Source organism: Siphateles boraxobius, unplaced genomic scaffold (genome assembly GCF_051911475.1).
Source record: "Siphateles boraxobius isolate OS27281-9 unplaced genomic scaffold, OSU_SipBor_1 19, whole genome shotgun sequence".
Classification (NCBI taxonomy): domain Eukaryota; kingdom Metazoa; phylum Chordata; class Actinopteri; order Cypriniformes; family Leuciscidae; genus Siphateles; species Siphateles boraxobius.
In genome coordinates, this window is record NW_027508799.1 from 7,494,939 (window position 1) to 7,567,027 (window position 72,089).

The following is a 72,089-nucleotide window of genomic DNA, read 5'->3' on the forward strand; positions in this document are numbered from 1 at the left end:
TAATCATTTAATACATTATTGTTAAAACCAGCCAATTATCGTATTGATATCGTCAAATGCATCTGCCATCGGCGATATCTCAGACTATCGTCGATACACGTTACTATCGTCTATCGGCACGATCCTAGCGCTGATCATTGCAGCCAATCACAGATATGTGGAGCTCATGAACACAATCAGAGGTGTTTGATTGTGAATCCGCTCAGACTCCAATCAGAATCACAATCAATCCAAATCACAATCACAATCTAGCAATGCCTAAATCTGTATGGTCTATGTGTACTAGGGGTGTAACGATACACGTATTCGTATTGAGCCGTTCGGTACAAGGCTTTTGGTTCGGTAGTCGGTACGCATTACAAACTGAACGGTTTGTTGGACCATTTTTCCTACCAACCAAAATTTTGTTATTTCAAATGTAGACGTGACCACATTGCCCAACATCAAATGTCAAACGTAAGGAAAGCGGAACGAAACTGCGCTACTAGTTATTTTGTGTTTCACGGACCGTTTACTTTTGGACCAATGCAGCGCGAGCCGATCTTGATCAAGTGACACTGTTACTACACAGCGCTGAGACATCCAGTAAAGAAAGCATTTGAGTTCGCCACTGTGACTGAAGTAATAACATCGCTGCGTGATCTAGTTAGAAGCATCACATTTCTGCGTTATTAACGGATCAAGCAGCGCTGACGTGGAAACCAGGAAGAAACATTGTGCCATGAATGAACTATCCAGAGTCCACAGATCAGCAACATTCACCATGGATTTACTGTAGTAACACTCACTGTAACCATGGAAGTTTGGCAGGAATAGTAAGTTAGGCTACAATGCTTTCAAGTAACGTTACGTCGGTTTTATTTCGACATTATGAATAAAATGCTGCCCTCAAATGTTAATCTGAAAATACTACAATATTACATTTATTTTTTTAAAATATTTTTTATATGCTCATAAGAAGAGTCAAGTATGGATCCATCATTGCTCAAACTAAAAAATGATCATACTTTGTTAGTTTTAATAAATAAATAAAAAATTTAATCAAGGAAATTTCTCTGGCATTTCTTTATTTTTGCTGTATCGAAAACGTACCGAACCGTGAACCCAGTGTATCGTATCGAACCTAACCGTGAATTTTGTGAACCATTACACCCCTAATGTGTACCCATCTCAAATCTACTAAAATAAGATGAAGAAAAAGTGATAAGAACTGCAGTACATACAGTATACTTGAGTAAAGCTACTTTTAACTAATGCTGTGACTATGAAAAGGCAGGAGTTTTTGTAGATTACATGAAAAACACTATTTACGTAGTGGGTCATAGGGGTGGTTTTGTATCGAACAATTTTACTGGGAGGTGCTTTAAACAACACAAAGTTTACAACTGTTTATATAGACAAGTTTAAAATGTACAATTTAAATCTTACCCTCATCGACCTCTCTTCCTCTCTTGGCTCAAGAAACAGCAAGAACAGCCCACAATGTTACCATTTGTAAGTGTACCCCGGTTTTACACAAGAAAATTACTTTTACATAAAGTAAACACTTTGCTAAAGGCGCAGTTTGTCAATTTGTCAAAGCAGCACAGCACAGCTTATTTTAGCCAAGATGGTCACAGTTAGCCTAGCACAAAGTGCACCATGCGAATAAGGTTTTTACAAAATAAATACGATTACCCGTCTTCAACAGGATCTCTTCTGTGATCATAATCCTCATCAGGGTTCTCAAGTTTGATCAAAAGCTTGGAGTGAGATCACATGCGGTTAGGGGAGGAGCCCTAATCTTTTTGGTTTTTCCCTGACATATTTGAAAAATACAAATGCAATGGCAATGATTAATGAATGATTTGACATGATATAAAATGTTACCCAGAGCACTCTGCTTTAATACATGTAGCCTTAACCCCTTAACTGTCACCCCCATATTTGGGCATTGACATGAAAATACACTACGTATACAAACTTAAACAGCTGTAATTCATGAATGCTTTGGAGTACAGACATAAGGTTGGTATTTTTTGAAAGAAGACACATGGAAGATTATTGTTGAAGTGGAATAATTAAAAAATATTAATTTTTCTAAAAGTTGTTAAAGTTTGAGTTTATTGTTATGAAATTTTTAATATTTTGAAAATATTATTTTTATTATATTAAATATATAAATATTAATAAATATAGTTTTTAGCCTAAAAATGCAAAAAAGTTAAAGCTGCAAGTCTAAATGAGTTGTGTTTAAATTTTCAGCTTGATATTTTAAAAAATGAAGTTTCTGCAAGATTTTTAGTTGGCACACTACAAATGGCCACTAGGTGACAATCCTTGTTCATTGGTGATTACCAAAGGTCACTTAAGCCTAGTTCACACTACATGATTTTAAGCCCGATTTAAGCCCGATTTGCAAATCGTTGAGCTCGCCGACAGGTCAGGGTGTTATCGCGTGCAAATCGCAGGGGATTAGCGGGCGATGAACGCTCGCCAATCTGTTAGTATGAAAGAGCCAACAACGCATCAAAGACCCTCGCAGACGCCTCGCAGACACGTCGCCGAGCCTAGAAAAATATCTAGCATGCTAGATATCCAGAGCTGTCGCACGACTCAATCTCACTGATGTCATGAGCCACAGCCAATCACAGCAAGGCATTAGTTGAGGTCACCGGGTAACTCACCTCCAACTCTCTCTGTAGCACAGACCTGCTCTTCGCGTATGCAGATCCACTCTTTCGCCCATACTCTCTTCTTTTTTTTATTTTTGCGTTTTTTCTCAGAGCAAATCATCGTGCAAACAGTTTGCAGCACTATTTTCTGTCTGACATCCATATTCGCGTGTTGTGTTGTTCTTCGCTGTGTATTGGCGCGCGTGCTGTTTCGTGTCAAGATAGACATTAGACAGATAGATTTGTAGACAAGATAGAATCGTTGGGTGACAGAGTTGTTGTCAACTCGTGTAGTGCGTTACCTCCTGTTGCGGATCAATCACGCTGTGTCGTGTGGGTTGAACAGCTCAACAACTTGAACACTCCTGATTTCTCAGAGAGCAAGTCATGTAGTGTGAACCGCACAGTTCAGCCCAACGTTTTAAAATCATGTAGTGTGAACTAGGCTTTAGTTGCTTGAACTTACAACTGACACCACAGCACAAACATAGAGAGAGAGAGAGAGAGATTTTTTTTAAACTTTTTTCCAAACTTTTCACAAATATTTTCACTTTACTATACAAATTGCAACTGAAACTTGAATAAGACTTAGTAAATAATAAAATAAAAGAATAATGAAATAAAAATACTGGAAAAATAAATATCAAAATATTTTCATTTTTTTAACTATTTACAAGTTTATTAAAATTTTCACAACTTCTGAAAACTACAAACTATTTACATCATGCCAGTATTTGAAGCAATCCCGTGTTGCTTTGAGACACCAGTATGATCCACATCCGTGACAGAACACAAGCGTTTTGCGATGGCACACTTGGCATCTTCTCCTGGGGTCATCACTTTATTAGTGATGTTCATTGGCCTGTGGCAGACATGGCCTGAGGGTTCTCCTGTCAAGTGAGATGCTGGAGGAGCAGGAGGAGCTGGAGGAGCAGGAGGAGCAGGCTCACATGGAGGCATCCAGTCTGCAAGCTCCATTACCAAATCCTCACGGAATTCCCGCTGTGTTCTTGCTCTTTGATCATGAGCAGCAGCCAACTGCTGGTGCAGGAGGAACGCATTTACCACTGCAATGTCGATGAAGTGGTAAAAAAATTGAGCGGTACCACTTCCTGGTCTTCCTGAGTATTTTGTAATACCCAACAAGGGCATCAGAGAGATCAACTCCTCCCATGTACCTGTGTGGAAATAATGGAATATATTTCAAATCTAAATACAAATGTAACAAAGTAAATAAAATTAACTAATTTGTACAATTTTTGTACACACCACCACTGAATAAATTCGACTCACTTGTTATAGTCATTCACTGCAGTAGGTATAGGTACAGTGAGTTCTGTCCATCCTCCAGCTCTCGTCTTCACCCTCCTCCGTATTGTGTGATCTCCTCTTGCTGAATGGAAGGAGGAGCACATGAGCACCTCCCTGGTGTCCTTCCATTCGATAAAGAGGAGTCGGTCGTCACGGATCTACCGCATATTCCCACGGGGAGCATTTCTGGGCAACTTGTTTTCCAGAGTTTTTGGGAAGCCCACCCGGTTGCTTCGAATGGTCCCAGAGGCCCAGATGCCCTTCTTGAGGAGGTCTCTGAAAAGTGATGGGCTGGTGCCATCACGGATTTCATAACTCAACCCCTTACATTGTCCATTTTGGCCTTCAGGGGATTTGCCTTCATAAATAAAATAATCCCATGTGTATCCATGGGCTGAATCAGCTAAAATGAAAAGTTTGTACCCCCACTTCGTTGGCTTCTCTTTTTGGTACTGTTTCAGCCCAATCCTTGCTTTGGATGCCACCATCCCCTCATCTACTGCGATGTGTTGATGAGGGTGAAAATAAGTCTTGCAAGCATCTCTTATCTTCTGGTATACTGGCTTCAATTTACCCAGGCGATCATAGGCCGGAGTCCCCTTCAATTTTGCATTCTCAGCATCCATCTTACTGTGCGTTCACACCGGACGCGAATAGCTCGTCAAATTCGCGTCTACCGCGTCTAGTTTGACGCTTGACCACTTTGTGTTAATTCGCGCGACAAGAGTGAAACTGACGCGCGTAAAAACAAAAGTTTGAAGCGAAATTTACGCGCGTCACGCTCGTCAGAGGTGAAAGTTTCAAAAGTTTCGAACCCCGTTGGCGGCCATCTTTTTACAAGAGCGTGACTCTCTCGATAAATGACCCATCAACAACAGACATCTTGTAAAAAGATGGCCGCCAACGGGGTTCGAAACTTTTGAAACTTTCACCTCTGACGAGCGTGATGCGCGTAAATTTCGCTTCGAACTTTTGTTTTTACGCTCGTCACGCTCGTCAGAGGTGAAAGTTTCAAAAGTTTTGAACCCCGTTGGCGGCCATCTTTTTACAAGATGTCTGTTGTTGATGGGTCATTTATCGAGAGAGTCACGCTCTGTATGTGCTCTGGAGAGCAGAACAGCGGCGTAGGGATCATCATCGACGTATTTGGGTCCACCAGACCCTTCGGAGGCGAACCCAGTTCGGCGAGTTTCACCATTTGCTCCAGGAGCTGCGCCTGGATGACGGCCGCTTTCAGCGGTACTTCCGCCTGTCCCGCGTTCCGTTCAATGACCTGCTGTCCTGCATCGGAGCGAGGATGACCCTCGCCCTCACCCACCTAATCTGTAATTTATTTTTGTTTTGATGATAAATGGAGCCAGCCTAGGCTACTACAAAAGTGATTAAACTGTCCTGTGTTTTTTTTCCCTCATACAACACAGACACGAACTATGTTCTTGCACTAAAGTATGTTGGTTCTCTTTCCATTAGAATAATAATAATGTTTTATATTATCTAGACTAGATATGGAATAAATAGCATACAAAATGAATGTCTCATATATTAAAATCAAGTTTTTATGTGGTAAAATTTTTAATTCACCACGTGACAGCAGCAAGCTGGCCTCTGATTGGTTAATGCGCCGCGAATTTGACGAAGAAGTTCAGATTTTTCAACTTGGGCGGCAGACGCGAATTCGCGTCTTCGCGTCTTCGCGAATTCGCGTCTGCCGCATGAATGCACAAAAAGCACTAAATAAATAATTTGCGCGGAACGCGCCAGACGCTAAATTCGCACTATTCGCGCCATTCGCTTGAACTTGACGCGCGAATGAGGCGAATTCGCGTCTACAGCGCCGCGCTCTACGCCTCATTCGCGCCGCAGGAATTTTTTACCCGCGTAACGCGTCTTTGCATTGACTTAACATTGAAATCACTAGCACTAGACGCTCTATTCGCGTCCGGTGTGAACGCACCATTAGGATCGCTGAGATGCAGTGCTCCTGAAATGGCCTGAAATTCCTGCCAGACATGACAGTGGTAGGAAAGCCAAATTTGTAAAGCCTGGACCCACTCCAGTAATTTGAAATTTGTGGTACTTTTAACAGACCAATGTATATGACCACTGACAGGTATGAGTATAGATCCTTCAGGGACATGTCCTGCCATGGTTTCCTGGTTGTGTCTTGGTGCTCAGCTGCGTAAGCATTTGAGTTGCGAATGATCGTTTGACACAATGTTAAAGAAAAGAACTGCCGAAACAGTTTCAGAGCGCTATACGACTCTGTAGTCAGAAGCTGAGGGCCAGGAGTTCGAGCTGGTCGAAACACAACTTCAGGTCGTGGGATGTTGGGTTCATCTGAGCTGTGCCATCTTGCCTCTGTGGTACCCGAAGAAACAGCCCCTCTTCCTCTGTTTCCTCTTCCTCTGTGTTGCCCTCTTCCTCTGTTTCCTCTTCCTCTGCTTTGCCCTCTTCCTCTGCTTCTCCTTCTGCCTTCTTCACTAAACCCACTGAAAGTGGATGTAGTAGCTGATGCAGATGAGTCCTGACCATCATCATCTGAATACCTATTGCAACAATATACAAACTGAAAATAGTATAAAACTTACAAAGAATTTGCAAAAATATGTTACAAACTGAATATAGTAAAAAAAACTAATATGGTACATGCAACAATTGTGCAACCGAATAAAGCATACAACTAACATGGTACATGCATGCATAATTCAATTATATATATATATATATATATATATATATATATATATATAAATGTATACTTATACAATTATATGTTTACATCACATTTATACATAACCCAGTAAAATTAGTAAAGATTGTGTAATAGAATATAGAGAAAAAAATATCACTCACCGTTCTAGGGTTGAATCGGACATTTCCTCTGGCAAAAGCACGTCTGGTTCATCATCACTCGAATGAAGATTAGGCTCATCATTGTTGGAAGGATGATTTTGCTCGTCATCACTCGACTTACAAAGCTCTTCAACTACTTCTAGCAGTGTAAAACACTTTTTAGGCCTCTGTGGATCCATTTTGTGAGTGTGGCAGTGGAGAATGAGAGTGCAGTTTGTGTGCTCCTGCTTTCTGCTCTGCACGTTTATAAACGTTCAGCAGCATTTACAAACAGGAGGTTGATTGTGATTGGCACGTGTTTGCAATTAGACCTAAACTAAGTTTCTATTGGATAACCTGTTACTTTCAAAGCAAATGAGCCTTAGTAACAGCTATGACAGCTCTGTTTGGCTACTGAGACTGTCTTGGCTTGCTGTTAATGGACATAACAGTGTGAAGGTGGGCTGTTGCTGGTCAGAAGACTCTACCAATATAGCAATTAGTATATTATAGAAAATCCACACACAAACAAATGAAGAGTTTCGTTGCAAAAGGAGATATATCCATTTTGAAATGTTGGTTATTTGACATTATTATTTAAGGCATCAACAGTCAAGTTCATTCACAATGTTTTGTACATTAAACTATTACTTGAGCTCAGTGAAGGCCAGGGACACAATATTCTTCAAATCTAGGATATTTTTTATTTAATGTTATGTCCATAAATAGTTTTTAAATAAGTCAAAAACCATGCCAAAATGCAACATATTTATCTTAGCATTGTCAAACATCTTAAATTGGTTAAAAAACAATACATCATAAATATATGGAATAGTATATACAAAGATTGATTAATAATAATAAGATTCTGAGTTAGTTTTGGCAAGAACATACACAACATAATATATATATTTTTTTTTTTTGCAAAACGCTATATATCCACCTTAGGCTATATTCTACTGTAATACCATTAAGAAAAGCTAGTGAATCAATGTTTTGTTTGTGTGCGTGTGTGTGTGTGTGTGTGTGTGTGTGTGTGTGTGTGTGTGTGTGTGTGTGTGTATTTTCCTGAGTGTCACATGGGCTTCAGATGCCAGTGTGTGCCTTTTAGTCTACTCTTCCCCCCTGTGGACATCACTGGTCACAGCCAAAGCGTGATTGTAGAAGGCCTCGACGTTTGCTGGGGCACCAATGGCTTTAAGCAGGCTGATGATGTCCTTCTTCTTCACAGCCTTCACTGTGGTCATCATGGGCAGGGGATCTGCTTTATACTGGCCCCAGTTGTTGCCTCTCTTCATGAGAGTGTGCTGGTAGGTGGGACCGCTGAAGGTGGTTCTCACCCCCAACCCTTTGCCATCGATCTCCAGCCTGAAAACTAACTCACCCTGTTGGACATCTTCGGCTAGACTGGTTCTCAGGCAGTGGTCCAAGGCAGAGGCGGTCATGTTGCTGTCTTTTCTATTTTGATTTTCAAGCCACACGTAGAGGTGACGGTCCCTCAGTGCCTGCAGACTCCACTCTCCATGGTGGACCACAACACCAAACACATACATGTAAAGCTGCCTAGAGTAGTAGGTCTGGCCAATGGGAGACTTGGGCAGAGAGAGGTTCTGCATCATGTCAAAGCAGACAGTAACTGTGTCCTCCACTGCATTTAGAAATGTGTAGAACACCCGGGCTCTGCGTCAGTGGAGCATGACAGACATGATCTCTGCCTTCCTCTCTTCCTCAGTAAGGTGAGGATCTTTCATGCGGAGTCTGGAGCTCATACAGGTGGCACAGCAGTCCTTTGCTGGATGCCCAAATCCCAAGTTGAATGAGGTGCAGAAAACATTGTAATACAGGGAGTAGCTGATGTCCCTGTGTTTCTGCTCCTGGAACAGCCGGTGCATTTTGGTTACTGACATGTCTCTTGGGAGGTACTTCCGTCCAGGTGCACCACGACGAGCGTAGTGGCTGGCCTTGCACATGAATGAGGACACATGCTGAACTACTGCCTGTCTGTTCTCCATCTTCTCATCAACATTTTATGGGTCCACCCTGCACTCTGGTCTGGCAAAATTAACAATAATTTATCAAATAATCGTAAATATTCATAATATTCAAAAACATAATGCAATAATAAACATAATGTGACTATGGCGTGTGCCAGTAATCCAGGGCAGTTCCTGAATGAAAAGGTCGGATAACAACGTGCGGACGTCGGTGTGCTTGTGCTTCACATAGGGACAGTGGGCATAAAAAAAAAGCACCGTTGCGCTGCCTGGCTAGCTGAGCTGTCAGAGCAAACAAACTGCAGTAAATCTTCAGATAGGCTACTCAGCTACATGTAAGATATTATTAAAAAAATAAACTTACCAAGGACACTTAGAAATGTAGCCTTGCAGACAGGTATCTTGTGATGGGGAGGAGCGCAGGACAAAAGGCAGTATTTCACTGTAACCTCCCTGACTTTCTTCCTGACATCAGCGGAGACTCGTTCCCTGGTGCATTTGTTTATTGTTGACAGACGCAGGAGTATTTTATCCTGGTCCACTTTTGTAGCGTTTTTATACATTTTTGTGAAGTTGAAGGCTACATCTTCATCTGACAGTTTGTCGGCATGACCCAGACCAACATTACTCGCAGTCGCACGATGACCACAATTAATCTTTGGATGTTTCCCTCCCCTGAATGCCTTGCCCGTTTGGTCTTCTCCCTTTGATGATTTTCTTTAGATGCCTTCCTCTTTCTCCCAACAGCAGCTGGAATGACCGGCTCCAATCCGTCATCGAAATCCATAACGTTAGCTTGACTCTGAAGCTTTTATTCTCTGACTGACAGACAGCTGTTGATCAGTGAGGTAGCCTATGTGACTGACAGCTCGCCTACAGTATAAACAATTAAATGGTAAAGTTTTTGAGTTCGCCTATTGAATCCTCTTTTTAAAAATATGTTTTTTGTTGACAAGGATGTTGACATGCTGTACGTTCTATAGCCTAACCGTTATATCGCACTCTGTAAAGAAACTGGGCTGGCGGATATCGCGTTTTGTGAAAAAATCATTTTGTAGTAGGCTTAAAATGTACATTTTTAAATCTTATTAATGGCAGCAATTCACACATAGATTAAGGTACATCTGAACAGTGGTTTCCAATAATAAAATCCAAATGTCAAAAAATGGCGTTTATTGCGTTTTGCAACCAAACTCTTCAAATATTTTATTACAAAATGAACATTATAATTATACTAATTATTATAAATATATATATATACAAAAATGAGTCTCATTCAAGACAATATACATGAACTTTGAATATAGATGGATATTCTCTATTTTTATAATATAATTTTGTAAATTTTTATGGACAAATACTAGAATATATGTTTTATTATGAATTTTTAGCATAAAAATAGAAGTTGCAATGATTAAAAGTCGATCCATCGACTTTTTGTGACAAAGGTCAGAACTCCTGTTTCGATGCAGATTTTTTTGAGGTGCATTCTTGTAAAAAATTTATCGGTTACTCTTCCTACATAATTTGTAGCAAAAAACAGCAGTCACATATATATTTAGGAGTCTTAGACCTTTCCAACTATATATAGTTTGTCATAATTAGATTAGGATTTAATAGTTATATCGCGAAGTAAAGTTAGGCGTCCCGTATACGGGACAGTGACAGTTAAGGGGAGCATTTCACCCATTTCAACATTAATCTTTATTGAAATTGGGTCATATATGTAGTCAAAATATAAAATAAATTTTGAATTTGGTGCCTTCTTGACCGAGAAAAGACAGAAAATAACTTTAGGGCGCATTTGTATGTAAGACAGCAACTCCCACAATGCACCACATTGCACAGCTCCGCAAGCCACTCCCACTAATCCAGAACAGCGCAAACATAAAAAAAATCACTCTTCCATCTACAAGGCTAGTTGCCACCAGAGTTTGAGATTCATTTCACACAAAATATCTAGCAAGTTGCCAAACTCATTAGTGAATTACTCCTCGTTTGTATTTCTTTCTAATATGGTGAATTATTGCATGATACCGGGATGTTCAGTCAGAACATTTGCGGTGCGAAACTAGGATGGTTCACATCACAACACAAACATCCGTGTCCTCGTCTGATTCAGAGATTTCGTCCAGGAGAAATTGCCAGCATTGATATTCTCTGCAGCAGACGGACTCTATCTCTGTGTCTGTAGCGCACAGCGAGAGCACAGGCACCAGCAGTCCGCCCCAGCTCGAGTCAGTCCGGGCTCCTCGTCCGCGACAGGCAGGTCTTCTGCCTCGGCTGCAGAAGCCCCAGCAGCCGCCTCCTGTTCCTCCATCACTGCTCTTCACTATATTGCGGCTCATAAAGATAGCAACGAACATCGGATTCGAGCAGCAGATTTTCAAAATCCTCTTCTTCCATATCATGTTTAGTTTCTTCCGTCATTGTCGTAACTTCCTATCTCCACAGCGCTTGTTAGCTTAGCTTCCAAACAAGATGGTGGATATTGCTTTTAGTTTCTGCAAGTGAAGTCCCACCCACTGGTCTGTAATAGGTCTGTAGTGTGAGTGGGTCCCACTCCCTGGATAAACGATGAGCTAGTGTTTGTAGTCTTAAAGGGTTAGTTCACCCAAAAATGAAAATTCTGTCAGTATTTACTCACCCTCATGTTGTTCCAACCCCGTAAGACCTTCGTTCATCTTCGGAACACGAATTAAGATATTTTTGATGAAATCTGAGAGCTGGATCACTCCTCCATAGCCTTCTAAGGGATTGACACTTGCCAGCCCTGAAAAGTTATTACAGACATCGTTAAAATAGTCCAAGTGACTACAGTGGCTCAATCTTAAGTTTATCAAACGACGAGAATACTATTTGTGCGCAAAAAAACAAAAATAACAACTTTATTTCAACTATTCATGTCCTTCTCTGTGGGCCTCGAGTCAGTTCACTAGTGTAAAAGCGTAGAGCTTCTGTTGTTGTACGTCACGCGCATCACCCACATGACCAGCGTCGGCCAATAGTGAGCCTACGTTGGACGTAGCTCTACGCTATTACACTAAGTTAACTGACTAGAGGCCAACAGACAAGGAAATGTATAGTTGAAATAAAGTCGTTATTTTTGTTTGTTTTTGAACACAAAAAGTATTCTCGTCGCTTGATAAACTTAAGATTGAGCCACTGTAGTCACTTGGACTATTTTAACGATGTCTTTAATAACTTTTCGAGGCAGGCAAGTTTCAATCCTTTTGAAGCCTGTGGAGGAGTGATCCAGCTCTCAGATTTCATCAAAAATATCTTAATTTGTGTTCCGAAGATGAATGAAGGTCTTACGGGGTTGAAACAACATGAGGGAGAGTAAATACTGATAGAATTTTAATTTTTGGGTGAACTATCCCTTTAACCCTTATACAAAGAAATGGGACTTCCTGCTTTTTATGACGCAAAATCATTTTACGTCAGAAAAAAAAGGGAGTGGAACACTTACATCCTTATTTCTCCCATCTCAGGGGAAAATAAGGGAATAAACCATGACCATTCAAAAATAGGACTGGGTTTCTGATTGTAGCAGGATGCAGCTGTTTGGCTCATGCCTCCCCAAGTGGTATTTAATTTGCTGTGCTGTGAGCCAATCGCAATGGCCAAGCCCCTTTATAAATCGGGACTTTCCTTTTGACGAGTGACGTCACCGGCCTAGCGATCTGAGGTCTGCCTTGGTCGTCCATTCTATCGTAGCACCGCAGGTATGACTAGCTTTGTTTTCTTTCCATTCGTTTGACTCCATAACTTGGGCTTATGGGGAATGTTTTGTTGTAGAATCCCCGGTGCTGTAGCAGCTCTTCCACGAGCTGAGTGCGCGCCCTGCTATTGGTAATCAGAGCTTGGGTCTTGTGACTTAACGCTGCTAATCATAGGTATGTGGCTAAACTGAATGATAAGTGAATGATTACGGTGGGATATGTTTTATAAGTAGACATCCTGTGTATTTCAGGGAGTGCTATTTAGTCGGTGGACGGCCGCTGGTTGGCTACATCTACGCCGAACATCTGCTGCTTTGCTTTGTATGTTTTTCACGTGACGCCAGGTCACGGTTTCTTCGTTGTATCCGGCTGCCTTTTCCCACGGGACCAATATCACAGGTCCCGCGGTAAGTTTAAGTTAAACGAGCAACTTGCATCGGTTAAGTTGTTTGTAGTGTGTATTTCTTTGAACTTTTGTATTTCTCCTGCTGTCGATATCCAAAGTGATGGACCTATTTGTTGTGATTGTTTTGATTGTTTTGATTTTTTTATTTGTTCACATTGACGGGAGACCTTGGAAATTGCTTCCTCAGTGTGGCATTTTTTGTCATTCTGTTTATTGTGTATGGTTTGTTTTGTTCATGTTTGAGTGATCATTTTGATCTATTGTGTAACTGTGAGTTTTTGTAATATTGCTAACCCTAGTACCATTTTTGGGCTTTAGAACGGGTGGTCTATTAGACATCTGTTTATTGCAATTTTTGTGTGTAGTTTTGTTTAAAGTCTGTCCTTTTGTCCAGGTGCTGAGAACTGCCAGTGGGAGCAGTGCCCCTTGCGGTGGTGGGTCCCTTGGTGTGTGCTGTGGCTGCGTGTTCACCAAGTGTGGTAATTTCCCTTGCGGTGTGTGTGTGTGTAAACCTCGACACGTATGATTGGGTGTTTTTCATGGATGCTCATTGCTCGAGCTACTAGCCTCCCACTGGTAAGATTCTGCCCGATTTCCCTCCTCTCTTGGGGGTGTATGTGCGTTACGAATAGAGTATAGTGAATATTGTGTGTGTGTCGATTGAGTGTAAGTGTGAAAATAAAGATTTTATTTTTGTACTGGACCACTGTCTCTGGCTGATCCATTAACGAACTTGAGTGCCTGGTTAGAACAAAATGGCTGTGCCTGGTTAGAACAAAATGGCTAATTCTTTGGTGTAAGTCCCATCGTGGCGTAGTCTGCTAACTGCCTGTTATATCTATCCATTCTGCCACATAAAGATACAAAGCTTAATGCAAATGGTTGAAGTGTCCCTTTAATGTAATCTTGATCAGAAGAAAATCCATCGGGCTCGGAAACTCGCCTTTCATCCTTGTAGCTGCTCTCCAAAACCGCCACAAGTGCGTCTTTCAATGTTCGCCATTATCTCTCCTCATCTTCTTACTTTTCCTCTTCTTTATATATATTTTTGCCATGTTTTTTTTCACAGACTTTTTCTTTCGCTGACTTCATGTCAGCTGGTATTTTCCTCACTGTGAGAAGATGGGAGGGTACTTAGGGATTTCAACCGCATCTATTGGTTGGTTTAACAAAAATGCAGACAGGCAAGCTAGCCCACCAATCACACAAGGTGAATGACCATCTTGTCTTCCCTCTAGCTCTCTGTGTGAGTCACGTATGATCTCGCGAGAATAAGGCCGTTGAAGCTGAGAATCTATCGATTACGGCAAAATCAGAACCATTTGTGTGTGCAGCACAATCGCGGAGATATTAATATAAACATTTAGTTAATATCGAATTGACGCGCCCGTGCGTCATCCGACCTCAGGGGGTTAAGGACCATACACAGTACACAAGACAGTTCAGCTTCACATTATAAAGATATTAATAAAAAATGTTTCAGTGGCAGAAAATATATATTAATAACGTATGTTAACCCTCTGGGGACGGATTGGGCGGTACCGCCCAAAATGACATACTTTTACAAATGTGTAATTATCTTAAAAACTATTAATGATAGAGAGGTGCGGTCTTTTTAACCGTCTTCCTCAGATTCCGCTGAAAACAGTGATAACTTACCCGACTTGTAAATATACACACTTCCTTGTTGCGCAATACCACTATGTAAAAGGCCAATGAAATCGATGTTGTTTGGCAGATTCCGCGAGCAACAACCAATAGAAAAATTGCCGATGGAGGAATATTTTTCTTACCCAATCAGAGGAAGGTTACCATGACGTATTCTAGCAAATCAGAGGACTCTGTAGCCTTGCAAGGGGTGGTATTTTATAGCAAGGAATATGACGCAAGCAGCGTCGAATGGAGAGAAGGAGAGAGAGCGAACGGAGGCTTATGGAGCGGATTATCAGAGATTTATATGAGAGACAGAACAATTATATATATATATATATATATATATATATACACACATACAATTATAGCATTATGTATTGTTTTAGCACTTTTATGATGGCAAGCAGTAAACGATTTACGGTGGAACAAGCTCTGGAACAATTACTGGAGAGTGACGAGGAGAAAGCATTGCTTAGAAAATTCTAAGCATTCCTAAGAAAACCGCCTGGGACTATTTGTAAATAAAGTTACATTTTTCATTGTTTTTTACACATTTTATTTAACAATTACACATGTCTGTCAAGAAAAGGCTTTGACAAATATATTTTTTGTTCAAAAACTGTTCACTATTGTTTTTGATGTGTGATATTCAGAAATAAATGACAAAAATCGAATTTCCGTTTTTTAAATTCTCTAGTTTATTGTACATTTTTCACTCATACTTCCTTTATAAACACATTACATGCATGCTTATGTTAGCTTAGGGTCTTCTGAATCCATAGATACCAAACACATAGTGTTCCATCTCCATTACATAGGGTTTATAAGCCCAAATGTAAAAATAGAGAAAACGGACCAAAAGGGCTTAGTCCCCAGAGGGTTAATATCCACAAGGAAGCTTGAAAAGCATGAATCAAAGCGAAATTGCACCATCTGTTGGTCTTAAAATCAAAATAAATAATGAAAGGGATAATACATTTATTTTTATTTCATTAATAGGTTAGTCGAAAAATTTAAATTCTGTCATCATTTACTCAAGTGAACTATTCCTTTAATGAAATAAAGAAATCCCTCCCCCCGGACAGCACGCCAAATACGCGTAACCACTTACTCTCTGATCATTCGTAAATGTGAACTCGTGAAAGTACTGCAGAAGAGAAGTAGCTGCATTAGAAGGAAATACCTCAGTATCTAAAGCCACACAAAACCTCATGTCAAAATTGCAAGGAAAGCGGGATAGAAAGAGGAAGCATTGTGATAATCGTTCAGAAAAACTCAGTGGAAACTCAAATGCCCAAAAAACTGAGCGTAGTAACCATATTGGACTGTTTGAAGAGGTCCGTAGCTCCTTTGTCCAAATAAAAGAAAAACCCGACACTTAGGTGGAACCAGACACTTAAAGGGGTGGTTCAGGATTTTGGACAATTGACCTCATTTCCAAGTTAGCCTGGGTGTTATTTATCAGTGGAGACAGTTTTCAAAAATTTTCATCCAGTCCTTCCAGTTGCATAGTTCGCCGGTGCTAGGCTAGTGTGAGTCAACGGTATCTGCTAGCCTGCCATTAAAAACAGTTTTACCCACTCCACAGTACACCAAAAGCAAATGAATTATAATGCCAGACTATCGATGTAAATGAGAATAATGTTAGAAATCAAACTACTCTTGCATCTCAATGATCGCATTACATTTACAAAAAAATAGTTCCTCAGCAGCAGTGGAATTTTTACTTGCGGATGTCTTCTTTGCGCACATGAAGTCCTCTTTCCTTATATAATATAACACGAACACATTTCCGAATCTGTAAAAGATTAGGTTATATAAAAAAATTAAAAAACTCAAATAATATTAATTATTCTTTAGGGCTGGGACAACGCGTCAACGTCATCGATTACGTCGACGCAAAATATGCGCGCCGATTCGTCAGACCCAAAACAAAGCTGGCGGCGCCGAAGAGTAGTAGCATATCGAAAGCCAAATGGTTCAGAATTCGCGTGCATTTGGTCGGCGTATAAATATTAAAACGCCGTCTTAATTACGCCGCTAGGCGTTAAATAAGCGCCGTCAGGCGATAAGTAAAAAAATAATAAAAATAATAAAATAAAAAAGGTCTAGTTTAAGATCCGGCGCAGCACCGGATGTAGTCTGGCTCGTACCCCCCGTTATCTGAGCCCAGAAAAATGTCTGAGTCAAATCATTTCAGAAGACGTCTAACTACGATTAGGAATCGCATAAATGCCCAGCTTGATAGTTTACTGGAAACATCACCACAAGGGCATGGGGAACAGTCTCGTAGACAGGTAGGTAAGGAACAGAGGGTCCTGCAGAGTTTATCTCCAACCCCACTGAAACACACCTGAACCAGCTAGACAACACTTCCAGGCAGGTGTCTTGAGGCAAGTTGGGGCTAAACTCTGCAGGACAGTGACCCTCCAGGACTGACTCTTATGCAGGTAAAAGAGTAGCAAAACTGCAAAAATCGAGAGCATGTAGATGTGAATTTGAGAACTTGTAAGTTATGCAAAAAAAAATTCGTACAGCTCAGATGTGAAAACCTGTAAAATCAAAATCTGAAATTGAATGTTGAGATTTGCACTCGCAGACAATAGTCACAAACATGCATTTCTTTTCTGAATTTTAAATTATTATAAGACGTACAGTATAAACTGCTAATTCCAAAAACAGGTCATTGTGCTATAAAATAAACCAATAAGCCCTACAAAGCCGTGATTTACAGTGAATTTGGAACAGCTGCGTTGTTTCTAAATTCGGAACGGTGCAGATTCATGGAACCCATCCCCTAGAAATATTTTGCATGGTTCTCTATAACGTCACAAAACCGTTATAGCCTACACTTTATTTTTAAAAGCCAAATACCACATTTTCTTTTCTAAAGTATTAATTGAATTACATGTTTTTATTTTAATTATAATGTATTTCATTTGTAATGATATCAGCTAGGGTGAGCACCCGTCCCGCTTTGCGTTGTAGGCTACCGCACAGCATTTTCACCCCTTGTCCCGCACGTCTCATATTGAGAAAGTGACCCGCATTTTCATCAGTCTGTTGGTTTTTAATTATCATATTAAGAAAATGTGCATGCGTTCTTTTGCCTTTTTAAGAAAGCATTTTATTTATTCTTTTTGCGGCATAGTTTTTCACCTATATTTACCAGCGCTTCTTCAGAAGTACAAATACAACAGCCGTTTTTAAAATCCTATCTAATGGTTGAAAGGACAGGAGTAAATGTCTATCAATTATCTAAATTCATGTTGGTTTATATTTTATTTGTTTTATTTATTTTGCTTGAGGGCACGGAGGAGAAATGTGACGTACATTTAGAGTTACACTTCTCAGAACAGGAGTTCAACGCTTAACATCATTGGGAGGTAAGTCATCTGCTAACGTCCTGTTTAAAATTAACATAACAATTCCGTGAGAAACATAAAAAGCAGAGTTTGATTATATTAATTTGATGACAGCATTGCACACTGTTGCCCAATAGATGCCATTGCCAGTCCGAGGCTTGTAGTGCAGAGAGAGCAAAGTGAGAGTCAGTTTGCAGAAACTCTACGAAGTGCATTCCCACAGCTTCAAGGAAGGGAGTTTGAGTTGTACAGGGTTGATGCTCAGAGGCAGGTTTCTTGTTTGAGTCTGGAGTCAAAAACCCCAGCAGCAATAAGTGCAAGTGGGCAACTTGGAAGATCAGCACTTTATATACAGGAAAAGGTAATCTAACATAACAACAACAATAACAACAACAACTATAATTTCAAATAAAATTAAAATTGTGTCTGCAATTCTCCTTTGTATAGAAATTGTGTTTCCAGTATTTGATCTGTTTCATTACAGTCTTCATTTTCATTTGATATGTAGGCAGCATCTCATTATTTAATTGCTTACATTGTGTTATGTATAAATTATAGTTAATTTAAATGAAAGCAATTACAGTTGTTCAATTTTACAGAGTACTTCTGCACCAGTGGCCTCCTCTCCAGCAGCCTCCTCTCCAGCAGCTCCAGTGGCCTCCTCTCCAGCAGCTCCAGTGGCCTCCTCTCCAGCAGCTCCAGTGGCCTTCTCTCCAGCAACTCCAGTGGCCTCCTCTCCAGCAGCTCCAGTGGCCTTCTCTCCAGCAGCTCAAGTGGCCTCCTCTCCAGCAGCTCCAGTGGCCTCCTCTCCAGCAGCTCCAGTGGCCTCCTCTCCAGCAGCTCCAGTGGCCTTCTCTCCAGAAACTCCAGTGGCCTTCTCTCCAGCAGCTCCAGTGGCCTTCTCTCCAGCAGCCTCCTCTCCAGCAGCTCCAGTGGCCTCCTCTCCAGCAGCTCCAGTGGCCTCCTCTCCAGCAGCTCCAGTGGCCTTCTCTCCAGCAACTCCAGTGGCCTCCTCTCCAGCAGCTCCAGTGGCCTTCTCTCCAGCAGCTCAAGTGGCCTCCTCTCCAGCAGCTCCAGTGGCCTCCTCTCCAGCAGCTCCAGTGGCCTCCTCTCCAGCAGCTCCAGTGGCCTTCTCTCCAGAAACTCCAGTGGCCTTCTCTCCAGCAGCTCCAGTGGCCTCCTCTCCAGCAGCTCCAGTGGCCTCCTCTCCAGCAGTTCCAGTGGCCTCCTCTCCAGCAGCTCCAGTGGCCTTCTCTCCAGCAGCTCCAGTGGCCTCCTCTCCAGCAGTTCCAGTGGCCTCCTCTCCAGCAGCTCCAGTGGCCTTCTCTCCAGCAGCTCCAGTGGACTCCTCTCCAGCAGCTCCAGTGGCCTTCTCTCCAGCAGCTCCAGTGGCCTCCTCTCCAGCAGCTCCAGTGGCCTTCTCTCCAGCAGCTCCAGTGGCCTTCTCTCCAGCAGCTCCAGTGGCCTCCTCTCCAGCAGCTCCAGTGGCCTTCTCTCCAGCAGCCTCCTCTCCAGCAGCTCCAGTGGCCTTCTCTCCATCAGCTCCAGTGGCCTTCTCTCCAGCAGCTCCAGTGGCCTTCTCTCCAGCAGCTCCAGTGGCCTTCTCTCCAGCAGCTCCAGTGGCCTTCTCTCCAGCAGCTCCAGTGGCCTCCTCTCCAGCAGTTCCAGTGGCCTCCTCTCCAGCAGCTCCAGTGGCCTTCTCTCCAGCAGCTCCAGTGGCCTCCTCTCCAGCAGCTCCAGTGGCCTTCTCTCCAGCAGCTCCAGTGGCCTTCTCTCCAGCAGCTCCAGTGGCCTTCTCTCCAGCAGCTCCAGTGGCCTTCTCTCCAGCAGCTCCAGTGGCCTTCTCTCCAGCAGCTCCAGTGGCCTCCTCTCCAGCAGCTCCAGTGGCCTTCTCTCCAGCAGCTCCAGTGGCCTCCTCTCCAGCAGCTCCAGTGGCCTTCTCTCCAGCAGCTCCAGTGGCCTTCTCTCCAGCAGCTCCAGTGGCCTTCTCTCCAGCAGCTCCAGTGGCCTCCTCTCCAGCAGCTCCAGTGGCCTTCTCTCCAGCAGCACCAGTGGCCTCCTCTCCACCAGCTATATTAAGTCGAAATAACGAGATATTATGTCGTTATAACGAGATATTATGTCGTTATAACAACTTAATATCTCGTTATAACGACATAATATCTCGACATAATTTCGACATAATAAGGGGACATTCTAATATCCATTAAGTTACATTTAGCGTTTCTGTAATGAGTTTCTATGGGAGGAAAATGCTTAACGTCAAATTAAACGCTTTGCGTTCATATTCTGGACTTATCTGATTTTTGTAGTATACTTTATTATGATTTTAGTATCATATTGATAAATAAATGCACGCACAGTTATCCGTGAACTTGATAAATCTATATGTTTTTATTAGGCTACTATCCACAAACAAATTGCTTTCAATTATGTGTGCAAAATTCAGAATTCAACGAATGTGCAGCAATTTGTACAAATAGAGACATGTTTGTGTATAAAATACATTTGTTTTATTTTGTATTAGTGATTATAATTTGCGTGTCCATTTATTGACGTCTGAGTAGATCTCATTTGAGTGTATTCGGCAATTTGCTTAACGTGTAATTAAACGCGTTGAGTTTATATTCTGAGCTCAGCAGATTTTTTTGTACATATACTTTATTAGTATGATTATTTACCATATTTTCCGCCTTTTATTTTCTCAAAAAACGACAGTGCGCCTTATAATCCGGGGCGCCTTATATATGGATTAATTGGTTAATTGGATCAATTGGTTAATAACGCTCCGCGTTATTAAATTCGCTCGCGAACTCGCGCTCGTGTCCATCTTATGCCCGCTCTGTCACACGGCCAGTTCAACCTCGTATAAATCAGGTTATGCCCGCTCACGAGCGCTCACTCTTACTAACAGACATACGAACAGACACACGAACAGACACATAAACAGACACACGAACAGACACACTGTCCCCGGCGCTGCTCACACGTCACAGAATGTTCATAAAGCGTTCCCCGTTCACAGTAACCGGGTCGTCTCATTCAAAACAGCCAGCTGTTGCTGTCAGCGAGCTGCCGCACATGAATACTCGTATTAGTCAGGCTGCGAATGTAAGTTATGTGCCCGCCCCAGCGCGCTCACGCTTACTAATAAACGCCTCGCCTCCGGCGCCGCGCACTCGCTACAAAACTCTCAGAAAACGTTCCCCGTTCAAGCCAAGGTAACTGGGACGTCATATATGAAACAGCGTGCCATCGCTGTCAGCGAGCCGCCGCACATGAATCAACATGACTTTGCGTAAACATACACGCCACTTTCAAGTCAAGTGGCGTGTTATCTATACGCATTTTGAGCTATCCGCGTGTATGTCCACGCCGAAATCTTTTGCGTGTATGTCTACGCCATTAAATGTCCGAGTGATTTCGCGTGTATGTGTACGCCGTTAAACGTCCGAGCGAAACGAAGCAAAATCTATATCTACATCTGTGGAGCGATCTTTTTTTTCCTAGGATGGTAGGAGAACACTCATAAATGGTATTAACCCCAGTGACGGGTAGGTTTAGGGACGGGGTTGGGGTAGGTCATATATTTATATATACATAATACAGTAATATAACGTTAAGTCAAAGGCGTTGATAAACACGCTGAAAAGCGATTATGCGTGTTGATAGCACGCCAAAAATGGAAATACGAATTGGCGTGTCATACATACGCCATTTCATGAGATCAGTCTGCATGAATACTCATATGAGCCAGGCTGCGAATGTAAGTTACGTGCTCGCCCCAGCGCATAATAGCACATTAAATAGCACATCTAGTGAATGCATAACGCAAACCCAGTCAAACGCTTGACTGCAGTATCTTATGCGCCTTATAATCCGGTGCGCCCTATATACAGTTATAGTGCGATATATACATATTATATACATATTAGAATGTCCCCTTATGTCGTCGAAATAACGAGATATTTATGTCGAAATAACGAGATATTATGTCGTTATAACGAGATATTATGTCGTTATAACGAGATATGTCGTTAAAACAAGATATTATGTCAAAATAACGAGATATTATGTCGTTATAACGAGATATTATGACGTTATAACGAGATATTATGTCGTTATAACGAGATATTATGTCGTTAAAACAAGATATTATGTCGTTAAAACAAGATATTATGTCAAAATAACGAGATATTATGTCGTTATAACGAGATATTATGTTGTTATAACCAGATATTATGTCGTTATAACGAGATAAGTTTTCTTTTTTTTTCTCACCTTGCGGTTCAGGGGTTCAGTACTATAAAACTTAACCTTGCGTGTGCAATTTTTTTTTAAATGTTCATGGTACTCTTTTAAATATTAGGAAGGTAGACAGTTCACATCGTGTAACTTACAGTGTGGCAAATATGAATGAATGTACAAATAAGGTACTAGAGCTGTGGTGAAGGACCGCTGTTTGTTATTGTTTGTCTGTTCCTGGGCTACTTTTATAAAGCTTTTTGTCCTTTTTTTAGCTTGACCGGTATTTTAGCATGACCTTGTCACTCTTAAATGTAAATAAATAAATAAAATAATAATAGTAATATAGGGGTTTGGAACAACATGAGGGCCAGTAAACTTTGACAACTATTTCATGGCCATTCTATATCTGCAAAATGGTCATTGACTTTTTCCCTGTTCATTTTTACTAGAGAGAACTGCATACACACTCACCTTGGAGAAGATTCTTGGATTCGTGTCAGGATCCACTGCTATTGCAAGGTTAGATTTCCCAGTGGAACCAAAATTAGAGTTCCTACACCCTCAAGAAAATGAGGCCATTAGAATTTTCCCCGAAGCAAATACCTGCTGCATTGTCTTGAGGCTGCCAATCCATCAGAGATATGAATTATTCAGGGAAAGTATGGAAAGTGGCATTTTGCAATCCCCCACTTTTGGAGTAATGTAGACATTGTTTTAAATACGTTTATGTTTGAATGTTATATTATGGACACGTTAGTGTACATTTAATATACATTTTTACTGCTGTTTTGTGATGTTTGTGGATATTGCTGAGTTTTGTCCTTTTCTTAAGTTCTGAAGGCTGCCAATCCATCAGAGCTATGAATTGTTCAGGGAAAGTGGCATTTTGCAATCTCCCACTTTTAGAGTAATAAAGACATTGTTTTAAATACGTTTATGTTTGAATGTTATATTATGGACATTTTTGATGTTTGTTGGTATTGCTGAGTTTTGTCCTTTTCTTCAGTTGTGATCTGTCTTGTGATATCTATGATCTGTATGTACCAAGGTTATTATAGTTTTGCATTTTTCATTAGTTTTTATTTTTATTTCGTTTTGACTTTTTGTTTTCAAATTCAGTTTAGTTTTAATTAGTTTTTAAAGTGGGTTTGCTAGTTTAGTTTAGTTTTTATTTTTTGAAAATGCTTAGTTTTAGTTTAGTTTTTATTAGTTTTAGTGTTAGTTTTAGTATTTTTTTGTAATTTTGGTTATTTGTCAGGGGCAAGATTCAAGAAAAAAGTATTGTGTAATAATAACTCAACAAAAACGTCATACAATTTTAGAAATATGTATTCAACAATAACACCAGTAGCTACATAAAATGTACATATGTGACCCTGGATGATAAAACCAGTCATATGGGTCATATTTTGTAAAATTGAGATTTATACATCACATGAAATCTGAATAAATTAGCTTTCCATTGATGTATGGTTTGTTAGGATAGGACAATATTTGGCTGAGATGCAACTATTTGAAAATCTGGAATCTGAGGGTGCAAAAAATCGAAACATTGAGAAAATCGCCTTTAAAGGGTAACTAAACCCCTGGTCAAAGCCTGACTCCACCCACTGGCAATATTTGAAAAATGCTGGAAAAGTGGGCAGACCCCAGCGGAGATAGGGACCCGTGCACCTGAGACCCGCAGTGACAGCTGCTGTCAAACCTGCTAAAATGGAGTGTCGCAAGTAGCTTTGCAACAGAGCGGTCATTTGAAGTCGAGAACTTTTCTCCCCCACCTTCACCTGAAGTGGAGGAGGGTGAATTGTCTATGGACACCAGCTCAAACTGCGGTCTTAACTCCCGCACCGCGATCGGCATCCGATTATTCTTATATTCAGTCATTTTGAGGTAATTTTTTCCAGGATTATTATTACTATTACGTTCATTATATTTTGCTGCTATGTGAAAAAAATAATCAGCAAATCGCGCCGGCGCGTTTGTCGACACCAGAGGATTAATTAACTTTAGCCTAATAAGAAGGAACATAAATTGTGATTAAAAATATATGCTCACTCACATCATGACGCCGCTGCGGTGGTGGAGTTCATGTAGGAAGAGCAGCGTTTGGCAGCGCGAGCTGTGTGGAGAAGCCCATTTCCATCTCCATTGCGTTGGAGAAGCAATCCCACGTAAAATGCAGGTTGCACACTGGAGCAATAGCCGAGATTAACTACCTAGGCTACATGAAATAATCTAAATAACTATATAAATGCTATGCTAACTATATGCTAATATATATATATATATATATCCGTTTTCAATACTCCTAATTCCAACTCCTGACTCGCTACAGTAGTTTTGACGGAAACAGATGCTTTTATACCAGGGGCTGCCAAGAGCGTGGTGAGCTCGCACCAAGGGCGTGACAGATTGACGTCAGAGAGTATTCTACGTCAGAAAGTACCCCTACTGCAGGAGCTTTCCGTTTAACCTGAAGAGGGCAGCACTCAGACATTTTTACACCATATATTTGAAAATTAAAACACTTTATACCCAAATGTCAAAAAATGTACTCCAATCAATGAACAGCATTTATGAAGCTCCATTCTTGCAGATACGTAACTAAAAAAAGTTGTTTTAGAGTTTAGTTACTCTTTAAAGTTGTCCATTTATGTTTGCGATTGTGCTGCATTCACTCACAAAAATAAATGTTTTATACATTTACGGTAGGAAATTTACAAAATATATTCATGGAACATGATCTTTACTTAATATCCTAATGATTTTTGGCATAAAAGAAAAATTGATAATTTTGACCCGTACAATTTATTGTTGGCTATTCCCACAAATATACCCGTGCTACTTAAGACTGGTTTTGTGATCCAGGGTCACATATGAGCACAAATATGTAAATAGTCTACACAACACTCCGCAGTAAGTGCAAAATGTGTAAGTGACGTGTGCCAGGAAAAAACCTAAATAGCCAACAGACTAAAGAAGACACACATGAACGGCATGTATCAACACATTTATGAGCCACACAAGACATTGCTAGGAGCTCAATCTCTTTACCTCTACAAAATCCACACGCCGTACAAAAAATCTACGTTACACATCTTCTATACAAAATGCACAACCTATACAAATCCCACAGCGGTACAATTTTCACACCCCTACTAAATTTACCCTATACAATACTCATCTGGATTGAAGCAGCAAACATTCAGTGTTAGAGTAAAAAAATTACATAACATTATTTAACTTTAGCTAATATTTGAATCACAGCTTATATCGTGTTTTGACATCGACAACCCAACTGCATTTTACCTCAAACTTTCTAAAGAAGCCGCAATCGCTTCTCGGGTCGACATTAACACACTGACAAAATTATTCTGTATTCAGAATTTAAAATATTTGTTATACTACTTTTTAATGTGTGATTGTGTAAAGGTGTTCACGAGATAGCCTACCAACCTTTCGCGAACTTGCTTTCAACGAACACTCGTTTTCATGGAGACGCGGTGTGCACGGAGGGGAGGGTCTGTGTGTGTGTGTGTGTGTGTGTGCGTGCGCGCGTGCGCGTGTATGTGAGAGAGAGAGCAGGGAAAGGAAATGCAGCTGAACGAATACGCTGCGTTTTTTAAAAATGAATAACGAAACGCAATATGTGGCGGCCTGTGAGGCGGCCCAAGATATTTACAAAGACGAAAACTAAGGACATTTACTCTATAATTTTATTTTATTTTAGTTAGTTTTGCCAAACACACATTATAGTTTAGTTAGTTATCGTTTTTTGTAATGCCTCGTTTTTATTTTTATTTCAGTTAACGACAATGTTTTTTCCCACCTAGTTTTCGTTTTTTCGTTCGTTTTCGTTAACGATTATAACCTTGGTATGTACGTATGAAAATGTTCAGATTACACAATGAAATTCATCAAAATTACAGTAAACATTTATTGATGTCACTACCGATGTGATTAATGTTGTGATATATTATACATGTTATTGTACAAGACAAAAAAAACACTTATATTTGCACATGAAAAATATTCTAGTGAATTTTATCATTAAACACTTTTTGTGGAATAAAGCAGGAATAGTTTAGCTCTATCCCAATTTAAACACTTTGATATAGGTTGCAGCTGGACCAGGACCAAATTTGTATAGTACTGGCATAAACTATAGATCATGAGACAGAAAAGTAGAGGAGAGAAACGTCTTTGGTCACGTACGTAACCCTCGTTCCCTGAGTAGGGGGGGACTTAGAGAATACACATATGACCCGAAGGAAACATATGGAGAAAACTGGGGTATCCAGCCTCAGGTGGAAAATTTCAACCCCAGGGGTGGCAAGGTGGCTTGCCAAGGGAAAGACACATGCTCAGAGAGGCTTACAGTGGAAATACACATGTGGGGGGTCGCTCAGGGGAGGGACCATGCACACGGGAGGCACCTAGCCGACACGCAGGCAATAGATACTGCGGCCGACGTCAGGAGTGCTGGAGGAACTCAGGGCTTTCGGGGAAACTCACCTGAGGAGAATATCGCACGTATCCAGTCCGTGGAGTGGAATGGCGAGCAAGCGAAGACACCTGAGCGGGTCCGGTACTAGCTGGTTGAAGCGAGTACACGAGAGGACACTGGCTCCACTCGGAGATTATAGAATCTGGCGAATGTGTTACTGTACGTTCACACCGCCGCCGACTTGAGTGTCAAAGAAGCTCTGCCCGCTCTGTCAAGAACGCTTGTCAAAAAGCACTGGGAAGCTCGTTGATGCTTTGGACCCTCTGACGTAGCAGGGAGAAGAGAAGTGTCACAACATGAAATGTAATAAACAGAAAAAACAAGCAATACATTGAAGAAACCTTTTATAATGACAGCATTTTTATAACCGTTTTGGTCACATTTGGTCAGGGAAAAAAATAATAATTAGCTATTATTATTATTATTATTATTATTTGCATTAGGCTATTATTTGCATTAGAGCAATTGATCAAATCGTTGTCACCGTGAGCAAATGAATTGCATTCCCGCTTAAAACGAGCGTTCGTAAATATTTCAAATAAAAGTTGCGCTCATTCTCAAATGTGTATCACTGGATCATTATGGAAAATCGCGAAGTTGTTGTGTTTGGTGCTGCTATTTTATCCCATGCCTCGTTCTTTTGTAACTGGTCCCTGTAAGCAATCAACGTCATATCATATATGATAGGAAACCCAGCAACAGCGATTATAAGCTTCTCCTCCATTTTCTCGGAACTAATGTTTTAGTAGGAACGAAAGTTCACATCGTATGTTTCTCCGGAATCAACCAGAGTGAAGGACGTCTTTATTCTGATTGGTTTCTGGCGTTTTGCCGCTGCTTGCCGCTGAACCGCTTCATAGCTCATTACCATAAAGTTGAGCTTCTTTCAACTTTCTGATTGACGCTCAAAACGCTCCAAACGCCCAAAACGCGACGCCAAGGGATTTGACCCTCCTTGCAGCTGAGAGAAGCCAGCTTCCATTGAAAATGAATGACTTCCGGTCGCTTTGGAAGCTCAAGTCGGCGGCGGTGTGAACGTACAGTTAGGTGTCGCCCAGCCTGCAGCTCTGCAGATGTCTGTTAGCGAGGCGGCATGCGCTAGAGCCCAAGAGGACGCCACGCTCCGAGTGGAGTGGGCAGTCACACCAAGGGGGCACGGACGACCCTGCTGCTGGTAAGCCAAAGCAATGGCGTCCACTATCCAGTGAGACAACATTTGCTTGGAGAGAGCCTTTCCCTTCAGCTTCCCACCATGACAGACAAAGAGCTGGTCTGAGGTCCTGAAACACTGCGTTCTGTCTACATAGGCGCGGAGAGCGCGTACTGGACAGAGCAGTGCCAAGGCTGGGTCTGCCTCCTCCAGGGGCAGCGCTTGCAGGTTCACCACCTGGTCCCGGAAGGGAGTGGTGGGAACCTTGGGCACGTATCCAGGCCGGGGTCTCAGGATTACGTGAGAGTAACCCGGCCCGAATTCCAGGCACGCTTCGTCAACGGAGAATGCGTGCAGGTCCCCTACCCTCTTGATGGAGGCCAGTGCAACCAGGAGCGCTGTCTTCATTGACAGGAATGTAAGCTCGACTGATTGCAGGGGCTCAAAGGGAGCACTCTTCAGGGCAGTTAGAACCACTGAGAGGTCCCAAGAGGGAACGAGCGGAGGGCGAGGAGTATTTAGTCTCCTCGCTCCTCTCAGGAACCTGATGACAAGGTCGTGCTTCCCCACCGACTTACCTTCGATGAGGTCATGGTGTGCGGCAATAGCGGCAACATAGACATTGAGGGTGGAGGGAGACAGCCTTCGCTCCAACCCCTGTTGAAGGAAAGAAAGCACAACGCTGATCGAGCATCTCCAGGGGTCTTCTGGGTGAGAAAAGCACCAGTTGACGAACAGGTTCCACTTCAACGCATAGACGTGTCTCGTGTACAACGCTCTAGCGGAAGTGATGGTAGCCACCACCGCTGGTGGTAGGGTACTCAAACCTGCCTCGAGCCGTCCAGGAGCCACACGTGGAGGCTCCAGAGATCGGGACGAGGATGCCACACGGTGCCCCGTTTCTGAGAAAGGGGGTCCTTCCTCAGAGGAATGGGCCAGGGAGGTGCTGTCGCGAGGAGTATGAGTTCGGAGAACCAGGTCCGGGTGGGCCAGTATGGCGCGACCAGAGTGACCTGCTCCTCGTCCTCCCTGACCATGCGCAGGGTCTGCGCAAGAAGGCTCACTGGGGGAAACGCATATTTGCGCCCGGCGGCCAGCTGTGCACCAGTGCATCCGTGCCGTGCGTGTCCTCGGTCAGGGAATAATACAGGGCGCAATGGGTTGAGTCGTGAGAGGCAAACAGATCTGTGCGTCCCCAAATCAACTGAAACGACTGGGGATGGAGTTGTCATACTCCAGGGAGGGGCTGAAGCTGTGAGAGCTCGTCGGCTGCACAGTTCAGAGCTCCGGGAATGAAAATGGCTTGAAACGACCTCAGATGCTTCTGACTCCAAAGGAGGAGGTGGCGAGTGAGTTGTGACATACGGCGGGAGCGTAGACCACCTTGACGGTTGATGTACACTACAGTAGCGGTATTGTCTGATCGGACAAGTACGTGTTGACCCTTGAGTAACGCCCGGAAGCGGTGCAAAGCAAGGCGTACTGCCAACAACTCGAGGCAATTTACATGCCATAGCCGCTGGGGTCCTGTCCAGGAGCCCGCAGCAGCATGTCCATTGCACATGGCGCCCCAGCCCGCGGTGGAGGAATCTGTTGAGACAACAACATGCCGGGAAGCTCGTTCCAGGGGGACACCCGCCCTGAGAAAACTGAGGTTCGACCACGGGGTGAAGAACTGACGGCAGGTCGGAGTAACTGGTACTCGGAGCGTAACTTGTTGCCATGCCCACCTCGGGACTCGGTCGCGAAGCCAAAGCTGAAGCGGTCTCATATGAAGCAATCCGAGCGGCGTGACCGCGGCTGCAGATGCCATATGCCCCAGGAGCCTCTGAAAAAGTTTCAGTGGAACAGCACTCTTGCCCTTGAATTGTCTCAGGCAAGTCAGTAGTGACTGTGCGCGCTCGCTCGTAAGCTGCGCGGACATGGCGACCGAGTCGATGTCCATACCGAGAAAAGAGATCCTCTGCACGGGGCAAAGTTTGCTCTTCTCCCAGTTGACCCGAAGGCCCAGACGAGCTAGGTGCCGGAGCACTAGGTCCCTGTGTTCGCAAACCTGATCTCGAGAGTGAGCTAGGATCAGGCCAGTCGTCGATATAACTCAGGATGCGAACCCCGTGTTCCCGGAGGGGAACAAGGGCAGCCTCGACGACCTTCGTGAAGATACAAGGAGACAGGGCTAGCCCGAAAGGGAGAACCGCGTACTGGTATGCCTGCCCCTCGAAAGCAAACCGTAGGAACGGTCTGTGTCGAGGAAGAATGGAGACATGAAAGTAGGCGTTCATCAGGTCGATCGCTGCAAACCAATCCTGTGGCCGTATGCATTCGAAAACGCGTTTGGCAGTGAGCATCTTGAACCGCATCCTGTGAAGGGAGCGGTTCAGTACGCGCAAGTCCAGGATTGGCCGTAACCCACCGGTTTTCTTGGGGACAATGAAGTAGGGACTGTAAAAGCCGGACCTCATCTCAGCTGGAGGGACAGTCTCGATTGCACCCTTCGCCAGCAGGGTGGCAATCTCTGCTCTCATGATGGGGGCATTGCCACCGACCAAAGTGGAGCGGATGCCCCTGAAACGGGGAGGAGACCGTGCGAACTGAATCGCATAGCCGAGCCTGACGGTCCGCGCGATCCAGCGAGACAGACGGGGAAGCTCTAACCAGGCTCCCAGGAACTGAACCAGCGGGATCATGCAAACCACAGGCGTCCCCCCGGAGGGGCAGCGAAGCGGAGTAACTGGCCCAGACGTGGACGGCATAGCGGCCCGATGCGGGGACACAGTTAACAACCGCGCCCTGGCAGAGGGGGCCACACACACATAGTAAACCTGTGTTGTTTACTCAGCTATGCATAATAGCACCAAATTAATAAAAAACACAGTATATTGACCCACATAGTGCTTACTGTCATGCACCGTGCACGTTGCAATGACGTAAGATGCACACAATGGTTGTTGTAGGGAGATACCCAAGGTATAGCTATGAAATATGACAAGACCAGAGTGTTAAGTCCAGTTAATTCATTAATTCATTCTGTTCGTTTTCAATACTTGCAATTCCAACTCCTGACTCGCTCGCTATGGTGGTTTTGACGAAACAAGATGGTTTTTATACTGCCAAGGGCATGGATTACGTCACCTCCCACCCCTTACGTCACGGTCCACCGCAAACATCCAATAGGAAAATTCAACTGCGGCAGCCACCGTTCAACCTGAAGAGGGCAGCACTCAGACGTTTTTACACCATATATTGTAGAATTAAAACACTTTATACCCAAATGTCAAAAAAGTCACTCGAATCAATGAACAGCACTAATAAAGCCCCATTCTTACGGATCATTAACTAAAAAAAAAAGTTGGTTTAGGGTTTAGTTACCCTTTAATTTAACAGTGTGCATGTATTTTAGCCACTTACATTGTTCTTGCTCCGTCAATGCACTAACTGCGTCCATGTTATGAGCCGGGTTTTTTTATTTACTCCAACTGCTCAGTGCTCTGGTTTTTATCAATGGGATAACCCATTGCAGGAGTTGCTATAATTAATTTAAAATCAGAATATACAGGTGCTGGTCATATAATTAATTTATCATCAAAAAGTTTATTAGAGTAATTCCATTCAAAAAGTGAAATTTGGATATTATATTCATTCATTACACACAGACTGATATATTTCAAGTGTTTATTCTTTTTAATTTTGATGGTTATAACTGACAACTAATTAAAACCCCAAAATCAGCATCTCAGAAAATTAGAATATTGTGAAAAGGTTCAATATTTAAGACACCTGGTGCCACACTCTAATCAGCTAATTAACTCAAAACATCTGCAAATGCCTTTAAATGGTCTCTCAGTCTAGTTCTGTAGGCTACACAATTATGGGGAAGACTGCGGACTTGACAGCTGTCCAAAAGACGACCATTGACATCTTGCACAAGGAGGGCAAGACACAAAAGGTCATTGCTAAAGAGGCTGGCTGTTCACAGAGTTCTGTGTCCAAGCACATTAATAGAGAGGCGAAGGGAAGGAAAAAATGTGGTAGAAAAAAAGTGTACAAGAAACAGGGATAATCACACCCTGAAGAGAGTAAACAACACCCATTCAAAAATCTGGGGGAGAATCACAAAGAGTGGACAGCAGCTGGAGTCAGTGCTTCAAGAACCACCACGCACAGACATATGCAAGACATGGGTTTCAGCTGTCGCATTCCTTGTGTCAAGCCACTCTTGAACAAGACACAGCGTCAGAAGCGTCTCGCCTGGGCTAAAGACAAAAAAAACTGGACTGCTGCTGAGTGGTCCAAAGTTATGTTCTCTGATGAAAGTAAATTTTGCATTTCCTTTGGAAATCAAGGTCCCAGAGTCTGGAGGAAGAGATGAGAGGCACACAATCCACGTTGCTTGAAGTCCAGTGTACAGTTTCCACATTCAGTAATGTTTTGGGGTGCCATGTCATCTACTGGTGTTGGTCCACTGTGTTTTCTGAGGTCCAAGGTCAACGCAGTCGTCTATCAGGAAGTTTTAGAGCAATTCATGCTTCCTGCTGCTGACCAACTTTATGGAGATGCAGATTTCATTTTTCAACAGGACTTGGCACCTGCACACAGTGCCAAAGCTACCAGTACCTGGTTTAAGGACCATGGTATCCCTGTTCTTAATTTGCCAGCAAACTCAACTGACCTAACCCTATAGAAAATCTATGGGGTATTGTGAAGAGGAAGATGCGATACGCCAGACCCAACAATGCAGAAGAGCTGAAGGCCACTATCATAGCAACCTGGGCTCTCATAACACCTAAGCAGTGCCACAGAATGATCGACTCCATCCAACGCCGCATTGCTGCAGAAACTCAGGCAAAAGGAGCCCCAACTAAGTATTGAGGGCTGTACATGCTCATACTTTTCATGCTCATACTTTTCAGTTGGCCAACATTTCTAAAAATCCTTTTTTTGGTATTGGTCTTAAAAAATATTCTAATTTTCGGAGATACTGAATTTGGGATTTTCATTAGTTGTCAGTTTTAATCATCACAATTAAATGAAATAAACATTTGAAATATATCAGTCTGTGTGTAATGAATTAACATAATATCCAAGTTTCACTTTTTGAATGGAATTACTGAAATAAATCAACTTTTTGATGATATTCTAATTATATGACCAGCACCTGTAAGCATATCTTATTTACATTCATTGAAATATTGAAACGTTAGCGATACTGATTCAAAACACGAGCACCAGTGCTTGAATGTCAAAGCGTGGTTTGAACGTCCCGCCCCCCTGCCGAACTGCAAATTTTGATTGGTTTCGCACCTTGGCTGAAGCGCTTCAGATCTGTCTGTTATTGGCTGAAGCGCAGGACTCAACCTCAGTAGTTTGAAGTGTCTGTCAAATGTCAGCTTTCCTGTTGCTCTGTCAGTACCTTTGTCAAAGTACTTTGTACTTCGAGTGAAAAATAAATGTAGTGAAGTTGAATACTTTATTTTTATTCTACTCAAGTAAAAGAAAAGTAGCTTACCACAATTTCATTTTCCTGAAGTAGAAAAAAATAAAAAAACTCTACTCAATACTGTAACGAAAGTGTTTGTAATTAGTTACTTAACCACCCCTGCACAATAGTCTACAATTATTGTGATGTAAGTCCCCCCATCCCCATCTCCAGTATTCATCCCAAAATACAATATCAACATCCAAAAAAAGCTGATCAGATCACCTCTCAGTCTTCTCCGTTGGAATAATGGCCATTATTTTAGCATTGCAATGGGTAGAGGAAGTTAAGCTGCATAAGATAGTCATCTGTTCAGATTCCATGTCCTCCTGTCACGACATGCACAAACAAACAGGTAAGATCCAAGAGCAGTTTTATTGGGTTATCCGTGAGCATACATCCAGGCAGGCAAAAGGTCAAAATCCATGTAACGGCAGTCCGAAACAAGAAACAGACAGATAGGAACAGATCTCCGAAGTGCTGGTAACATTAAACAAGGATCCCATAACAAACACTAACAGGCAGGGTAATTAATACAGACAGAACTAACAATCATGATGGGGAACAGCTGGGTGCAATGAAACTTGATAAGAGCAGACAACAATTGTGGGAAATGCAGTTTCTAATGTGACTAACACCGTGGGGGAAGAGGAACTCTAGTGGTGAACCCGGGAAACACAAACCAGACACTGTGACACCACCTTGTCCAGTATTCAGAGTGGAAAATCAATATGTAGGCAAGATCTTTTAGATGAAATAAATCAATAAATGTTTAGATTAAGGCGAGACACGGCAGGCAAAAACATTTTTTTTTTCACTTGTCGATTTTGAGATTTTGGGCTATTTGTCTTCAATAACATGTCTTAAGTCCAAAATACACATTTAGGTCTTTATTTTACAACACTTTGTCTGTTTGCGTGTGTAGATTTCGCCTAAATTCCTCAAAAGTTGGCATTCTAAATCATCCTGCTGCTCTGTGATTGCGATCTGCACCCTGTCATCACACACCGTTAGAAAGCTCTCTCTCTCCTCTTCAAGGCTGTCGGATCCAAATATGGTCATTTCCTGTTTTTCAGCAACCAATCATGAAAGTAAAATTGGCCATTTAACTCGAAATGCGCAATCTCATTGGCTGATGACAATATCTGACAACGTGATTCGTTCAGAATCGTCACGTGACGCGCTCTGACATTTCCGCGGTAGTTCAAAATGTCGAAAGATATGCGTGTAAAAATCTCTCACAGAAAACGATAACAGTTGTCATTAGCAAGAAGACAAGGAATTACCAACGAAGACAGATGATGATGAGGTGCCATCTCATAGTGCGTCGATGCCGTTCGGAAAACAGGAGTGTTCAGACAACGGAGTACAAATACTTCATTACTAACTAGAAATTGCACGTATCTGTACTTTACTCTGCTATAAATTTATGTCAACTTTTACTTTTACTCCAGTACATTTCCTAAATAAAATGTATACTTTTACTCCGACATATTTCCACTATGCATCTTCGTTACTCGTTACTACAAAATAAAATCAGAAGAAATGTGTGCGACTGCAATAAGGGAGGTTTGGCAAATCACTGCTCTTTTCCAGCGTAATGCTTCTTCTTTGTTGCCAAAGGGGGAGGAAGCACACCTGAAACCGCCATGGAAGCACCTATTGAAGGACCTCCCGTTATTGTAGACGACCACCCCGACGATAGTGGTGAAGAAAACGTTATACACCCGTGGCCGTATTTGCAAGAAATGTTTCTGTACATTGGAATGAAAGATTCTTCCTACCGGATGAAGTGCCTCTTGTGCTGAAAGTCACTGAAATTTTGGCATTCAAAAACTCCCCGTCCAACCTGAAGAAGCACATAGAGGCAGGTTAAATTAATAGTTATTCAGTCAAGCCACAATGTCAATGTGATTCAACATTAGTTATCATAAGCCGTATAGGATATCTGGCTAACGTGATGGCCAGGCTAACGTCTGCTTGTTAACGTTGCTAATTGCTGGACATTTTTTACTTTTACTTCAAATACTTAAGTACATTAAATATCAGAAATTACTTTTGATACTTAAGTACAGCATATATCAGATACTTTCACTTCTACCAAAGTCTTTTTCTAGTACGATACTTGTACTTTTACTCAAGTATTGCTTTCTAGTACTTTATACAACACTGGAAGATAGGTATAGGCAAAGTGTAGATAGGTCTACTCGTCTTCAAGACGTATCCAGGAACGATGTGGCGTTTGATGTGAATGTGCGAATGGTGCTGTTAGCACATGAGTTAGGCTTGGGATATGCCGCTCTCAAAAAAATCAGCAAAGTGTTAGGGATTCCTGGCCTTCATGTTAAAACGTATCAGAGACACCAAAGGACAGTAACCGGTATGGAAACACACACACACACACACATATACACACACACACACACACACACATTCTCTCTCTCTCTCTCTCTCTAACATTTGTGGCATTATGGCCTCCATCTATTTGTGGTTTATAATATGGATGAACAGTTAGTAATAAACTATACATTTAATTTCAGTCGCTGAAATTGAGAGAAGCTTGGAGTCACTGCAGAGAACCAGGGGTCTCATTTATAAAGCGTGCGTACGCACAAAACGGGGCTGGAAACGTACGTACGCCAGTTTCCCCACAAAGGTTGTGATCTATAAAAAACAAACTTGACGTGAGAATAGGCACACCTTTAGGCAAACTTTGAGCTGTGCGTACGCACATTCTGGAGACAAAGGGAATTGGCGACACAGATGGTGAGGTCATGAACTGAAGTTAGATTGTAGAAAATAAATGTGAGAAGAACGATAATAAGAATTAATGACATTTAATTTTCACTCCACATTATCATGAAGATTAAATCCAACAGTGTTATTTGTGCCGATTGTTTTAGGCTATATACATCTAGTAAAATCCAAACATAATTCAAAATGTATTAAAAAAAAAAGAATACTAATCAGCGCGGCCTTGAAGTCACATTGTCCACAACGGGAGCGCAGGAGGACATGGCGCGACTACATGTGATACAGAATAGCATGAAATACCCTTTTATTAGAGAATTGCAGAACAGTGTAAAAAGGATATATTTTCCTTAATGTACATATATCATAAAATGTGAAAGTCTGCAAATACAGTCATGAAGCACAATCGCTACTCATCATCAGTCCTAACTATTACGGTGTTCGTTACAAAACCATCTAGAAGCATGTGTTCACTATAACATTTTCGTCTTAAATTTTCGTCCACAAATTAATTATGTGATTTTGTCAAGGTGTTAACGATCAGTCTATTTACTAGAAACATATAAATCCTCTGGTGTCTCGGGTATGTAATGCTTCATGATGGCACTGCTGGCACTGTTGGAGGATTACGCCAATGGCAGAATAAGGAGAGAACGAGTTTTCAGGGACGCTGATGATTAGCTGGACCATGATGATGACTGGCTACTAAGCCGATTTAGATACCCTAGAGCTGTGCTCTTGGATCTACTGAATTGGGTCCAGTATTAGAGAGGGCAACGCGCCGAAACCATGCCATCCCAGTCCAAATACAAGTCCTCACCACTCTGGGGTTCTTGGCAACCTGCTGTTTCCAGCAGGAATTGGCAGACAGGGAAATTATTTATATTAAAAAAATATATAAGTAATCCTAAAATTTGTCTCTAAGACCCTTTTGTATATGAAATAATTATATTGGAATCTATCATCTCACCCCATAGATCTGGTATATCACAGCCGTCCCTGAGTGCCATAATATGTGTCGTTTTGAATGGTATACTTAGGCCTTTTTCTATTGGTCACCCTCGATTGAAGTGACAGGTTTGCCACGCCCACTACAGTTTCCCGCCACTGCTGCTGCCATCATCGTCGCCAGTCTGTCTGAGAGAAAAGCGAGCGAACTTCTAGAATGGCGAGCAACAGGTCGTTTACTGGGTAAGTAAGACAATTTAATATCATAAACAGTGACAAGTGAACTGAATGATTCTCTCCTCTTATGCTGTCCCATTTAAATACGTTGCGTCGGATAGACCAGTCTGTAACGTTAGTTAACTTAGTGTTACCGCTGACTAGATTTTATTAACATTAGCCAACACCAAATAGTACCGCTTGCCGTGTGATTGATGTCCAATGTTGCTATCTGAGCAGACATACATAATCACATTGGATTTTCTCAGCGTAACGTTAAAGGCCACTATTTTCGATGTTCGTATAGTTAGTTTCTGGAGTGAATATATAGGCTATATATTCTGTATTTACACGACTTTGGCCAATCAGCGTGCTCTAAAGTCACTGGTAACGTTAGTTCCTTCCTATAACGTTAGTCCTGGTTTAGACCCGCCATTAGTTCGAGGAACTAACGTTATAATAAGATTCCTTCGGTGCACCAGCCCCTTAAAGTCATAGGCACGTTAGTATTTTCACCCAAAAAATAGTTTAAAGTCAGTTATTCATCAGTTATTTTGCTGTAGTGTGTCAGAATTGCATCACCTTGGAGACGTTGCCACAGTTCTTCTGGATTTTGTCTGTCTCCGTTTTTCTGTTTCTTCATGTAATCCCAGAAAGAATCAATGATGGTGAAATCAGATTACCGGTATACCGGCTGTTGTCAGACTCATTGTGCATATAAACATCTCACTGGATTATTACAATTAATGGCTAAATGCATGTTTGGAAATGTAATGTTACACTGATATTTTACATCTTTTTTTGAGGGTGAAAATACTCAAGTGCCTAAAACATTTGCACAGTACATACATATGTATGTACCGGTATGTGTGTGTGAGAGTGTGTGTAAATTGATCTAGCCACATGGATTGTATTTTTGATTTTCACAGTGTATTGCATGTATAACTTAGTTATTGTATGTTTTACATTAAATTTGAGTTATTTTCTTTGTCTTAATGGCAGAATTGAAAGCCAAGCAGGCAGGTCACAACCACAGGTAAGCTACCGGTATTAGCTTATTTCTACAAATTAATCAGTTGACAGTTTGTTTTGGTCAGTATTATAATACTAGTGTTTTGCACCTAAACCTTCTTTCCCCAGTATGACCAACGTGCTGTAACCGAAGCAGCACAACATTTAATGTCCTTGGTGGCCAGTTTAATCCCTGAGGAAAATACAAGACAGGGTCAGACTCAGAGCCAGATCCAGCAGTCAGTAAGACCTACTGTGGAACATGAAATGACTAGGTAGATAGCAAGCATATTTAAAAGGGCCAGTTCAGGTGTTACACAGAATACTCAAACATTCCTTTATACATTTTTTATAGTGATAGAAGTTCGGCATAGGATGCAGCAGCTAAAAATAGCATTTCTTGCTACTCAAACATAAACACCAAAAACACACATTAATAGTTTTACCTATTCTATAATTTGCAGATCTTTTCCTGGATTTTTTAGAAATACTGGCAAAAATAAAAGACATCTTGCCAGAAGTCAAAGGCCAACAGTACAAGCAAAAGTGCAAAAACGTTTGATTGTTCTGTGTCTTTGCTGGGCTCTAAATCTGATACAACCCCGTCTATATCTGAAGAGCTGGAGCTCATGCAAGCAGGGCTAGGAAAGAGGACCCTGTCCTTGACATCAGATACAACACATGCAGAGGTGAGGAGCCCGATCCTAAGCAAATGCATATTCTGAATAGCATTATTTGTTGTGTCAGTGTTTTAAGGGTTTTCTTTAACCTTAACAGTTATCAAGTTTGCTGCGGGAAGCGTACTCAAAGATGAATGATTTGGAAGACAGGTGGCTTCTTTTCAAAGCTGCAGGTCTGCTTTTATCATCATTTGGTGTTAAAGATCTTATCTCAGCCCTGTTCATTCAATACGAGCCCAGAAGAGAAGCGACCAAACACCTCCACGTTTTCCCTATTTAAATACAGTTACACGAGTAGTGTAACTCGACCAAGAACGGTGACACAAAATAAAACGTTGCGCTTTTCTAAGCGTGTAAAATGGATAACTATATTGTATGACAGAATACCATAGCAAGTGCTTGGGAGCACTTCGACTCGGCGCAGTAATATCATCACTCGTGAAAAGTCCTCCCCCCCCGCTCCCTCTCCTCCTCCCTCTCATTTCAACGGGAGCGGACTTTTCACGAGTGATGATATTACTGCGCCCAGTCGAAGTGCTCCCAAGCACTTGCTACGGTATTCTGTCATACAATATAGTTATCCATTTTACACGCTTAGAAAAAAGCGCAACGTTTTATTTTGTGTCACCGTCCAAGGTCGAGTTACACTACTCGTGTAACTGTATTTAAATAGGGAAAACGTGGAGGTGTTTGGTCGCTTCTCTTCTTGGCTCGTATTGAATGAACAGGGCTGAGATAAGATCTAACAAAGTTTCGCCGCAAGACAGCGATTTAGTGCACGCACTGAGACGAGAGAGGTATGCATCAACTCATCTTAGTTAAGGGAATAACAGTTTAATATGAAAAACCAGTAGAGTATCCCTTTAAAATTCAGTAATATAAATTAGTCCATTCAGTACAGAAAACATTAATGAATTATACTGTAGAGTTCTCTTTTTCAGTTGTTGTATTACCCTCATATAGGTGGGAATGGAAGGAGAAGAATATCTGTAATACCATTGGAGGCAGAGGGGTATACAGGATCAGTGATCAAAAGTGCTTCTAGTGGTGGGAAGAACTTGCTGTACGTCGTGCCGTTGCAGGATGAGCTTGACATGACACCACTGCCACCAGATGCACCTGAATTTGCCCGAATGCCAAAGGCAACTTGTAAAAAATGCAAGACTCTGATGCCACTTCAGACACTGGCTTTGCATGTTGACCAGTGTGACAGCATGCACAACTCAGAAAACTCTGAAATTGAGGTAAAACTACGTTGCGTAGCCTTTAGGTTACTATCTTAAAGGGGCATTTCACCCGTGGGAACATTAATCTTTATTGAAAGTGGGTCATATATGTAGTCGAAATGTAACATAAATGACGAATTTGGTGCCTTCTTGACCGAGGAAAGACAGAAAGAAACTTTATGGGGCATTTGTATGAAAGACAACAACTCCCACAATGCACAGCTCCACAAGCCACTCCCATTAATCCAGAACACCGCCTATGAGGTATCCATATACGCACGCCAGCACAGCTATCCATATGGTAAAAGTAGCCACGAACATCTGGGTCGAGCATCAGCCTTTCTAAATCCTCTTCTTCCATATCATATTGAGTACCTTCTGCCATTGTCTTAATTCACATCTGGCTCCACAGCGCTTGTTAGCTTAGCTTCCAAACAAGATGGCGGATATTTCTTTTAGTTTCTGCAAGTGAAGTCCCACCCACTGATCTGTAATAGGTCTGTAGCGTAAGAGAGTCCCACCCCCTGGAAAAATGAGGAACGGGTGTGTAGTCTCAATCCCTATACAGAGATGTGGGACTTCCTGGTTACAATAACGCAAAATGACGATTTTTACATCATTGTAAGCAGGAACTACAACACTGAAATCTGTATTTCTCCTGTCTCAGGGAAAAATGAGGGAATAATGCACGACCATTCAAAAATATGACTGGGTTTCTAACGATACAAAGATTAATGCAAATGGGTGAAGTGTCCCTTTAAAGAACTGTCCAGTGACAGTGCTGACAAATAGCAAAACTTGTTATTACTCCAATTGTAACAATTGAAATTCAGGACATTCAGTAACACTGTAGCCTTGCAGAGACTTTGCCTTGAAGACCTTTTAATATACTAACTTAACACATTCACAAACACATTTCAATATGCCCCTGACTTCTAAGTTTTTTTTTTTTTTGACATATTTTTCTTTTCTCTTTGCAGGAAGAAGATTTGGTGTTTATAGAGGAGGCAACATCATCTAATGTTATACATCACCCTCAGGAGGTACACAACCAAAAGCTACATTTAACATTGGCTATGTTTACATAACACCTTTTGTTTCAATTGGAATGAAGTCATTCTGATTGATGAATCCGAACGTAGTTTACAACAACGATACATAAAGTGATCGGGTTGATGTGTGCGTTAATGTGCCACAAGTTTCAAATCATGATTGATTATTTTAAATGCGCTCACTGCATGAATATACGGAGTTTCCTGCTGTTTGTGCATTCCATTCTCCTACATTGCTTATTTTCTTTGTTTTAAAGAGCAGACATATTCATCTATTTCGGGTTCTGATTAGGAAACGATGAGCACATGAACTGTTATGCTGCGCTGCTTATATTTATCAAACAGTAAAAACGGCAAAAATAAAGTGTCTGTGGATGAGAGTATGAACGATTGACTGATGGAACAATGTTCTCTACTTCACAGATGATGAGTGTAGAGGACTTTTAGAAAAACAGTCATTTGTGACATTTTATTTAAGAACAACTGCAGCTCATTCGTCATACGTCATTGCGCCATTTCTACGTCATTGCACACACTCAGTCCTTTCCAGTTTCGGTTTTCAATCCGATCAAGTGTTTACATGCATGTTCTCTCAATCGGATTAGAAAAGGAATAAACCACCCATTTCAATCCGATCAATCATTCGGATCGAACTAAATCGAATTCAATACGATTACTAATGGATTATTTGGTTGCATGTAAACATAGCCATTGTCAATTATCAATTACTTCTACAGAATTAGCCCTGCCAACATTTTGTCTTTAACTTTTAGGCACATGAGACCCAGTGCCCAATATGCACAGGAACCTTTCCAGTTTCTGACTTAGAATTGCATGCCAGCTTTTGTGGAGAAAGGTAATGAATGGTAATAGTGACTCGCAATAGAGCTTAAAATAACACCTAGTTATATATGTTCTTCTCTGAATCCATATGATCACTGTATGATGAACAGGTCAAAATGTAATTATTTATTCACTCACAAAATTAAACCATATACAAAGACCAAATTAAATCTGGCAATGGTGAAGAAAAATATCTTCATAAAAAAAAACAAAATTCCTTGTGCGTTTCTCTGGTCAAATGGCATGAGGTTGAGTGATCATTTTTGGGTGTAATATTTATTTTATCTGTGTTTACACTGTTGCTGAAGTGTTTGAAAATGTTTAAAAGTGGTGAAATGTTTATAACCTGAGTATGTATCAATTATTATATTTTTGCTTTTAAACAAAAAACAGTCCAGATGGAGTGCCAGAAAAAAATACCCTGCTGTGATTTGGATCATATCTCATGGTAACCTACCTATGTTCATTGCTTCTGTTCAAAAAGGATATATATATATATATATATATATATATATATATATATATATATTTACTTTATTTTTATTTCCAGTGAGGAGGATGTGATTCGTCGTGCAGCAGCACAGATAAATACAACAAAGACCTTTGAAATCTGTGTGTCACGAGACAACATGGTTGAGAGAGGTCTGAAGCTGTGGAAACGTCAAAAAACAGGAAGCCCTGTCAATCCCTTGAAAATCATCTTCCTGGGAGAGCCAGGAGTTGACACAGGGGCACTGAGGAAAGAGTTTCTGTCCAGTGTGTAGTTTGCTTTAATCATGCATTTAGTTGACATGTTCATTTATTTTATTTTATATATATATATATATATTCCTAGATTTCATTATTCTAAAAATACATGGTCTGTATTTGAAATATCACAGCTGTGCTGTTTTTCAATGCCCCTCTCTCTAGCCTAATGATATTTAATCTTTTTTTTCTGGATTTAGCTATGGTTGCTGGCATTGAAAAACGTCTCTTTGAAGGTGATGCGAAGAAAGGAAAAACACCGAAGTACTCCCTCAATGATCTGGATAATGAGCTGTTCGAGTATGTCTTGCCATTGGATTTTGGGTTTACTTTATATACACACAATTCCTTCTAAATCATTGCAGATAAAAGAAAAGTTTGGAATACCACAATGGTATAATATATATATATATATATTAGGGCCGGGACTCGATTAAAATTTTTTATCTAATTAATTAGAGGCTTTGTAATTAATTAATCGAAATTAATCGCATTTTAATTGCATAAATATTTGACCTGAGAACAGTGAGAAGTAATTTTTTTCACATGGGTTTTTAGTATACCATTGAATAATGACAATACATAAGCTTAATCAACAACATATTGTTTATTTTTGTTCAACCAAGTCCAGCAGACCAGTGCAATTTTTGCCATTAAGTGTAGCAATAGCTACACTAATAGCAATAGCGAATTCCTTGTTGCATAACTTGCACACAACCATGCTCTTATCGACGCTTCCATCCGTTCGTTTTTTTCCACGGGGCCTGTCGCTACTCGATCTGTACCGGAAACACGATCTGTACTGCGCATGTGTGAGAAGGAAGTTTTTCTGCCACTTCCTGTCATCATCAATGTTTTTACGACATCGTCACTGTCACTACTCGATCCGTTTACTGTCACAATTTGTACTGTACTGTGCTGCATGTGCGAAAAAACATGGATTCTTTTGCATATTATGTGAAAGTTCAAGAATTTCTCTTAAAAGGAGAAATGCCTGACAATCACGCAGAGCGTCGGAAAGTGAAACGGTCGTCTGCGAATTTTATCATCAAAGGTAACTATGACAAGGTTTAGACTAATCCAGGATTAAGCCATAGTTCAATTTTGTTGTGAATCAATATATCGTGCCACAATATATCGTAATACAAAAATCATGCAACAATACGATTGTGACAATATATGTATCGTGGATAGTTCACCCAAAATAAAAATTGTGTGAGGAAAAAAAAAGATGTTTGCAGAGTTTTTGTGTAAGTACTACATTGAACTACTATATAATGTTGTTTTAATGCCAAACGTCTTATGTTACCAGAATGTTAAGCATATTCGTCTAAAATAATTTTTATTCTGGTGGCACCATTGTCTTTGGGTTACAAGCACCAAGTCCAAGCCTATTCATTTAAACCCACAATGTAATATCAAAGTTAGCATTTTAATCAACAGTGCATTTTGTAATAACCTTTTATAATATTTCTTGGGAGTATCGCAATAATATCGTATCGTGAGTTCAGTATCGTGATATGTATCGAATCGTGAAATGAGGGTATCGTTATACCCAACTTTTATAAACATGCCTTAGAAAAATAAACATTACTGGTGTGTATCTTGAGACAAAAAAATGGCACTGACACATCTTAAGATCAGTCACGGTGTTGCTTTCAGTTAAAACAGCTCAAATATGCATTTTACTCTCTGGGCCTTGTCTGTGTGATACCGGGGGTATAAGAACCGGAAGATTTTATAATGAAAAATAGAAGAGAACTGACTGACTGGTACAACCTCATGTTCTAAATGGACAAATTTGTTTAAAATATCAAGTTATTTTAACTGTACTTGTTCAGCTCCCATATCTGGGTATTAATACGTGACTTTAATGTAGTTAAACCTGTCAGATATCAGATAGTAATATGATATTTTTCTATTTACTTTGAACTTCAAGTCTTTCAGACATTTTCTTTTTTCCTTTTAAAACAGATGACACACTCTTCTACATCGGCCCCAGTATGCAGTATATGCGGCTAGTTGTCCTGTCAGAGGAAAAGAAGAGGTCTGTTCTCACAGAGTGCCACAATAATCCTGGGACTGGGAATCATAGTGGTGTCAGAGGCACACAAAACAGGGTTATTGCTGGCTACTATTGGTCTACAATTGTCCAGGATGTGAAAGAATGGGTAATTTTACATACTTAATGGGTATCTTATATCTATACTTAAGAATGTGTCTACTTTTGCCACCTTTGATTGTTAGATACCTCCTTGATTTAAAAGTTGTCTCTGGATCAAAAGTGGATCAAAAAAGTTAATCAAAGTTGTCCTAAGACAAGAACAGGTATTATTCAAAAGTCATATATAACTTTAATGAAAGGTCTTTATCCACTTCAAATGTTAACTACTGTATTATCACCAATTTGTATCAACTGCTGTAGCATTATGGACTTAACATATTAAAGCCACAGATGCCATGCCACTTAATGTTAATAGCGCCTCTCATCAACTGGCTATTTTTCTAGACAATTTGTTCAAAAAAATGTGTTGCTTTTTAGGTCAGATCTTGTCACCGCTGCCAGTTGAATGACCCAATCAAGACTGTTGTGCCAGTCTTGCATTCCATTAAGGTACTGCTTACAATGTTTTAGCGTACTGATGAAACTAACAAGCTAGTCTCAAGCTTGTGTACAGTTTTACCAGCATTTGACTAATACTAATTTTGTGGCATGCAGGTAAAAGAAGCTTGGGAGGTCATTGGTTTGGATCTGATTGGACCTCTGCCAGAAACGGCACGCAACAAGAAGTATGTCCTTTCCATGACAGACCTGTACACAAAGTGGGTGATTGCAGCGCCCCTGCAATCTAAGACAGCAGCTGAGGTGTCTGGAAAAATAATCAAAAAGTTGTACTTGTTCGGCACGGTCAGAAAAATAATTACCGACCAAGGGAAGGAGTTTGTCAACAAGGTGAAGTTTTGTAAAGGTTTAATTGTTTTCCCCCTACTCTAGTCACTCTCAACATATGTGTTGTTGTCTGCAATTACTCTAGTCTTGCAAATTTAACTGATGATCCCTTTGCAGCTCAACAGCAGCATTTTCAGTACGCTGAACATTAAACATGCTGTCTCCAGTGCTTACCATCCCCAGACCAACGGACAGGTAACTCTTATACAGGATATCTGTCCTGGAAGAACTATTGTTGTCTTACGGTTATTCACAACACAGGCTCATTAGAAAATCGTTCCTGTGGCAATATTTATACATGTCACTGCAGTTTCCAACAGAAATTAACTCTAGAGGCAGTAAAATAGCAAGCACTTTTAATAATTTTTGTACACAATTATGATTACAAGGGCAGACTATGGATCAATGACTTGTTTTCACGTGGCTCCTTGCACAATATTATGTTATGACCTCAAAACCCTTTTTACCATAGTGCATTATTTGTAAACTAATAAATTCTGAAGTTTGCATCACTTAACCAGCTCCATATGGTCCATATGAGCCTGGGCTGGTTATTCATCAACTTTATAAATGCATTGATATGTACAGGATGAAAGAACCAATCAAAACATCAAGCGTGCTCTCAGAAAGTATGTTAATGACAACCACAATGACTGGGACCTCCACCTTCCTGCTGTAGTGTACGGTATCAACACTGCAAAGCAGGTCTTAACACGTTTACTTATTATATTTATTATATCTACAGTTAGATGTCGACGGGAAAACTGAATTGATGAACTTATTTAATATTTAATGTTAAGGGTGGAGTTTTTCATTTAATACACATTTGATAGTAAATGGGAAGCTTCCTATGTGATCAGTACTCCACTAGACACAGTCCATATTTCCTACTCTTCAATCGACACCCACGTCTGCCAGAGGTCATGAATGCCTGTCCCATGGGAGATGATTTTGAAGTTACTGACCCAGAAGATGACATCGACACCAGAGTCGATAAGATGAAACTTCTCAATGAAACGGTTTGTTTCTGAATAATAAAGGTTAATGAAGTGGTGAATTTCTCAGAATTAGACCTAGGCAGAGGCTGATCTATGCATTTTCTTTACTATGATTCTGCTTTATTTTTAGCTAATGTCACTGTTACACTGTATATTTAGAGATGTGGAGAATGTAATTTATTTTTTTGTAGGTTCTTCACAACATAGAGCACGCACAGGTAATGCAACAAAATGCATTTCAAAATCGCAAGCGGAAGTTTGTGCGAGTATGTTCAGTTCAGGCTGGTGACGATGTTCTGCTCTCGGGGGACCCCAAGAAACGACGGATAGGAGACACGTTTACGAGTCAGCACAAAGGACCATTTACTGTGGCCAGCATCTCTTCTAAAGGGGTGGCTACTATTGCGAAAGGGTCAACTTGTCAGAGGGTCAATGTGTCAAGACTGAGGACATACTACAGATTGAAAAGTAAGAGTGTTCGATAAACTTTGTACAAAACAGTTTACAATTACATGCTAGATTCAGAAATATTGGATTTCTTTTTTTAAATTCCACAACATTTCTTGTTATTAATTGTCACTTATTTGTGGATCATCAGATGGACCAACTGAGAGGATGATCCTCCAGGACCACTGTTACTCAATATTTGAGTGGCAGATTGAGCATCCATATGCTTGTTCAGGAGCAAAGTGGGAGAAGGACTTGGGCCCTATTCAAGATGAACTGGTAAGCATTCTGTCTATTTAGTAAAACTTTGCATATTTAAATAGCCATTACTTAATCATGTCAAATGCTCTTTGTTTTTAGTTAAAGTATGTGTTAGACAAAAATCGTCCGTCAGGAGAACTGATCATAAAGCAAGGCAAATTTTGCCTCACCCGAGAAGACTTCTGTAGCCTGGGTTTAAGCCAGTGCATGGAATCTAATGTGCGTATGTTCAATCTTAGTTTACAGCACAAAAAAACGAAATTACCAGATAATCCATAATGTTCCACAAGGCAGCTTTCACTGGGATGTAATTTTTTTTCAATTAATTTCAGATCGGAAATGCTTGCCTCAAGATTGTGGAAGAAGCTGCACAAAGACATGTACTTCATACTATTAAATCTTCTTTTAAAAAGTACTTATTTTAATGTATGCATGTTCAGTAACTTATATTGTTCTTTCCATAAGGGAAAAGATGTTCACATTGTGGACCTCTATGTGGTTCCCACCTGGAAAGACCAAAATGTGGACCCAGTGCATTGTTTGCCTGCAAGTGTTTTTTGTTTTGTTTTTCTATCATATACTCATCAACCAACTCTTTTGGGAACAGGCACAGAAGTATATGATTATTGAATAATTTTTTGTTCCAATACTATTAGGAAAACGTGAGGTCCAAGGATCTCATACTATTTCCAGCTTGGAGCAGCCAGCCGGATGAAGCAGATCACTATATGCTCTGTGTTGAGTTTTTTTCTATAATCTTTCTAGCTGTAACATTTTAATTCACAAGGTAGGGTTAAGTGCGTTCTATTTTCATGGATATTAACAAAATACCCATTTCAGGTTATGTTGGTAGCTAAAAGGGAGATACTTTTCCTTGAATCTCTTCGTCCTGATGGTTTTGGAGATGAGACTTACAGAACCATATTTAGGTTGAGACAAAAGATAATTAATTTACTAGCCTTGTTCCAGGCATGTTATTTGGTTACAATTTCCAAAGGGAGCCTCGTTCTCAGGCTTCGTTCACATAAAAGCCTCGTTCTCAGGCTTCAAGGTTCACATAAGATCCTCGTTCTCAGGCTTCAAGTTCATAAAGCCTCGTTATCACCATACATAACTGATAATTTAATTATATATTATGTATTTTGTGTTTTCTTTGGAATGCCAGGCACATTGCAAGCTCCATTGACCCAGGATCCTGGACTGAAAAAACAGGAAGAGACCTTGGGGTATGTTTTAAAGGATAGAATTGTGTAAAGCTAATTTAAGTATGCATGTATAAATGTTTAAACAAGTTAGCAGTTGTTTTTAAAATGACTTTGGATGGACTTTCCCTTTTACAGGTTTCTGTTCAACAGTGTTCAGATAATTCCTGTGCTGTTTACATGCTGATGGTAAGAATAATTCATTTGTCAGAGCTGTTAGATAATACAAATCAAAGTCTTACAGTGTTATTTGTATTTCACAGTATGCTCTCAGTACCTGTACTTCCTGTCCATTAATATTCACAGAGGTAAGCCAGATTTTCACACAAGTATCCCATCAAACTCATATGTATCAAATATTTATTTTTTATTTTTGTGTGTGTTTTTAGGAGGAGGTGCCATTGATTCGCCAGTGGTGGTGCATTCAGCTGATGGAGAGGTTTTGCCTAGAAGGGTATGACAGATTCTACAGATAAAATTTCAGTATCTTGGCTGTGTTTAGCCACTGTTAGAAAAGTGACAATAAAAAGGTTTTATACAAATAGAGGTCCTACATTTACATATTTTCCAAAGGCATGGACAAAGATTTGCATTTTGGACAAAGGAAGCATCCCAACTCCTTCAGGGAAACCTTGAGCCTGTCTTTAGGGTGTCAAAATCCACCACCACCAAACTGTCGCTCAGCAAAAGAGTTGAAGTTGAAGAGGACACTGATGAGGTAAATTATTTTATTGGTCATGTATCAAGCAGTTGCATGCATGCTAGATGGAGAGATTAATTATTTTGTGCCATTATATATATTTACAGCCAATCATTGTAAGAGACCTTCTTACAGCGCGGGACTGGGTACGCAGTCATGGAGACTTATTCTGTGGGAAGGTGACAGAGCCTTCTTTTCTGCAGATGAGCGCAAGTCAACAAAAAAATGCCCTCAGGAAGGTCCTGGAGGAACTTCCTGACGCAAAGGATGACTTTTTGTTTTTATTCCAGTGTCTAGATGACATGGAAACATTTTTATCATCCTGTGCTGATGAACAAGGCCTGAAGGTCAATGCCATGTTTGTTTGTTCATGAGTGTGCAAGAGCGTGTGAGAGTGTAAGAGCGTGTGAGAGTGAGAGCGTTTGAGAGCATGTGAGGGAGTGAGAATGTGTGAGAACGAGAGTGTGAGAGAGCGTGTGAGAGCAAGAGAGTGAGTGAGTGTGAGAGAGAGCGTGTGTGAGTGTAAGAGCGAGCGTGTGAGAGCAAGAGAGTGAGTGAGTGTGAGAGAGAGCGTGTGAGTGTAAGAGCGAGCGTGTGAGAGCAAGAGAGTGAGTGTGAGAGAGAGTGGGCGTGTGACAGTGAGAGCGTGTCTGAGTGTGAGGGAGGGATGGAGAGCGTGTGCATGAGGGAGGGCGAGCGTGTGTGTGTGTGTGAGGGATGGAGAGCGAGAGCGTGTGTGAGAGCGAGTGAGAGGGTGTGATTGATTGAGGAAGTGTGTGTGTGTGTGTGAGAGAGAGAGAGCGAGTGTGTGAGGGAGGGAGGAGGGATGATGGAGGGATGATGGAGGGAAGGGAGGAGAGATGGAGGGAGGGGAGGAGAGATGGAGGGAGGGATAGATATAGAAGGAAGGAGGGAGAGATGGATATAGATGGATGGATGGATAGATGGAGGGGTAGATAGATGGATGGATGGATGATAGATGGATGGAGGTAGGTATGGATGAATTCATTTATTAATAAATAAATAATGTTATTCTGAGTGTTTCTGTGTGTTTTCTTGAGTGCAGACATTTGTTAAAGTATGCTGCAATAAGTAGAACAAACCTTTACAAAATGAAATATTACATGTAGTAATATTGTAAATATTACAATATATTACAATATTACTTCTGTAGAGAAGGCTACATACACACCTGTATGTAAAATTGACAACAATAACTGGCTTAAACAGAATTGACAAATATATGAGTGTTAACAGGAAACGGAGCACGTAGAATAACACAACTTTAGGGAGAAGAAAATCAATTAAAGTTAAAATAAAATAAATAAACAATAAATAAAATGACAAAGGATAAATAAAAGTCAGTTAAGGGGCTTCAGTTACGATCTTTTACTGTCTGGTTACGATACGGATCGGGTAGTGTCGAACAACAACTGCCGTAAATGGTTTCGACATCAGACAGGAAGGAGACGCGTTTTCGCACATCCGCAGTACAGATCGTGTTTCCGGTACGGATCGAGTAGCGACAGGGCCAACCAAAGCGATCTATGAAGCAAGCGATCTCGTCCGCTTCTTCATCGTGAACGCTAGTTGGTGCTCCAGTATAATCGGTCCGCCGAAACTCATCCAGTGAGAAACGTTCCGCGGTGCAAAAATAAGTGCGATTAAAATTATTTTTTGTGTAAATTAACGCATTAAAGTCTGTAATTAAGTAATCTTAATTAACGCGTTAAATTCCCGGCCCTAATATATATATATATAGCCAAGAACTGTTGTCCATATATAAAACAGTATATATCTCCAGAGTTGCAGGTGAAATATTCGCTGTGAGCATTGCGCAAGGAGGACCGCCACCACGGTTTATGCAAGAATGGTGTTACGAATAACTTGTTACTGGTAACATCAAAAGGGATGGTGTATATGACACAAATATCACCACTAATCAAAATGGTAGGTCTGGTTGACTTAATTTCATTAGATACAAGTTCTCTATTAATTATTGTCCATAAGTAAATTATTTTGATGTTATCATGTTATAAAGCCAATGACAAATTGGTTTTGCTTTAAAATTAAGCTGTGAACCATGCTTGTTACTATTTATTAAAGGTAAAAATTTTACTTGTAGATTGAAGATGCATCTGACCTGTCCAACTACACAAAAGATATCCTGGACTGTGGCTACACTGGACTGATAGACACTGACCACAAGGAAAGCATATTAAGGTCAGCACTGAGAAAAAGGTTGTTCATTTACATAAGTATAAACTCTTAACAGAAGTACAATGCCTGCTGTGTTGTAATATGGTACAGATGAAAATTGAGCAATATCACACTCACAATTATAGACTTGTTTGATGGGAGCTATGAGTCTTTCTATATATACAGACTCATACATTATAGTTGTTCTTTAAACCAAAGGAATTTATTTCAATTATACAAATAAATGTTATAAAACTATTTTATAGTTCCAGTCCTTGATTCTGATTAGTTGAGCTACGTTCAAAGCCGTTGTAAATTACTCAACATACACCTGTGAGCACATTACATTAGTATTACTGCGCAACTGCTATTTGATGCTTTGTTGCTGCATGTGTTGATTGGCAACCTCTGGAACTACATTGCTTGGTGGAGGAATAAATGTGTTATAATGTTATATTTTTTGTTGCTGGTCTTTATTTAATGAATACATTTATTAAAATGAATATTTTTATGGAGAAACTGTTTTATAAAAGCAATAAGCCCCTTGAAGCCGTGTTTTACAGTGAATTTAGAACAGCTAAGGGGGTTTTAGGCACTCCACGTCGTAGCTAACAATGCCCCTCAGCTGTTCTACATCCACTGTAAAACACTGCTTCAAGAGGTTTATTGCTTTAGTATAATCTGCTTTGTTGCTTTGAATGCCCTGTTTTTAAATATGAACATTTTTAATGTTTTAATTTTGCCTTTTATTTTTGTTTTGCCAGAGCTCTTTCTCCACATATTACAACAAAACGCATCCCAATGCTGCAACAACTGCGTGCGGGCCTTGAGATATACGATCTCATCAAAGTCATGCAGAAAAAGCCACAGGAGTGTCATGATCTCTTCGTCATAGGATATAATGACAAAGCATGTAGAAATTCAATTTTGAGCATTTATTTATTTTGCTTTTGTATTGTCACAAATTACAAATGTTAAAATCTATTTTTATGCTTTTCTTTTTGGTATTTAGGTTGACTCCCATTACATTTTATCCCACCTGGCCCCAGAGATGAGCCCAACTGGTTCGATTAAACAAGTGAAAGAGTCCAAAATCATGGAATTCTTTCAAGATTTCCTACTTGAACTTGAAGGTATGGACTTAAAATGATTTTATAATGTGCTATGTTATTTGATAACCAGGTGTAAATGTGCTACTGTAGTTCCCATTGTAAAAGAGTATAAATAAACAAACAATCATTCTAATTACATCTCTTTACTTCTTCTGAAGACACTCAACCAGAAGATGCGACAGCTGGAGAAACCTTGTCTGTACCAAATATAATGCAGTGGATGACTGGGCAAGCTCACAGGCATCTGCTTGTATCAGAAAGGGAAAATTTTAAAATTGTGTTTAAATTTGACCATTGCTGTCTACAGCACATGCCAAACCACACTGTGTGTTACCCAATTGTCAGTGCTTGCACTAATACCGTAACATTTCCCGTAGTCCATATGGTAGATTACGAGTCTTTCAAAGCAATCTTGCAAACTGCTGTTACATATGGGGCAAGCTTTGACAGGGTGTAGAAAATTTTCTGGAATTGTTGTAAAACTTTGTATTTGGTGTACATTTTAAAAATGAATTAAAAAAAAAAATCAGCCTATTTCTTGTGGGAGCCACAAACAGGCTATAATAAAAAATAAGTTCCTTATTGCATAACAGAATTTATTTTTGGACGTTTTCTCATTGAAGGCAAAACACTTAATAAATTACATTTGAGACAAAGCAGACAGCAGGACGTCTTTTTTCATACATGGATTTATATTTTTTTGTTGCTGTAGTCTGTTTTAAAGAATATATATTTATAACATTAAATCTACAGCTAATTCACATGCTTGTAAGTAGATGTCATAACCAAAACAAGTGGACTCAACGCTGGGGTTCACTTGATTCTGTAAAGTAGCAAAATCTTCAGGTGACAAGGGGCAAGGTATCTCTGGGACAATGACTCCATGCTCAGAGTCAACACGCTGTGAATTCTGGGAGAATAATTCCTCAGCTTGCAATATCTGACATTTGGGGGGAAGACAGGCATTGATTACAAGAACAATCACCTTACATCATACCATAATACAGTATGTTTTTTTTTTCCAAATCTATCTTAAGTCATGCTTACCTCTGCAAAATCAGGCTCTGACACAGGTGCTTGCAACATTCCAATATTCCAAAGCTGATTCGGTGACAAATTTCCCTCTGTTCGCAAGGGATGGCAGTTCCACATCTCTATGAAATGCTGCAAATCTGTGTGTATTCTCGGGATGAAAACATATCTCACACAGAATAGGTGAACGGCATTGGACAGGTCAAGTAATCCCTCCTCTTCCAAGCTGTGGAGAACATTGTAGTAACTTGATGTTACAGCAGTCCAAACGTCTCTCCATAGCCGTTCCACTCTAAGACAAAGAAAAGTGTGAGTTGCTGATTTAACTGCATTTCTTAAGTTTACATTAAAAAAAAAATCAGAGATGCAAAAAAGTGTATGAGAAGAATACATTAACCATGCTCTCCTATTTAATTACCTTTGGTTATGCACACTTTTTCCAGCAATAAAGCTGCCACGGCCAGTTCCTCGCACAGTAAACATGCACCGAGCAATGTCTACATTCTCCACCCCTTGGTCTGCTCGTACTCTAAAAAAGTTCGAAAGAGCAGTTTTTTATTATTAGAAGTATTATACGTGTTGGTTTCACGAGCCTCAAATCTACAAACACCAAACTCGGCTCAAACGGTCTTTACAGCACGGACAGTTTCAGTACCTGATTATGACTGGGTACTATGAGCAGAGTAGTTATTACACATACCTGGCAAAGTTAATAATAAGTATGCAGCTACAAAAACTTAATTTGTTGATAACAAATTTCTTCCCTCAAGCAATGTAGCTCTTCAGCAATGTTTAGCAGAACGATTGTAAAGCAACACAGCCAAAGCTCAGTAATACTTATTTAATGAGGTAATGGGTATGTTTAAATTAGGGCTGTCAGTTAAATGCGTTATTAACGGCGTACATTTTTTTATCGCGAGATTAACGTTCTTTTTGGCCTACCAAACTTTGTAGTTTTTTTCACATGCTTTTGCAACAACTAGTAACGTTAGTAAAACTACAACACCACACCGGAATCTAGCTAGACCGGAGAAGCGTAGCGAGCCACGTCTAGGACAACTCGTATCGCACATCGGACGCGCACTTTCTCAGTTTATGGCCAACAATATTGTTGTTTAAGGACATTGTGGAAGTAAGATCAAAAGCACACACACACAACTGATGCGAATTCTCCGCCCCCTTGTCAATATCAGTACCTCGTCAGTATTTCTTTAACCCTTTTATTGATGGACAGTGTTACATAGTGTGAGAATCATTCTGTATAATGTGCATACCTTGATGGCCATCCATTTTTTTCTATTCCATCCATGAAAAACCCAAAAGCTGTTTTGGCTTTGTTATTCCCAGCATCCAGGTAAAAGATCTGTTCAGGAGTTGGACACAACAGCATAATATTGATATGTAAGATATACAAGAGAAATGATGAGGGGTTGATTAATAAATATGTTTACCTTCCTTGAAAAGCCATCAATAGCCCCAAAAATCACTATGTTGTACCTATTAAAAAAAAAGCCAGCATTTTGTTTATTTTCAAAAACATAAAACGTTTATTTTATTTTATTTTATTTGATGAGCAGTCTCTTCTGGATTTCTTTGATCCAAAATATAGTAAAAACAGTAATATTGTGAAATACTTTTACAATTTAAAATATAAATCTTTTGTAAGATAAATTTCTTTACTGTCACTTTTGATCAAATTAATGCATCCTTGCTGAATAAAAGTATTAATTTCTTTTAAACAGTAGTGTCTAGTGTGTAATGTTGCAAAATATTATATTTTAAATTAATACTGTTCTTTTGAACTTTCTATTCATCAAAGAATCCTGAAACAAAATTGTACCTAACTGTTTTCAACATTAATAATGATAATATTTTTTCTTGAGCATCAAATCATATTATACTGATTTCTGATGGATCATGTGACACTGAAGACTGGAGTAATGACTGCTGAAAATTCAGCTTTACAATCACAGGAATAATAAAAATAAAAAAATTGTAATAATATAATAATACTGTTTCTACTGTATTTTGGATCAAATAAATGCAGCCTTGATAAACCAAGAGACTTCTTTTTAAAATATAAATCATCTTCTACAGATCCCAAACTTTTGAATGGTATGTGTAAATGAGATTTAATGTCAAATCTCATTGATTTAGCGATATAACATCAACATCACAAATGACACAAGACAAACGTAAAGCTATGATTAATATTTAATTAAAAATATATTAAAATTTTTTATTAAATGTATTAAAAAGTACCTTATCAGCTTGTGATTAGTGTCTATATGGACAAGAGACAAAGGTGCAGGAACAGAGTATGTACGTCTTGCGACGCATGACAGCTGGACCATCCTTGAAATTACCCCTGCACCATCTACACGTTGCAAAGACATCCTTACTCTTCACCATGTAACTCGGTGTCCCATTGCTTGTAGAGACCCTTTCACCAGCCTGTATCCAGCATGAGGTGTTCTTGCCTTTATAGATCTAACTTTCTGATCAAGCTCATGATCAGAAATATCAGAATAGTTGCTCCTGACAGACAGACTTTCCTCTTTCATTCGCCTGTATAAGGTTGATCTTGAAATGCCATGCACTTCAGCCAAAGAGGCCAGAGGTAAGTGCATGCTGAGCAAATTTTGGAGTGTTTCTCTTTGTATGTTTAATCTGGGACGCCCCACACTTCCACTCCATTCAGCCACAGCTACATTGTCCAACAATGGAGGGACAATACTCTGTGAAAGGTAATTGGAGATAACTACATTTAACTGTTCTAGAGCATCCACCACACACTGGGGTATGTCTATATATGATGCTCCAGCTCGAACAAACTGTAACTCCTGACAGCAAACAAAGTGGAGATAATCAAAGCCAATGGGATGCCTATTAACAATTGAACCAATTCTATCCACAGACCTATGCAAAATCTGCCATTGCGTGGTCCTGCAAAGAGAAACAACATTTAAAAACAAAATTAGCTGATGTAACAAATATATAACATTCAGAAGCATGTCTATTTAACTGTATTACTTAGTTTTTGACTAAATCAAAATGTTGCTGTAGTGTGTCAGAAGGAAATATCAGTGTACATTTCCAAACATGCATTTAGCCATTAATTGTAATAATCCAGTGAGATGTTTATATGCACAATGAGTCTGACAACAGCCGGTATACCGGTAATCTGATTTCACCATCATTGATTCTTTCTGGGATTACATGAAGAAACAGAAAAACGGAGACAGACAAAATCCAGAAGAACTGTGGCAACGTCTCCAAGGTGATGCAATTCTGACACACTACAGCAAAATAACTGATGAATAACTGACTTTAAACTATTTTTTGGGTGAAAATACTAACGTGCCTATGACTTTAAGGGGCTGGTGCACCGAAGGAATCTTATTATAACGTTAGTTCCTCGAACTAATGGCGGGTCTAAACCAGGACTAACGTTATAGGAAGGAACTAACGTTACCAGTGACTTTAGAGCACGCTGATTGGCCAAAGTCGTGTAAATACAGAATATATAGCCTATATATTCACTCCAGAAACTAACTATACGAACATCGAAAATAGTGGCCTTTAACGTTACGCTGAGAAAATCCAATGTGATTATGTATGTCTGCTCAGATAGCAACATTGGACATCAATCACACGGCAAGCGGTACTATTTGGTGTTGGCTAACGTTAATAAAATCTAGTCAGCGGTAACACTAAGTTAACTAACGTTACAGACTGGTCTATCCGACGCAACGTATTTAAATGGGACAGCATAAGAGGAGAGAATCATTCAGTTCACTTGTCACTGTTTATGATATTAAATTGTCTTACTTACCCAGTAAACGACCTGTTGCTCGCCATTCTAGAAGTTCGCTCGCTTTTCTCTCAGACAGACTGGCGACGATGATGGCAGCAGCAGCGGCGGGAAACTGTAGTGGGCGTGGCAAACCTGTCACTTCAATCGAGGGTGACCAATAGAAAAAGGCCTTTCATCTGGTTGTTAGAGACCGCCCACTGAGGTACATCTTCACGAGCAAGCAAAACTTTTCAACTCGCAAGCAAAACTTTTCACCTAGCAAGCAAAACTTTTCAACTCGCAAGCAAAATATTTACACCCGCAAAAAAGACAGCAGAAAGGAGAGCAAAATGTGTGGGTTTGTGATGAAAAGTTTTTGAAGTGCACAAAAAGAATAAAAAAAGTTTTCAAAAGAGTACACGCACTGCAAATAATTATGTTATCAACTTCTTTATTTTTGAGCCTTTAGAATACTTTTTTGCACTCTTTTTTTTTTTTTTTTACAAAATAATTAGCTTTATTCTCAAACACAGAATGTTTGATTGAATAAAAAAGACACAAAGGAAACTCAATAGAAACTTTGAATATTTGTGCAGTGTGCGAATGTCAAAAAACCTATTCCCAATTTGAATCTTTTGACTTATAAACGTGCACATCACCCCGATCATGCATCATATCACGATGTTAAGCATTCATGTAAACTACAATACATTCAGATTAATCAATCACAATGAATTCAGACCGATTGAAACAAAAGTTGTGCATGTAAACATATTAGACTAGGTCGATTTTCAGATAATGTGACACCCTCAGGCATTTTTGAGTAAAAGTTGGCAAACAGACTTTTCTAGGGGTATTTTTCCTGCTCAATCCATTTTTGCTGTTTGCCAAGTTGTATCTCTTATGTGAAACTCAGTAGAGCGCAAACTCCAAGATGACCTCTAAAATGTCTGGAAATTGCATATTTTAAAACTTTACATCATGCGTGACATCAATTAACGAGTATAGAAAGTTTATTTAGGTGGGAATTAAGATACTTGTATGTGACAATGATAATTGCATTATTTCTCATTGCAGTCATGAAAATATCTGTTTTTATCCTTATATTTCAAATGGACAAACAGAATATCTAAAATGCGAGAGTTTGCGAGTTTGTGTTTTCATTTGTTTGGAGTCACATGCATACTATTGTCTTTGGATCAAAGTGTGTGAATTGAGTTCGGAGTTATCCAAGAGGTTTTTTATTCTACTTTCTATTTCTATTACTTTCTGCAGTTATTTCCACATATCGTATTTTTCATCAGAATTAATTTCTATATCCAAAGAGCGACATGAACCAATACAAAATGAAGTTGGTCAGATTATAAGATCACCATTATGGAAGCTGTGTGTAGTTTGAAGCCTGACCGGTCAATGTCATTGGATACTTGCATTATATGCCAAGAATCCAAGAAAGATAAGCTATACAATGCGACAGAACAGGGCCTTTTGACACTAAAAGCAGCTGCACAAAGTAGAGGAAAGCTTCACGATCCTCAACACAGAGAAGCAATTGACAGAGTCCTTCTTGTCCAGAACACAGAACAGCACGTGGTCTGGCACCGCTTGTGCTATGCGTCTTTTACTAGTAAAAGCCACATTTCCAGGCTGCAACCAAAGTCCAGTGAAAAATCTGTAGATGTGGATAAAGGTGCTGGTCCAAGTAATCCACCAACATTGACAAGGAGTTCTGTTGTGACCATGAACTGGAATGCCTGCATGTTCTGCCAAGAAGTGAACTCAAAGGTTAGACTTTCCATGGTCTCAACAATGAACATGAGTGATCGAATATTGGCAGCCTCAAAATATGACCAGATACTTTCAGTCCATCTTGCTAGCATTAGTGACCTCATTGCTGCAGAAGAAGGGTATCACACTCCGTGCTATACGAAATTCCTCCGAAAAACCACAAAGACTAAAGAACATTCCTCATCATCAGATTTAGCCATGGAATGGCTTTTGGGTGAATTGACGTGTGCAGCAAAAGACGCAAACGTCTATGAACTTACTGAGGTTTGGAACAGATACTGTGCTTTGGCAGAAATTGGCAAGGTAACCATCCGCCCATCTTACCTAAGCAGAAGGTCGACCTTCAGAGAGAAACTTGAAGAACGGCTAAGGAATACGTATGACTTCATCAACCTAGAGCGGGAAATACTGCTTGTTCCAGTTGAATTTGGGCATGTCCCTTTGACAACCCTGCTATCAGAACCTAAAGAACCTTCACTGATACCAAAATACACAGCCCCTGAATGGTTCATGGAATTGATCCACATTGCATTAAAACTGAGAAGTGACATACTTGCACAACCAGCATACAAAGGTTTTGTAGTAAGCGAAGAGGAAATGATATCATGCGTTCCAGAGAGCCTCTTCATGTTCCTTCGCTTAATGTTTGGTGGACAGGGTCTCTTAGAAGGGGATCATGATGATGAAGCTGCTCAAAATAAAAAAAACGACACTCAAAGTAAGGTTCTTAGTGTTGCTCAAGACCTAGTGTACAACGTCAGTTGTGGTAAACACTGGACTCCCAAGCATCTTGGTCTAGCAAGCACATTGCACCAAGCTACCAGATCAAAAGAACTGGTTGAGATGTTTCACAAGGTTGCTGTTTCACGTCATAAGCTACAACAACTTAAAACAGGTTGATACAGCTTTGGCAGAGAGCACACTTTGTACAATGGACATGGATACAGGAGCAGTGGTTCCACCAAACTTTGTACCCAACAGATTTGTGCACTTCACATGTGACAATATTGACATCAATGACAGCAGTTTTGATGGTAAAAACAGCTTTCATGCAACTCAAGTCGCTGGATGGCAGAGAGGTCCAGAAGCTGAAATGGGACTGAATGATCTCCATCCATCTACAAAGACTAGTCTTCAAGTTCCTGAAATCATGGAGCAACTTTTTCCAGCTGCAGTTGTGACAGGGAAAACAGAACCAGGATTAATTATACAAACCAACAAGGAATGGTACAATGAAGGACTCCTTGATAATCCATCAGCATGTTTAGCACTTGCCAAGGACATGGCGTTTTTCGTCAAACGGCAAGATGCAGATATTAAGTCAGGTTGGACCAATTTCAATCAGACAATCTGCACGACCAAATCAGAGGTCACAAGTATTGGCTATATGCCAATTGTACAAGCTCCCGCCCATGAACTCGACACACTCAACACAGTAATACAGGCACATTGCAACAGCACTTGGTCAACAACACTTGGTCCTTACAGTTGACGAAGCACTTTACTGTAAGCTTATGGAACTCAAATGGGCAAAAGATGAATATCAGGATTTTCTGATCCTCAGAATGGGTGGCCTGCACACATCTCTAACCTTCCTCAAGGTGATTGGAAAACACATGCAATCGTCTGGTTTGATGTAAGCATGGATTGAAAGTGGATTTTTTTGGTCCAGGTACAGCAGAACAAGTCATCCTCGGCAAAGGGAAGTCTTACTCTAAGGCAATGCGTGCACATAAAATTACGATCCAAGCAATGTGGAGAATCCTAATGCCAAAACTCATGAACTTCATCCAAAATGAAAATCAGGCTCTGAAGCAGACACTGGAAGAGAAATCAAGCAGCGAAGACATTGAAGATCTACTCACATTTCTGGCTACCAAAGAGTTCCTTAATATTATGTCTACTTTTGAGAAATCAAACATGAATCCGAACTTCAAATTTTGGTGGAGCTACATGGAGATGGTGGAGATCTTGTTGATGTTCACTCGTGCTCAACGAGAAGGCAATTGGAAATTGCACTTACATTCCTTCCAGCGAATGATTCCTTTCTTCATGACATACGGGCACACCAACTATGCTCGTTGGGGAACAATCTACATTAGCGAGATGCATCAACTCCCCCCAGAAGTCAAGGAAGAATTTGATAAAGGGAACTTTGTTGTTAAACGCACTGGCCAACCATTCAATGAAGTGGACCCTGACCAGAGTCAAGAATGGCTGAACGGCATCGGGAAAAAGAGAGGTGGAATTATAGGTATTACCAAGACCTCGTCTGCATTGAGTAGGTGGGCACTCTCTTACAACCTGCGTTCTCACATTGCCAATGAAACAAGAAATGTTTATGGTCTTGTTCTTGAAGATGAATACTCACACAACGAATCTTACCAATCGAGGCAGACACAAGACAGACAGACTGAGGACAGCCTTCTGCAAACCCTTAATTCATACAAGCTCTTCTCAGAAGAGATGTGTGATGACCTGCAGAACATTGCAACTAAAGATGTTGCCACCAAGGAAATTGAGCAAGACCTTTTGAGCATTCAGACAAAAGGCAAGCAATAGCTGGACAAGTTCATTGAAGAAAGGCTCCTTGGTCCAGAGCCAAGAAAGGTCCATTTTCGAGATCCTCTACCAAAACAAAAATCGCGTTCATTTGCTTCACTTTATGAAGTAACACACAAGGATTCCAAGCAGAAAGGTGCCGAAAAATCCATCAAAGCAGACCGAAAAATTATGCAGAGACTAATCACTGCATACGAAAGTGGCCGCCAGGTTAATCTTTAAGATATACTTAGCCACGAACTGTTAACTGTTCCACAAGCTTTGGCAGAGAGCAATGGAAAACTACGCTCGGGAAGCAAAGCAATTCTGTGTGATGTCCTTACTGCACAAGTAGCATGTGCTCCAAGTGTTGCAGTTGTGGACCTTGGTCCAACAGCAACACTGATCATCGATGGCCAAGCACTGGTCTGTTCAATTGGAAAACCACAGAAGGCTATTACATTTGGAGACCTTGCTGATACATTTACGTCCACTGTACTTCAATCAGGTACAGCTTTCAAGAGAATAGATGTTGTATTTGATAGGTATTATCAAACGTCAATCAAATCTGGCACAAGGACAAGGCGTGGCCAAGGAATAGCGGCCATCCGTCGTCTGATTGAGAACCGGGATGTTGCACTTCCACCCAAGTGGGAAAACTTCATGGCACATCCTCAGAACAAAGCAGATTTGGCAAATTTTCTGTCACAACAACTGATTTTGAAAGCTCCTGTCGACAAGTGCATAGTTGTCTCTGGTGGTGTTACAGATGAGGAGAGGGTGGAGTCCTCTGACCCGACGGTGATTACAGAAAACCTTAGAGCTCTCCATGAAGAAGCAGACACAAGAATTGTTCTTCATTGTATGGAAAACCAATCCTCAAGCATTGTGGTTGCTGCAAGAGATACAGATGTCCTTGTACTGCTTCTGGCCCATTTTCCTAAGATGCCCTGTTCAAAGATTTGGATGAAGGCAGGTACAGCTACAAAAAGGAAATATATCCCAATTCACTCAATTGTGGAACAACTTTCGCTTGATGATAGTGCAGTGGAAGACATCATTGCATTTCACGCCTTGACTGGTTGTGATACAACATCATAGCTACTAGGACATGGAAAGAATACATGCTGGAAAGTTTTCAAAGAACATCATTATCTGCTCACAGGCATAGGTCAAGGCGAACTGGATGACCAAACTGTGAAAGACGTTGAATTATTTGTGTGCAAGGTATATCGCGCACCCAATGTAACCAGTGTGAACAAAGCAAGGGAACTCCTGTTTGTACAGTCCCGAGCTCCAGAAAGTCTACCGCCAACCAGTGATGCACTGTCGTTTCACATCCGCCGAGCACATTACCAAACTGCTTTGTGGCGCCAAGCAAACAAACGGTATCCTGTCCTTCCTCCGCCAGAGACAATGGGGTGGAGACTGGAAGATTCTACGCTGCTCCCCATCTTGATGTCACTTCCTCCAGTCCCAGACTACTGTTTGGAATTGATCAGCTGCAGCTGTGCCTCAAGATGTATGAGTGCACGATGTAAATGTAAAAAGTCTCGTCTGCGTTGCTCTGCTGCATGCAAGACAAGTGATGCAGAATGTAGCAATTGCTGAACTGAATAAGAGCACTGCTCTGTGTTGTTGTGATCATATTGGAGAATCTTTTCGTACCATTGTTTAAATAACATTCACTTTTATATGCCATGCAGTTCATGTTTTAGCTATTATACAGCTAATGTTATGTCCAACTTCATAAGGTAATTTTAGGCCAAGTTTACTGTGTTTATTTCCTTTATCTGTTCAAAGCTAATGTTAGTGGTGTGACACATTACCATGATATCTGTTGGTAATTTGTTAATTTGTCTCAATTCTTAATATTTACAAATAATCTTTCAGGGAATATGTTTTGCATAAATAGAACAAAAGAAAATTTAGTTTGGTGAAATTTCAGTCCTGAAACTTGTTTACATAGACATGTAAATGTTGAAAAGTAATAAAAACTCTTAAAAACGACTAACTTGTTCTGACTATTCAGTTTGTTTCCTTTACTCAATAAAAGCTACATCACAATAAAAACAGTTTATCTTTGAGCCAATGCTGAGAAATTTGCTCATTTTGGCGTATGAGGCGGTCATCTTGGATTTTACACTCTACTGAGTTTCACGTAAGAGATACAGCTTGGCAAACAGCAAAAATGGATTCAGCATAAAACATACCCCTAGAATAGTCTATTTGCCAACTTTTACTCGAAGTTGCCTGAAGATTTTTATTTAGGCACATTTTTGTGATTTCAACCTGGTCTATATCCAGTCCCTGGGGAGTTGCCAGTTATGGCGGTATTTCCAGTTCTTAACGCCGCATGTGCTCTTGGATGATAAGATACATGAGGGGCTAATGTAGAAAAAAATAACTTAATGTCATTCTGGGATGAATGTATTCTGGAAATCCTGCTTTTTTTGTCATTAAGGGAAATCATCTTGTCTCAGTTACAAATTTGACTGGTAAATCACTAAAAAAATATATATTTATTGCATTGCATATTGAATGTTCAGGGGTGACATATTAATAAACAGACATGGTATTTATGACTGGATGTAACTTTTTATACTTTCCTGTAAAAATGGCTCTCCTACTGACTTTGTCCTATCAGTGCGGCTCTCATGAAAAAAATAGTGAAGACCACTGCCCTACACTGTGCGAGAACAGGCCGAAATTAAAATGCAATTTGCAGCAATGTCTGGTTTCCCAAATGTAATCGCCGCAATTGACTGCAACATCTGAAAATTAATTTGCTTATTTTAATAGAAAGCATGTGCACTCTATTGATGTGCAAATCATATGTGACTCCAACATGACCCTCACAAACATTGTGGCACGCTGGCCTGGTTCAACACATGATTCCTTTATCTTGACACAGCAGTGTAGGGAACAGACTAAATGCAGGCGCAGTACGTGATGGCTGGCTTCTTGGTGAGTTTAACAATATTAAAAAGTAGAAACTGTAACAATTTTGTTTTTAATATAATTATAACCTGCAGGCGAAAGTGGCTACCCCCTGAGACGCTGGCTCCTCACCCCATTTTTAAACCCGCAGAGCGCAGAGGAAACTCATAACGAGGTCCACTCTCGTGCCCGCGCAGTTGTGGAACGTGCCATCAAATGCAGATGGCGTGCTCTGGATACCTGGGGTGGCAGACTTTTATACCGTCCAGCAAAAGTGTGCAAGATTGTCGGGGCATGTGGTGTTTTGCACAATATAGCACTGAGGAACGGTATTCCTCTCCCTCCTGATATCCCTCTACCCCAGCATTACGACCCCGAGCCACAGCCCCCTGGCCGACAAGAGGGATATCAACGAGGTGCAAGAATCCGTGAGGATGTCAAGTGGCGTTAGTAAAGAAAGACAAAACTCAAAGTTCATGTTTTAACTGCATCTTTTAATGATTGTGCAATTTCTTGCATCACAGCTCTCATCTGCCGTAGCTCATCTGCAACCCTGTTGACAGTGTTTATTGTCTCTCGCTGTAACTGCAGGACTATGTCATTTAGTGGACGTGCCAGACGCAGAAGGGGCACTGCTTTGAGCCGGACGCTGTGCATCTGCATCTGAGAACCCCTCACCCTGAACCTCCTGTTCACCCACAGTTTCAGACTCCGGAAGGACTGGAGGACAAACAATTGGCAACATTTATCCATATATCACCCCACACATTCAAATGTACAGCGTTAATGATTAAAAATCTGTTTAACCTTGCTCCTCTGTGGTTTCAGTCACGTCAGTGTCTCCCTCCTTTTCCGACAAAATACCACACACGCTGACCTCCCCAATTATAGCCGCGATTTTGCTGTCCACTGATGTGAGATCAGCTGTACTTGGGCCCCCACCAGTTGCAGCCACGCTCTGGCGGTGGGAGGACAGTTTTCTCTTTGCCTCCACCTTGAATGAATGAGAATCTTAATTTCACATATTTTGCATACTGTAAAGCCTGTTTTATGCTTCTGCGTCGAATCGACGGCGTACCTCCGCAGACCCCTCTGCGTCGACGCGAACCCCTCTCTGACCCCTCCGCCGTAGCTCGACGTGCACCTCCAAAAAATTGTAACTACGCGTCGAGGCGACGCAGACCCCCAAGGGCTGTGATTGGTCAGATTATACATCATTTCCGGAGTGTAGCTTTTCCGGTTTCCCCCTCCCGCTATACCGCCATTTTTAAAGTGACCACTGCACTGTTTGTTTCAACGATGGATCAAGTTGAGGAACGTTTGATCGAGGAAGTACGAAAGTACGACCATCTGTACAATTCCTCTTCAGCGCACTACAAAGACTGCCAAATGGCAAACAACTCATGGAAAGAGATTGCACAAAATGTTGGCTTGGACGTCGCCAACTGCATAAAGCGGTGGAAAAACCTGCGGGACAAATTTGTTCGTCTCCGCAAAAAGCTGGCGCCAAGAAGCGGTGATCCAGGCGGCAAAAAGGTGCCTGCATTTTACCATTTTCTGTCCTGGCTGCCACCCCATGTCAAGCACCGTGAAACCGAGTCGAATTTTGAACCTAAGGTAAATATAAGTTTGTTGTTGTACCTATTTTTGTGTGTGCTACTAAGCTAGCTAACTAACAATGCTATCAGGTTGTCCAAATGCATGTCGTCATGTATAGTCTGACGTCTGTGCAAACAAAATGTAACATAACATGCTGAAAATGTTGTTTTGCTTTGCTGGTTTCATGGCGCTGCTAATTCCATATCTTATACCAGACCTCTGGTCGTAAATCAGACTGCATAGACTACACTGTAATTACCTGCCCAGACAAAGACCAAATATCGTTGTCTTTGTACCTGTACTCTGCACAATGACAAAGTCTAGTCTAATCTAATCTAATCTGCTCTTTCTTTAACAGGAACAGACCTCACCACCTTCAGATTTCGACTCCATGCCATCCACTTCATCTTCTGAGTCATCCTCTGTGTCCCCCCAGCCACCAACCTCACCTGTACAGCCATTCTCTTTGTCTACTCAACCACCACCTGTGCCTGCTCTTTATAGCCCACCATCTTCAATCCTTGCCGAGTCACCTGTGTCCAGAGTGGGGTCTAAACGGAAGAGGAACCAGGATGACTGGCTAATGAAGCAGATGACGCAGCTGGAGGAACGCCGCATGGACCTTAAAGAAAAGCAGGTGCAGGACACCAGCGACGAGTGTAGCCGGTTTAGCCAGACAGTGGCTGATCTGCTGCGAAGAGTGCCAGAGGGCCGCAGGGCTGATGTTATGTTTAATATTCACAAGATGTTGTATGAGAGCAGAGAGCAAGACTGAACATTTGCATCCTCATACTGATTCAGTGCACTTTTGTAAATATTTGTAAATAGTTAATTTTCTTAGATTATGTTTTATATTTTACACTTATATTGTGTTTCTTGTGCCTATTATTCTTATAGTTTTTTATTGTGCTTAAACCTTTTTCCTTTGTTCTTGGCGCTTTTTTACTCTTTGCACATTATTAGATTAACGTTTGTTTTGAATTATTTTTTATTTATTTACAATACAATGTTCCCGGTTACATCATGGATACAGTAATTAACCAAGTCTGCCACGGGACACTACATTATCCGGCCATGGCACAGTTCCATGTGGAGATAAAATAAAAGCCTTTAAGTGTTCACAAGATTGTTTTTTTTTTTTCAATTCAATGTTCACGGTTACCTTCAAAGCCTTCAAGTGTTCACAAGATGTTGTATGAGACTGAACATTTGCACACTTGTACTGATAATTAGAACACACTTATAAAGATAGTAAATAAAGAAGTAGTTAAACTAAAAATATGGATGGATATTAATAAATTATCTTTGAATTTAAATAAAACGAAGGTAATGATGTTTAGTAATTATAAAGAAAACGCAAAAATATTATTAAATATTGATGGTGTTGCATTAGAAATAGTGTTAGAAATTAAATTCTTATGGAATAACTATTGATAGTAAATTAAGCTGGAAACCACACACCAGATACATACAAGGTAAAGTATCTCAAAGTATTTCTATAATACATTTAAATGTCTTGGAATATAATGCACTATATATATTTTATTGTTCACTGGTTTTGCCCTATTTAACTAAGCATATAGAAATTTGGGGCAATAATAATAAAAGTTAACTACATACCCTCTTCTTACTCAAAAAACGAGCAGTAGAATTATACACAAGGTGGGATATTTTTTTCCCACAAACATAATTTCTGCAATCTAAAATTTTACATCTTTTTGATCTAGTTGATATTTATACTGCACAATTCTTGTATAAATCAAAAACATATATATGCATATGTATGTATGTATACAGGTGATAAACTGTGTTGTATTTTATTGTTTACATATGTATATATTTATATATTCTTTTCGTTCATTTTTGCTCTAAATAAACATCAATCAATAAATCAACGTTTGTTTTGAAAAAAAAGTTTGTTGTTTATTTACAATACAATGCTCACGGTTACATCTGTAGGATTACAAATTTATTTAAATGTTTAATTTAGATTTCCAATACAATAGTATTTTATATTGAGAAAGTTTAGAAATGATGAGACCAGGAAATCTCTGCAAACGGTAGTGGTTCCCAGCGGGATATTCCTGACTGTCCCATCTCAGTACGAGAAGGCTAGGGTTTTCCTGTTCTCGTTGTTTACCGGGTGAAGAGTCATGCTGAGCAAGTTTGAACACCTGTTATTTTATTACTGAGACCATTTGTCTCATCTCAGTACGAGAAGTCTATGTCTTTCCTGTTCTCGTGTCTCGGAGTTCTCATCTCAGTACGAGAAGTCTATGTCTTTCCTGTTCTCGTGTCTCATGCTGAGCAGGTTCCACAATCTGTATACCTTATTTACATTTGCTTTGTTTTCAGAGAAGTCTCCACCTATATGCAATCCCTCCCCCTTGAAATGTATATAAACTACAATGTAAAGTTCCCTTAGTTAGACTTGATTGAGATGACTACAGCGACGAAATAAAGAACTTATACCTCAACAATCTCCTGGTCTGCAACTCTATCTTTTCTACACTTGAGAATAAGAAGTTCACAACACATCATAGATATACAGTAATTAACCAAGTCTGCCACGGGACACTACATTATCCTGCCATGGCACAGTTCCATGTGGAGACTGAAAAAAAGCCTTCAAGTCATTCCGAACAGCTATGGCAGCTCGGGTGGAACGGGCCCTGGACATCCGTGTTGGTTCTATGGGGACAAAGTTTGTGTCGTCTGCCACCATTCTTCTCCACTCTCCAGGTCTCCACTGCACAGTCCCTTCAGATTCACAGTCTGTAAAATGTGGTGGTACATATCGGCTCTCTGGGGTGTTCACTTCGTCTGTGTAGGTGAGGTAGTTGTGCAGGACAACACACGCTTTAACAACACTCAAAGCTTTGTCTGGATGGAACTCAATTGGTCTTCCCAGAATTGTCCACCGTGCAGCCATGATGCCAAAGGCATTTTCAATCACCCGCCTTGCTCTGGAGTGGCGGTAATTGTATATTTCCTTGTCCCTGGTCATGTTCCCCCCTGTTTCAGAAAACACAGAGTATTAATCACTGTACCACAATCATAGGCATAACAAACACGTTATGAAGACACAATGTAGACCTACTATGTTTTAATTAATTCCATTTACATACCTGGAAAGGGACGCATGAGATTGCAGTGTAGGGGGAAGGCAGCATCAGCAACGATAACGTGGGGGATTTTGACGCTGGTCCCAGGCAGTTCAGCTGGTTGGGGCAGATTCAACTGATGGTCCAGCAGCATCGACCCAAATCTACTCGCTTTGAAAACGCCACCATCGCTTTCCCGTCCATATCCTCCCACGTCCACCATCGTGAACCAATACCTGGCATCACAGGTTGCCATGAGAACAATGGAGTGATTCCCCTTGTAATTAAAATAGTCACTCCCTGCGTTTGGTGGTGCCTTGACGTTAACATGTTTCCCGTCGAGGCTACCAACGCAGTTTGGAAAGTTCCAAAGTCGCCAAAAATCTGAAGCAATACCTTCACACTGGCTGGTTGAAGGGCAGGGGGAAAAATTCGGGCTGCAGCGCAGTTCACAGCGCTTTGCAGACCTCCGATACTATGCGGGACACTGTGGTCGCACCCATTTTGTAACCCAACCCGGTGATCTGTTGGTTTGCACCTGAAGATAAAATCTTCAAAGTCACTGCCAGTCTCTGAGCGAGGTCAATAGGCATACTGTTTGTACTCTGATGCTGTATTAACGGGTTTAAACGATGAGCAAGATCGTCAAATCGACCTTTCGACATCCTAAAATACTTAAAGTGCATTTCTTCGTCCAAGTCCCTCAGCGGTCGAACAACTGTAACAAATTCGCCAATCCTTTGCCTGTCTTCGTGCACTGGTCGTACAGACCACCTTCGCTGACGTCTTCTTTTTCTTCTGCGATTAAACATTTGCAATATAATAATTTGTTGTTCAACGTCGATTAGCTCCAGCTGCAACAACATTCTCTCTCTTTCGCTCGCCATTGTCGGAAATGAAAAAGCGGAACCTGCGCACGGAACCAAAACAAACTAGCAAAGAGATTCGCGAACCACACCCCCCCCTAGCGTTCTGGCGGTGAAATGCACCGCGATGCAACGCAACCTGACGCAGAACCATAAAACGGCCACGACGCCCCGTAGGAGTGACGGCGTAGCTACGCCGTGGAGTTGACGCAGTAGCATAATGAGGCCTTAAGCACATGTAAATAAAACTTTTTGAAAATCAATTTAGCTATTTATATAGGTATATAGCGTAATAAAACACAAATGTAATATGTTGGTAAAAAATTAGTATACTTTCAGGTCAGACCATTTTTTCTCCAACTGTCCGTTCTGTCCCACTGACACAATTGACGGAGCAAAACTTTGCCACTTGCACTGCTTCTTTTTATTAGTGACCCCACTGCTGTGGCCAACAAATAACACAGTTTTCCGAGCCTCCACCTCCCGTACAAGTGTTTCAATCTCAGTGTCTGAGAAATTACGTTTTTTTTCCTCTTTTCTCACCTGTCGCCATTATTCAAAGTAACAGAAATACACGTTTTCACTTTCTTGGATTAATTGATTAGCGGGTCGCATGCCAGTTTTCCAGGTATATATGGGATTCCACTCTCATTTACATGCCGAGCAGCAATCATGAGGTGATTTACATTGACTATTTATGGTTAAAAATGGGCGTGTACAGGGCGGGATATGAGGCTGGTTCACGTACGCACATCTGCGGGTGATCTGTGATTTATAAAGGGAACATTGCTTACAGGTGTGCGTACGCACGGTTTTATAAATCAGAATATTTTTTGGCGTACGCCATTTTTGGCTTTCAGGCGCACGTAAACTTTTAGTAGGGATCCTACGCACAGTTTTATAAATGAGACCCCAGTTCAGGCAGGCATACACAGATATTGACCCTGATGTGGCTGAGATAGTAAGGGAGGATGAGGATGCCATAATAAATATTAGTGTGTCTTTTGATGGCACCTGGCAGAAGAGAGGGTTCACGTCCCACTACGGCATTGGTGTGTGCATCGACATCCTCACTGGGCTGGTAGTGGACTTTTCGGTGATATCCTCCTACTGCCATGCTTGTACCCTGAAAGAGTGTGCTAGGCGAGGTGGTATGATTACACAGGAGGAATTTGAAAGCTGGAAGGAGAGTCATGTAGACTGTGCAAAAAATGTCTAAGGGTCAAGTAAGGCCATGGAGCAGGAGGCAGCCAAGAGGATGTGGGCCAGGTCTGTGTCTCAGCATCAGCTGCGCTACACAGAGATGCTGTCAAATGGGGACAGTGCAGCATTCAAGGAGGGGGTTGTGCTCAACCCATACCCTGGACATGAAATTGTTAAGCTTGAGTCACGCTCACAAGCGCATGGGCACAGCACTTAGGAAACTGAGTGCTGAGCGTAAGTTAGGGGGCAAAGGTCAGGGTAAGCTCACTGTCAAGAAATGTAAAGCCTTTCAGAATTATTACAGGGGGGCTATTCTAAATAATCAAGGGTCATTGGATCAAATGAAGCCAGAAATATGGGCAGGTCTCCTCCACTCCATGTCTAGTGAGGAAAGTCCTACACACACTAGGTGTAATTAATCCATCCATCCATAGCCTGAAGGGTTGTCTCCGCCATGGTCGCCTGAACAGTCTGGTCCACCCTGGCCCCCTGAACTGTCTGGTCCACCCTAGCCCCCTGAACGGTCTGATCCGCCCTGGCCCCCTGAACTGTCTGG

At 40.8% G+C, this 72,089-nt stretch overlaps 4 long non-coding RNA genes across 5 annotated transcripts; 3 read left to right on the top strand and 1 right to left on the bottom strand.

Moving 5' to 3' along the window:
• The first annotated feature begins 12,594 nt into the window (after positions 1-12,594).
• On the top strand, positions 12,595-13,414 carry LOC143742578 (uncharacterized). The gene is made up of 3 exons (XR_013205493.1): positions 12,595-12,690; positions 12,768-12,837; positions 13,317-13,414. It is a non-coding gene; the product is annotated as an uncharacterized LOC143742578 (long non-coding RNA).
• Positions 13,415-37,204: 23,790 nt separating this feature from the next.
• Positions 37,205-52,456, top strand: LOC143742542 (uncharacterized). The gene is made up of 10 exons (XR_013205457.1): positions 37,205-37,263; positions 38,239-38,272; positions 38,377-38,522; positions 38,712-38,936; positions 39,025-39,100; positions 39,891-39,990; positions 42,996-43,095; positions 51,158-51,303; positions 51,479-51,576; positions 52,317-52,456. It is a non-coding gene; the product is annotated as an uncharacterized LOC143742542 (long non-coding RNA).
• Positions 48,892-50,040, top strand: LOC143742559 (uncharacterized). Of its 2 annotated transcripts, XR_013205475.1 has the most exons (4): positions 48,892-48,961; positions 49,043-49,107; positions 49,227-49,371; positions 49,461-50,040. It is a non-coding gene; the product is annotated as an uncharacterized LOC143742559 (long non-coding RNA). The 2 variants fall into 2 exon arrangements; XR_013205474.1 differs by lacking the exon at positions 48,892-48,961 and having other exon boundaries at positions 49,019-49,107.
• A 1,260-nt stretch (positions 52,457-53,716) lies between the features above and the next one.
• On the bottom strand, positions 53,717-55,045 carry LOC143742561 (uncharacterized). Its single transcript, XR_013205477.1, has 3 exons — positions 54,971-55,045; positions 54,115-54,225; positions 53,717-53,988 (listed from the first exon to the last, which is right to left on the bottom strand). It is a non-coding gene; the product is annotated as an uncharacterized LOC143742561 (long non-coding RNA).
• Positions 55,046-72,089: the final 17,044 nt, after the last annotated feature.